At 42.0% G+C, this 62,171-nt stretch overlaps 1 protein-coding gene across 1 annotated transcript; it reads left to right on the plus strand.

Moving 5' to 3' along the window:
• Positions 1–24,238: 24,238 nt before the first annotated feature.
• Positions 24,239–57,720, plus strand: ERICH6 (glutamate rich 6). Its single transcript, XM_061192765.1, has 13 exons — positions 24,239–24,276; positions 29,154–29,245; positions 33,000–33,056; positions 33,350–33,405; positions 33,506–33,622; positions 36,455–36,568; positions 37,776–37,933; positions 38,373–38,443; positions 39,288–39,433; positions 47,323–47,408; positions 49,402–49,557; positions 52,000–52,228; positions 57,457–57,720. Exons 1-13 carry the CDS (start codon positions 24,254–24,256, stop codon positions 57,718–57,720), a joined length of 1,569 nt encoding a protein of 522 aa, XP_061048748.1. The 5' UTR covers positions 24,239–24,253.
• The last annotated feature ends 4,451 nt before the right edge of the window (positions 57,721–62,171 follow it).

Genomic DNA, 62,171 nt, shown 5'->3' on the forward strand with positions numbered 1-62,171 from the left:
AGTGAAATTCTGACAAATGTCTTTGTTGCTTCACTTTAACCTTGACGATATCAACCAACATCCATGTCTTAACACACTCATTCGTCAATTTCAACCACAGGTTGGCCACAGATGGAAGAGTTCAGCAAAAAGCAATGAAAGCATTCTGAAGTAATCAAATGGCTATACAGAATTTACAATAGAGAGTTCTGTGTCTTTTTTTAATTTGTAAATCGTGTGCTATACAGGTCATTGACATCAGTAAGATTTATACTATGTGTGCATAATACATTCATTTTTGGAAAGCCGGTTATTAAACATTTACTGGCTACTAGCACACAATCCAATTTCTTTTTTTTTTTTTGGCTGCGTCGGGTCTTCGTTGCTGCGCATGGGCTTTCTCTAGTTGTGGCGAGCTGGGGCTGCTCTTTGTTGCTGTGCACGGGCTTCTCACTGCGGTGGCTTCTCTTGTTGCGGAGCATGGTCTCTAGGCACGTGGGCTTCAGTAGTTGTGGCTCACGGGCTCTAGAGCGCAGGCTCGGTAATTGTGGCTACGGGCTTAGTAGCTCTGCGGCATGTGGGATCTATTGTGGACCAGGAATCGAACCCATGTCCCCTGTGCTGGCAGGCAGACTCTTAACCACTGCACCACCAGGGAAGTCCCACACTATCCAATTTCGAATCAGCTTTTACAGATCTTAGGGACCAGACAGAGGGGAGAGAGGCTGCTCAGCCAACCCTCAGAAAGGGATGGAGTTAATTCAAAATCATTCTGCTCTAGAATTTGGAGTCAGCCAGGCTGAAAACCAGGAATTCCTTTCTATTTATATGGATGATCACCTTATTTTTATTTATTTATTTATTTATAAATTTATTTGTTTTATTTATTTATTTTTGGCTGCGTTGGGTCTTCATTGCTGCGCGCGGGCTTTCTCTGCTTGCAGCAAGCGGCGGCTACTCTTCGTTGCGGTGCGCGGGCTTCTCATCGCGGTGGCTTCTCTTGTTGCGGAGCACAGGCTCTAGGGGTGTGGGCTTCAGTAGTTGTGGCTCGTGGGCTCTAGAGCGCAGGCTCAGTAGTTGTGGCGCACGGGCTTAGTTGCTCCGCGGCATGTGGGATCTTCCCGGACCAGGGCTCGAAGCCGTGTCCCCTGCATTGGCAGGTGGATTCTTAACCACTGCGCCACCGGGGAAACCCGGTCACCTTATTTAAGGTAGGTGAGTCTAGCTCTCCGTTCACGGTAGTGATACAGCTTCCTTTTCAAACAAAATTGCTTACCGTACCAAAAAAAGTTCATTTTCAAAAAAATATTAAGTAAATGATAATACAGGTAACACAAAGAAAGGGCAAAAATTCGGCCTGAATGACTGAGAACCCAGCCTCTGGAGGTGCACACCTGGGCTCAAATACAGACATCCCTAGTGACCGATGGCTTTGTCCTCGTCTGGCCAACGGGGGCGACACCTACTCCACAGGGATGCTGTGGCAGTCAGTGAGCTCAGGGAAGCCCAGGGGCTGGCACGACCCAGCTGAGTAAAGATGGGCCCCAGGGAGGAGCCTGGTCTGGGCCTGGCCTCCTCCCTGATCCAAAGCAGGCACCGCCTTCAACTCACCCCCGCCCTCCTCCACCTCCCCCTGCTCCCGCCTCAATATGTGTCAAATGTAAACATTCACACACACGCAGCATTTTTCCTTCTGTAATCACCTCCCCACAGCAGCCAGCACCCGCTCTCCATGACTCAGCATTCTGAGCCTAAAGTTGCTTTTTTGCTCCTGTCCCTGGAGTTTCAGCTGGTTCCTGCAGCAGGCCAGCTGCCCTGAGAGAATGGAATAAAAACCCACCAGCCCAGTTCATATATGAGTTTTGCTTTTTTATCTTTTTTTAAACTTCCGGGGTGGGGGGCGGCCTCAAAGGTTTTTGAGTTGGTAAAACAAACTTTAATAGATAAATACAGTGAAGCATTGGTTGTGAGAGTCTTCATCCCTAAGTATAGCTTCGGGGTGCATCAAACAGCTCGTGATGTGAATAAAAAGGCCTGATGCTTCTCCTGGGCGCGCAGGATAGAAAGCAGGGGCAGCCTCTGTCCTCCCTGCACCAACGGTTGCCCAGCGAGTGAGGGAGACCAGCTGTCACAGCGCAGCACGCTGCGTGCTCTGTGGCTCTCCTTGCAAGGAATGAAGATTTGTCAAGTCTTCAAGTGACAGGCATTCATTGTCACAACAGTCACAGCCACCCTAGCCGGCACTGGTGCTGGACAGACGCCAAGGGCTGCCCCTCCACTCCCCACCCTTCCGCAACTGCCCTGGGCCCTGGCAGGCTGACCTCTGGGTTTTGCATCCTCCTAAATGCCTTGCCGTTTGTCCTCCAGTTGGATTGGCCTTTGCGGGGCAGGGGCAGGAGATCAGAGTGGGGGAGGAGAGGGGTTCGGGGGTATGTATCCCCTCCACTCCTGCCCTTCAGGGCGGGCTGGCCCAGCGGCACTCCCGGCCAGAGCCCACAGTTGCCGTCCTGCCACCCTCGCCTGAGACTGCCAGCTGGCTCGTGACTGCCCCTTCCCCTCGCCCCATCAGGCCCAGGAATGGAACCACCTTCCTGCAGGTACCATTCTGTCAGCGTCCCTGCCTCTGAACCACACCTTTGTCAATGGTCCCTTACACCCACCTCAGTTACCCAGCTGAGTGTCCCGCCCAGACCCGGACTGCCACCTGGTTACAGAGCGCTTCACATGTGCCAGGCTCTTCTCTGCATATTATATCCATTCACTCACCCAGTCCTCACAACAGCCCTCTGAGGCAGACACCAGTACTAGCCCTGTTTACAAAGGCGGAAACTGAGGCACAGAGAGGTCAATTACTTGCCCAACTTCACACAATAGTAAGCAACGGGGCAGCATTCAGACCCAGGCAGGGCAGCGCCTGACGCTACTCTGTGTTAGGATGTGTAAGGGACCAGGGAAGTGGGTGTGTCTATTTTTGCTCCAGGGAGCACAGGTCCAGCCCTACAAAGTTTCTGGAGTCTGGGGTGTAGTTCAGAAACAAAGAGACCCTCCAGGCCCCTCTGGGGATCCCTCACTACCTCACAGCTCCTGGTATGGCCACATCATCGGGACTCAGGCACGATCTCTCCGCTCGTCCTGCCACCAGCAGCCCTGCTTCTCTCTGCTCACCTGCTCTCGTCCTCATTGCTTCTGTCTGCTGCCTTCCCTGTGTGTCCTTTAAAGTCCCCAAGAGAGGGTCTGATTGATGGGGAAGCCACCAGTGAGCCTGCCCCACTATAAAAGTCACCAGCCTGTCCCTGAGTCGGGAGCTGCATGTTTACCACAGCGGGATGGGCTCAGGGGAAAGACCTCCACAGCCCCAGGGCAGGATTGTTTCATGGCAAAGAAAACAGAGCCACACACAAGCAGGAGATCACACAGCCTGCTCCAGGGTGTTCTTGTGGGTGAAGGACGTTCCCTCCCGGGCCTCCCAGCTATTCCAGAGCCTCTCCCCAGGGCAGGACACAGGGGCAGGATGGCCTGGGTGAGGGGACACTCAGCTTCCCGGGGCCCCCGCAGAGGCTCAGCCTCAGGGCCATGCCAAGGCCATCCCTGCAGGCGCCCACCCCTGGTCAGCAGCCACAGCCAGGGTGGGACCACCTAGAACAGAAGGACAGAACCAGGTCAGGGACATGTAAGGAGCCACTCAGGGACCTCTCTGCCCTTGTGGGGCGTGGCAGATCCCTCGGTGCACACTCCTTGGGTGCCCTCCACTCCAGTCTCCCTCAGCTTCCCGGTCCCCAAACACACCGTGTTCACCACCCTCCATCTCCGCCCAAACCACTCCCTCCGCCCAGAAAGCCTTCCTCCACTGTCTCCCAGCAAACTCATTCCCACTCATCCTTTAAAAGACATTCTGGAGAAAACCTCCCCAGATATACCCCAAACTATATCAGATGTCCTATCGCCTCAAGAGCAAGGTCTGGGTCTGATTCCTTTTGTACTTGGGGCCCTTCCCCAGACGAGGAACATTCTAGACGTTCCCTGCGTGAGTATTAAAGAAATGAAGAGACAAGAGCAAAGGACATGATCAGAAAATAGGACGGGGACTGTTGTCCGCCCCCCTCCGCAGCAAGCAGAGCATGAGAAGAGGCTTCAGTGCCATGTATTTGGGGAAGTGATCCCAGGAGACAGGGCTGAGGGGCTGGGAGAGGGGAACAAGCAAGGAGGGAAGGCCAGCACGCGGGTGGAGGGCGGGCTAGCAGCTGGTCACCACTGTGGGCGTCTGGGGCACAGCGCCACGGGCACTTCTGAGGAGCTGTGTGGAGGGACCTCGGAACCGCCCAGCTGACAGATGGGGCCGGCGGAGGGGTGGTCCTCACCCTCCAGCTCCCATCCCCCAGGCATCGGAGGCTGCCCCACAGCAGGGTCAGTCCCTCGCACGTCCAGAAGACAACCAGGAGACCAGCATGTCCACACTGCAGAGTCAGGGAGATGTCAGGCAGAAAATGAAAGAGTCTCTGTGCAGCTAAAGGGAGAGCTGTCGGGCCACAGGTGCACAAAGCTGGCTGCCACAGCAGCGGCGAGAGAAAGGAGCTGGGCCCAAAGATGTAGAGCATCCACACAGGTCTGTACAAGGAGTAGGGGATGTTAAGGCTGGAGAAAGAGGGTGAAGGTTATGTTGCAGACGGCCTTGAACCTCAGCCCAAGCATTGCAGCTTTATTTGGTAGGCTACCAAGAGCCACTGAGGATTTCTTTGCGATACGGCAATAACATGGCCGCACCAATGGGTGGCTTGAGTTCGTTTCAGCCCCCTTCCTCCATAAAATAATAGCTCTCCACCAAGACCTCACCAAATAAACATATAATCATAGTAAAAACCAGTGCAGGTCCTCTACCCTACTGCCATCAATCAAGAGCCACGCCTAATCCCCTCCATATAGAAACACTAAGCCCCAGTTGGGTGCTGCTGTCTCTCTCTACCCGTCCATGAAGAAATCCCTATAAATACATTCTGAAACGTTTAGTTCTTTTTATTTAGGTATATCTTTCAGATCTAAAGAAAGAGAAGCTTGGGAACGTTTAAGGAAGAAACAAGTTAAGAGAGCCTTCCTTGTTGCAACCCATAGGGGTCTTCAGATGATGGGGAACCAGCCAATTCCATCCAAATTTAAAACAAAACAAAAAAAGCAACTTAGAAAAATGATAGGAGAAAAAAAAAAAAAAACCTTCAAATTGGAAAAGCATCAAGAGGGTTGCACCTGGAGAGTGCATGAGGTGCCATGACATGGCTTTTTAAATAATTCCATCAGGACACATACACTGAAAGCTGGCCTCTGGGGCCCCCTAACACATGCTCTGATGTGTTCCCTGCTCCACCGTAGGAAGCATTTCTTTATCTTACCTCCTGACTCTGGTGGCACATTTATGTGAATATGCTCCAGGGTTGCTTTCTTTGTCTTTTTGTGGTAAATTAGATTTTCCTGAGTAGTCCAAGATCAAAGGCAAGATGAGGGATTAAGATTTATTTTCTTGTGTGAGTCATAGCCTGGATCACCAAACACAGAGTTCACTAAATGTTTTGAGTGGTGATGACACTACTGAGACAAGATTATAGAGTTCTGTGTGATGCTTAATTAAAACTTTTCATCTGATCAAGGGCACTGTCACTGTTGGTGACAATGTAAATTACCCATCACCCAGCAATTCTGCTTCTGGGAATTTATCCTAAGGAACTAATGAAAAATGTGGGATAAGATTTTGCTACAAGGTTATTCACTAGGCTGCTCTTTAAAAGACCAAAAATTTAGAAATAGCCTGAATTCCCAAAGGGGGGTGGGATTAGTTAAATAAAGACAATACCATCATGTAGTGGAATACTATGTTCCATGCTGCCATAAATATGAACACTATATATATGTATACACACACACATACACATATTTATACTTTATGCTTTGACACAAGGTGAAAGGAATCTGTGGTATCCCCAGGTTTGGGTGGATGGGATTATGAGTAATTTGTGTTCTTTTTGCTTGCTTTTTCCTTACGAGCATGAACTGCTTTTTGTTTTGTTTTGTTTTGTGGCCGTACCACGTGGCATGTGGGACCCTAGTTCCTCGACAAGGGATCAAACCCACACCCCCTGCATTGGAAGTTCGGAGTCTTAACCAGTGGACATCCAGGGAAGTCCGAGCATGAACTGCTTTTATAGCATAGAAAAAATAATTAAAGAAACTTCACTGGGGGGAGTCCCATTGCTCATGCACAAGGTGGTCCTAATTTCCCTCTTTTTCCAGCTTCAGCTCATGGAGCAGTTTGGTCCAGTAGACCCTTACCCAGCTTCAGTGGGACATGCCAAGCACTGCAAACTTCTGAGGACACAAAGATGAAGAGGGGATATGGTCCCTGCCCTTGCGGGACTCATTTCAAGTGGGGTCACATACACCTCAACAGAAACTCATCAGCAATCTCAGGAAAGCCTAGGATTTGAAGCACAACTGGGCCTCCCAGAGACCAGATATTATGTTAAAGTGCTTTGAAAGGCAGCACTATAGTAATGTGGGCTCTCAAACACTTCCCATAAGCAGGACCAACTCACAAGAGAAGCTAAGTGTCCTCAAGAGAACTGGTACACAGAGCGTGTAGCATGTGAGGAAATGGTTATACGCCCTCTTTATGCAGGCACACATAGGTAGAATCTGAGTAATGCTGCAGCCATCCTTCCGGAAGCAACACCCCTCTGATATAATAATAATAATCTTTTCCTGCTATAGAAGAATACCATAAGATACTATATTAAAGGAAGACATTTCACTTTCCTTTGACACTAGACAGCTTATGTCTTTTTATGGTCTGAGTTTCAAGTGTGATTTTTAACTGCAATTGCATGTCGCCCCCTAGTGTTCATTTACATTATTGCACCCTGTTGTAACGGTGAGGAAAGGGTGAGGATAGGGTGGAGGTAGGTCTGGGTCCCTCAACTTCCCAGAAGGAAAAAATAAGTGTATCGGACATGTGAGAGAACCGTCAAAAGCACTCAAATAACCGCCACTTCAATTGCAAAACATAAGCCATGGCGCTATATTTTCTGTAACCACATAAAATTTGCTAGTTTTTGGTTGGGATAATAATAACAAATAATATTTATTGTACACTTCCCATGTGCCAGGCACAATGCTAAGTGCATTGCATATATTAACCCATTTAGTCCTCATAATAATCCTAAGGGCGAGAACAATATGTCGCTCTGAGCTCGTGCAGTGTCTTGAATTCAAGGGAGGGGATGGACGTAAGATGTCCCATCAAAACAAAGCAAAGGGGCACATGATATACAGAGCAAGGACACTGGAGTGAAAAACCACATGTAGAAGGCAGGGTCAGTGCTCCATACTGTTGTTTAATTGTTAATAATGTCTGGGTGGTGTGCTTTCAGTTTACCCTCAAAAGTAAACCAGCTTTTTTTCTTTTAGCAGCTTTATTGAGATATAATTCACATCCCACTTAAAGGGTACAATTCAATGGTTTTTAGTAAGTTCACAGAGATGTGCAACACCATAATTAATTTAGATCATTTCTATCACTCCTTAAAGAAACCACATACCCACAGGCAGTCACTGCCCATTTCCCCAAACCCTACTGATCCTAGACGACAACTAATCTACTAACGATCTCTATACATTTGTCTATTTAGCCTATCCTACATTTCATAAAGATGGAATCACACAACACATGGTCCTTTGTGACTGGCTTCTTCCACTGGGCATAATGTTTTCAAGGTTCATCCATGTTGTAGCGGGTATAAGTACTGTATTTCTTTTTATTGCTGAATAATATTCCATTGTATAGATATGCCACATTTTAATTACCCATTTATCAGTTTATGAACACTTAGGTTGTTTCCACTTTTTGACTATTATGAATAGTCAAAACTATATTATGAATAATGCTGATGTGAACGTTCATGTACAAGTTTTTATGTGAACATGTTTTCATTTCTCTTGGGCATATACCTAGGAGTGGAATTTCTGGGTCATATGGTGACTCCGCATTTAACACATCAAGGAACTGCCAGACCGTTTTCCAAAGTGGCTGCACCGTTTTGCATTCCCGTAAGTGCATATGAGAGTTCAATTTCTCCATATTCTTCCCAACACATGTCTTTTTTACTATCATCAGCTTAGTGAATGTGAAGTAGTGCCTCACTGTGGTTTTGTTTTGTGAGTCTCTGATGGTTAATGATGTTGAGTGTATAAAATCACTTTTTCTGATACTAGTAATACAGTAGCCACAAAGGCCAAATTAATATAATCTGGTTTTACTTTTATTAACAGTCTAAACACCCCAGATAAAATATGAGTAAGGAATAGTCAGAGGAGACGGAATTGAAAACTCTGAAATGGCAAGTCATTCATTTATTCTTTTATTTGAGTCCCTGTTAGAGGAAAGAGACTGTTCTGGGTGCTGGGAATGGGGCGGACAGCCACACAGGGGCAGTTTCTGTCCTCCTGGAGTTTAACAGTCTATCAGGTGAGACCGACTAAGCAACTATTTACATAATGAAATCATTACAGTCATGAAAGGCTCTGTGAAAGAGAGGTAACGGAGGCAGTGAGACATATAACAGAGGGTCCTGACTTCGTCTGAGGGCTCAGGGAAGGCTTCTCAGAGGAGGGGAAGTTCAGGTGGAGATCTGCAGGGTGGGTTCACTGTCACAGGAAGCGGGGTCGTGGCGTGAGGAGGCGCTGAAGCGGTGAGGGCTTGGGGGAGGCTGAGCAGGTGTGAGGTCTGGGTGCAGACACTGAGGTGAGGAGAGGCTGGCAGAGCCAGCCAGGTCATGCAAAGCATTGCTACTAGTGTTCAGGGTTTCAACCTTTTCCCCAAGAGCAACAAGAAGTCATTTTCTTTTAAGGGTTTTAAGTTGGGGAGCAGGTGTTAGGACTGGATAGGACAGGATTGCCAATGATGGCTCTGGCTACAATGTGAAGAACGCAAAGAGGGACTGCAAGCAGACCTTTCAGGAAGCAATTTCAACTATTCCAGGCCAGAGAGGAAAGTAACTTAAGTCTAGGGCTGGAAACAGTAGAGAGACGTGAGAGATGATTAGGAGAAATGTTAAAGAAACTTGGTGAATAATTAGATTTGGGGGCTAGGAAGTGGAAGAGGCAAGGATGACTCTGCAGTTGGATAGAAGATGGAGCCATAGACTTGATCATGGAAACCCCAGGGAGGGAGCAGGTTGGGGATGAGGAAGATCATGAGCTCATTCCTGAGAAGCTAAAGTTCGGTGCCCAGGAAACACCAGGTGGAGAGGTGGAGTAGGCAGTCTGATATGAAAGTTTAGAACTCAGAGGAAAGATCCAAGCTAGAGGTACCCATGTGGGATACTCAGGGTGTTGATGGTAAATGTGGCCTTGGGTGGAGATGAGCTTTTTTTTTTTTTATAAATTTATTTACTTATTTATTTATTGGCTGCATTGGGTCTTTGTTGCTGCACGCGGGCTTTCTCTAGTTGCGACGAGTGGGGCTACTCTTCATTGCGGTGGCTTCTCTTGTTGCGGAGCATGGGCTCTAGACTTGCGAGCTTCAGTAGTTGTGACACGCGGGCTCAGTAGTTGTGGCTTGCAGGCTTAGGTGCTCCGCGGCCTGTGGGATCTTCCCAGACCAGGGCTCGAACCCATGTCCCCTGCATTGGCAGGCAGATTCTTAACCACTATGCCACCAGGGAAGCCCAAGATGAGCTTTTTAAGGGTAAAGGTATAGAATTAGAAGGGAAGGGAGCCCAGGAATGAGGGAGCCCATGTATCACTGCAATATTTAAAGGTCATACAGGAAGAGGATTCACCAGCAGAAGAGGGAGGCTGTGGAGAGAGTAAACCGGTAGGATGAGAAATGGGAAAGTTATTCAAGTCAAGAGATAAGACAGTTTCAAGGAGATAGTGATCAACAATATTGGAAACCACCGAGATGTACAATGTGACATGCTCTGGATTTAGCTATAGAGGTCATTGCTGACCTCAGCAAGATCTAACATGGCTGGGCAGTAGGGGCTGAAGCCAGGCTGGAGTGAGGTGAGGGGTGTGTGGAAGGTGAGGAAACAGAGATGATGCAAGTAGGCAACTCCTTCAAGAACTATGGAGGTAAAGAGCAGAAGAGGGGGAGTAGCTGGAAGGAGATGTGAGGTCAAGGGAGAGTTGAATTTAAGATGGTAAGATGAGGCATATTTAAATGTGAATGAGGAGAATCTATCCTACTGGTAGAGATGGGAAGATGAAGATACAGAAAGGCAACAAAGCTGAGTGACAACCCAAGTGGTCTGGCTTCTAGAGCTAGACCACTTGGGTTCAATTCTGGCTTCTCCATTTGCTGCCTGTGTGGCTTGGATCAGGGTATTTGGCCTCTTTATGCCTCAGTTTTCTCATCTGTAAAATGGAGAGAAAATGGAACTTCCGTTGGGAGTGTTAAATAAAAGAATATACAGGAAGAGCTGAGGTTTGGATAGAGTCGCTTTGCCAATGCAGGATTCCAAAGCCACATTGACTATTTTCACCCCTCACCTGAGCTTTGCCATTAGAGACACTCATTTGCTGCCTTTTAATTCTTCACAGCATCTACCATATAATTCCTGACTCAAAGAGGATGTTGGTGATGGTAAACTATTTCTACAATTAAAAAAAAGTGCCTGGGACTTCCCTGGTGGTCCAATGGCTAAGACTCTGCTCTCCCAATGCAGTGGGCCCAGGTTCGATCCCTGCTCAGGGAACTAGATCCCACCTGCCACAACGAAGATCCCACACATGGCAATGAAGATACTGTGTGCCGCGACTAAGACCCGATGCAGCCAAATAAATAAATAAATAAATATTTTTATAAATAAATAAATAAATAAAATGCCAAGGGAAGGGGGAAGGATAAATTGGGAGATTGGGATTGACATATACACATTACTATATATAAAATAGATAACTAATAAGAAACCTGCTGTATAGCCCAGGGAACTCTACTCAATACTCTGTAATGACCTACATGTGAATAGAATCATAAAAAGAGTGGAGGACTTCCCTGGTGGTCCAGTGGATAATACTCCACGTTGCCAATGCAGGGGGCCTGGGTTCGACCCCTGGTCGGGGAACTAGATCCCGCATGCATGCCGCAACTAAGAGTCCACATGTCACAACTAAGAAGTCTGCCACAACTAAGACCCAGCGCAGCCAGAATAAATAAATAAATAATAAAGAAATATTTTTTTAAATTTAAAAAATAAATAAGAGTGGATATATGCATATGTATAACTGATTCACTTTGCTGTACAGCAGAAACTAACACAACATTGTAAATCAACTATACTCCAATAAAAGTTAATTTTAAAAAAAGTACCAACAGAATGTGAACGTGTGCTTACCAAAAGTCATAAACTAGAAAGTTCACAGCAGCATGACTCATAATAGCCCCAAATTGGAAGCTACCTCAAAATCCATCCACAGAATAATCAGTAAACAAACTGGTATATTCAGACAATGAATACTTACAGCAATGAGAATATACAATCCACAACAACACACTGTGGTAAAAATGAAAGAAGCCAGATTCAAAAGAGTATATGTTGTATGATTCTACTTACATAAAGAACAAAACTGACAAAACTAATCAATACTGTTAGATATCAAGACAGGGATTCCCCTTGGGGGTGAGTAGTGACTGGAAGTAGGGGAGGGCTGGACAAAAGGGGCATTTCCTGGGGAGGTCACGAATATGTACTTTAATAATAATTTTTAAAAGAACATTCTATAAAGGACATATATATTTGGAAAAAATACTTCTTAATACTTCCCACAGCCATCTTTCAAGTTCAAGTTCCTTTATCAGGTTAGTGAAGTAAGTACATACATTCTGAGATGCAAAGCAGCAATAGGTTTTTGCATTGTTCCTACAAAGGCAATAACCCCAGACTCTAAGAAAGGCGTTTAAGAGGCACCGTTTTTCAGAGGAAAAGACTCTTGAGTCTTCTCAGGATTTGAGGTCCTCCATTTAGTTAAGACACTTGAATAGGTAGCTTTAAAGAAAGCACCTTCCTGATTCAGCCTGGGTATCCAAAAAACCTCAGCCCCAGGGAGAGTCACTTGGTCAGCCCAGGCAGTGTGTGAAACAGCATCTAACGGCCAAGAAACTGTTCTGACCTTCTCTACAACATGCTTGCCCAGAAAACTAGTGGACTGACAGTTACTTCTCTGCATGATATCTAAATGCCTGAATGTTTCAGAGACACTGTTGGGTGGTGGCCATAGTCCTACCTGACCTTCTCCTGCATAGGTCTCTTGACTTTTTCTCTCCATTCCGGGTCTTTGCCTGGATTTCTGACAGAATGACTGCAGTAATCTAGCTCTGAAACTAACATAAGGATCTTTACCAAATTTTCTTTGAAACTGTACCTCCAGCTTGTTTCCACCATATTAGATTTGAGAAAGTGAGAACTGCCCTGGGTGAGCCGCGTGCTGCTTGGGAGTTGACCTGAATGGTGGCCTCCTCCCTGGCCTTGCTTCCCACACTTCTTATTCTCTTCATACTTGGGCTCCTTCCCATTTTCCCAGTTGTGTCCCCTAATGTCCCGCTCAGGGTCAACTGCCATACTGCAGGGTTAAAGATCACCCCTCTCTCTTTTCCCCACCTGCCTGCTAAATGCCATTTGGAATTTGAAATAAAACCACCCAAAGCTCAGCCAAGTGGTGGAAATCAATAATCAAAAATGAAGCCTGTAAATAGATTCCATCCACTCCATCCAGTCTTTGGTAATTTCCTCAGGAAACAATTATTTTCAAATTGATCTGTCCTTGTTTTCAATTCCATTTTTTTTTTTTTTTTTTTGGGTCGTGCTGCCAGGGATTGGGCCTGGGCCCTGGCAGTGAAAGCGCTGAGTCCTAACCACTGGACTGCCAGGGAATTCCCTCAATTCCATTCTATAAATAGTATACAGAAATTCAGGTCCCTCACTTAGTAAATACAATCTTTCCTAATTTTTTTTAAAGAGGAGGAAGCAACTAAATAAATCACTCTGTGATGACCTAGGTGGGTGGGATGGAGGGGGGGATGGGAGGGAGGTCCAAGAGGGAGGGGATATAGGTATACATACAGCTGGTTCACTTCATTGTACAGCAGAAGCTAACACAACATTGTAAAGCAATTTTATTCCAATAAAAAATAAATAAATCATGTTTCATTTTGTCCTGAAGAACCAAGACCCATATTCATAAAATTCTCATTAAAATATAAATAGAAAGCTGTAAAAATAATATGCTGCACATATCTTAGTGAAGTAAACACACAGTGAAATCTGCTTATCAGAGATGCTTCAAGTGAAGAGCTTTAAGCGGCTTTCCAGGATATTCTATTGGAATTAGCAGGGAGAGAGAAACTGGGTATTAGGAAATCAAAAGTAAAATGGTTATGCTCATCTATGTTAAGGGGTTTACCTAGTCTAGACTGAATAATCCCCTCCATAATACCATGGTGAAGGATTCCAGAACTTTACATCTGAAAATGTAGTGCTCAATTATATTATTACTGTTATACACACCCCTTTTTGTCAACTCTCAGAAACAAAGTTGATCTAAGCTAGTCCTGCCCAAGATGCAGTGTTCTCAAAGTTTGATCCCTGGACCAGTACCATCAACATCAGATAATTGCTAGAAATGAAAATTCCCAGATCTACCCCAGACTCACAGAATCCAAACTCTGGGGAGGCACTACCAAGCAACCTATATTTTAATAAGCCTTTTAGACAATTCTGACGCATGCTCAAATCTGACAACTGCCACTCGAATTCATCCTCCCTAACACACAGAGACATCAGGTGCCCTTATTTTTGTGTGAAGTCACACTGGTGTCTCTCCTCCTTGTCCCACCGGCCCATCCTGGGTATGAGATGTCATTCTTCCTCTCTTATCCAGGACCCACGACAGAGACTATTAATTGTTCAGGATCCATTCCACTCTTCTCTCTCCTACTAATACAGGCGGGAAACTACATATCTAATCCTCTCTTGCCTCTAGATACGGCTCTGCAAATAATCAGTTTGGACCAAGAGTATATGAATGAAAGTGATGCATGCGACCTCCAGATGATATCTTTAAAAAACAAACAAACCTGGTTGCCTTCTTCTTCTTTTTCCCCTCCTCCCCAACTGGAATGCTAATATAACATTTGGCTACGAGGATGAGGACCACATTGCTTTGGTGGAACAATAGGACAGACGTAACCTGGGTCCTTAGATACTCCTCGATCAGAGCTGCCTCAAGAACCTAACCTACCTTCTTCTGAAGTATTATGTGAGAGAGAAATAAACACACTGTGATGTTGTTTGAACTACTGTACTTCTCTTTGCCATAACCTAGCCTGTACCTGCTTTAGAGGGCAGAGCTTCCTTCCTAGACTTATAATCCTATTTCCTTTCCTAAGGCTGAGATTTCATGCATTCGTTCCCATAAATCCACCTTTTATATATGTTCCCATCCAAAACAGTTGCCACTTTACATAAAGGACTTCTACTTCCACTACTGATGGGCTAGGTAATTTGGACCAACTTTCCCACTGAGGACCTCTACGAAAGCCAGGTGCAATTAATTTTAAAAATCTACTTAAAGGCATTGAAGAACTAGCAAGGCAGGTAAAATAACTAAACTAAGAAAACGGAGAAGGGGGAAATCCAGAGATGCATTTGGACTTGCTCTTTTCCTGGGTACTTGCCAATTCTAGAAGAGGCAACTGAGAGGCCAAGCAAGATTTTTGACAGCCTTAAATGGGCTAAGGGAATAAAAAAAAAAAATAAGAGTCTAAGCCCACCAAGTCTGGGAGAGATGTGCCGGTAACCCCACACTTGAGACTGGGACACTGAAGGCTGCATTCTAAGCACAGGTTGAAGTGGAAATAGAATAAACCTTGTAGGGATGCCATCTAGCATTAAATCATGGCAATCACTGAAATTGGATTAAGGTGATCCTGGATTACGAGCTCTTCTAGGTTCCTTCCTACAGCAAATGTAATTCCTCTCCAGAGACAGATTACATAATCCTAAACCTCAAATTACTTCTACAATTTTTTCCAATAACCATGTCTGGCATGCAATAAAAAATAACCAAGTGACAAGATTACATAAACAATAACAACAACAACAAATGAGCAGAAAAAGAAACAATAGAAACAGACCTAGAGGATTCTGGATATTGGAGCTCTCAGACATAGGCTTAAACATAACAATGCCTACAATGTTAAAGGAGACAAAAGACAAGTCTGAAAATTTCAATTCAAAAATATTAAAATATGAAGGACAGAGAAGATGTTTTTATGTAGATTCTATATTCCATATAATTTCCCAGTCGAAATTCTAGAATTAGGAAACCATGTGCCAACCCCCGATTATGGCGAGTGGTTTTGGGAGATCCCCCTCGTGGAAATCCCATGAAATGGGTTCTCCACAAGGAAGGAGCAGAGAGAAGAAATCTCAGCCATCGCTGTCCACCAGAAGGCTTTATAACCACTAGTACCAGATGGAGAGCAGAAAGATCGTGAAATTAAACCAAGGGAAACGTGAACTTTCATGTTTCCATATCAAACTCATCCCTAGTATAAAACTTCAGCTATCAGATTTTCCTCTCTGCTCAAGCCATGTTCTGTTCCTATACAAACCCCTGCTTTTTCTTTTGTCTCGGGGAGCCCAGACCCTGACTGTTTGCAACTTTTCTGTTCTGCATTCGAAACCTAAGCTCCCACAACTTTTCTACTACGCCATCCAGTGAGGTTTGGAAGGAGCTTCTGGGTCAGCAAATGCGATGACGGGACAGACCATAACAAGGCCCTGGGCACTGCCCTCAAAGACCTGAGGTTATTTCTTTGCGTCTGGAAACGGCAGAACACATTTCTACTTCTTCCTCCTCCATCCCCTTCTCCCCAGCTTCTCTCTGCTGCCCACACCCACCGCTCACCCGGCTCCCACCAGCGCCCACAGCAGGTGAAAGGGGAGCAGAGAGCTTCCCAGCTGCTGCGAGGCCTCCCATACTGAGCCATGTTTGGGCATGTTTCCTCTCACCTCCTGAGGGAAAGGCAACCCCACAGGGCTATGGCTGAGAGGCAAGGGGACTTAGTCCTCCAGGCCACAAGTTGGGGACATCATCATGAAAGCGCCTCAGCATGATATGGGTATTTACTTACTTTTCAAAATAACTCGGGTAATATTGTAAATACACATTTGTTGCAAAATATCTATATACAGGTATACATAGAGCTAAAGTTAAAGGACTTCTTCTTCACTCTCCCACCCCACCCCCATTCATTCCTGCTTCCTAGAGGAATTTGTTTTTAACATTTAAAAAAAAAGCAAGCGCTCTCCTGCATGTATGTGTATACGTGTGTGTTTATCTCCATCTATATCTAGGGTGCTGCCTGCCGTACCTGAGGGGCATCACATGTGTGTTTGTTCCTTTCTTTAGAGAAGTTTCAGCTACTGAACTCTCTAGGCTAGAACAGAAAATCACTTTTAACTCCGTCATCTATTGCCATATAACAAACCACCCCCAAACGCAATGACTTTAAAAACAAACCAGGACACTCACCATTTTACTTCGTTTACAATTCTGGAGTTCAGCTGTGCGGTTCTGACCTAGGCCAGCTGGTTCTTCCCTGTGGTCAGCTGGCGGGTGGGCTGGAATGCTCATTCACAGGCAGCTGGCTGGCTGGCTGACTGGTGGATGCAGGGTCCACAGCTGCAATAGCTGGGCCGGGCCCCAGCAGCTTAGCCCAGGCTTCAGCACCTGGAGACTTCAGGGTTCCCAGCAACAGAAACAGGCAAGCCTCCGAAGGCAGGAGTGCTTTTGTACTTCTGCTTACGTCATGTTTGCTAATGCTCCATTGGCCACAGCAAATCACGTGACCAGAACCAACTTCAAGAATGGACTCCACCTCTTGAGGGGAGAAACCGCAAAGTTACAGGTACATTACAGAGGAGGGGAGGGAAGGAATTTGTAGCCACCTATGCAAGGGACCAGACTCCCTAAGGGCATGTGTAGGGCACCTGGGAATTCCTAGGGATGTCTCTCTGAGATGCTATTTCACCTGGTCAGAAGGGCAAGAAGTTCAGTGTCTAGGGGAAAGGCACACCTTTTCAGATTCTTCATGCTCTGAGTGTTTGAGGGAAAACTCCTCCCTCAAGGACAGAGCCTGGGAGGGAAGGCAGACAGTGGTTCTGGGTCTGAGAGGGGTGGGTACTGGGCCCTGGTCTGGGGCAGCTATGATGGGAACCGAATGGGATAAGAGCTGTAAGTTTATGAACCCAAGCGAGGGGCACTTAGCAACCAGGATGTGGCTTATCCTCTCTGGAAAACTCAGGGCAGCAGCCTGCATGGTTGAGATTGTGCCAGCCAGGCAGGTAAGGGCTTAAAAGATTAACTTGGAAAAGACAGTGAGTGTGACCACTTTCACACCAAGTTTATGGAGAGGCTTATATTAATTATACATATTTTAGTTAATGTTTAGTCACTAAAACTTGTCCTAATGTGTTTACTTCATGAAATTTGCCAAGCTGTACACTTATAATTTATACACTTTTCTGCATGTGTATTTTATTTCATTTTTTCTTTCAATAATTTTATTTTTTTTTTAATTTTTATTGGAGTATAGTTGCTTTACAAGGTTGTGTTAGTTTCTACAGTACAGCAAAGTGAAACAGCTATACGTATACATATATTCCCCTTTTTTTGGATTTCCTTCCCATTTAGGTCAACCCAGAACATTGAGTAGAGATCCCTGTGCTATACAGTAGGTTCTCATTAGTTATCTATTTTATACATAGTATCAATAGTGTTTATATGTCAATCCCAATATCCCAATTCGTCCCACCTCCCCCCTTTCCCTCTTGGTATCCATACGTTTGCTCCCTACGACTGTAGACTGCATGTGTATTTTAACTAAAAGTTTGCATTTTAAAAAATTGCCCCAGGTTGATCATAAAAGTGCCAAGGACATGAAGTTTTTCTGGTTTTGTGAAAATAGCATTGTCCTGGGACCCAGGTGACTTGAGTTTTAGTTCCCATGCACCCACTAACTAGTTTTGGGCTAAGATAAACCATCAAGTATCTTTGAGTCAGAGGTGTTCACCTGTGAGGTTAGGGGTTATTTTAAATTATACCTAAAACCCATTTACTTTTATGTGATCCATCTACTTTTATTAAGTACCTACTAGGCCCTCTGAACACAGTGGAGGACAAAATAGATACATTTCCTGCCCTGGTGGGATTTAGAACCTAGTAAATGCAAATAGACAAATACACAAGCAGAAATGCCTGTGATCTGTGCAATCTCTGAAGGGAGTAGCATCAAGGGCCATGGGGGAGGGGGCTGGGGGCACCTCCTGGAAACCCTGAAAGACGAGTAGGTGTTAGCCAGGTGAGGCAAGGGGAAGAGCACACAGGAGTAGGAACACATGCTGCAAGCCCTGAGGGGAGAGGCACACGGTGGATTCAAGGACTGCAAAGACATCAGTAGGACCTGAACACAGGAGTGGGTAAGAGTCTAATGAGACATCACTGGAGAAATAGGGCCACAGCTTATTAAATCAGCCTCCACCCAAACCCTGGCTGCCCTGTTCACTGATACAAGTCATTGATGGGACAAGGTGAACATAGAAACACGACCCAGACTCCTGAGACACCCTCAGAGGGCCTCTCCTGCACCAATAGGCTGTACACCTTACCCTCCTCATTAAAGCTGCACTAGGAAATAAAGCAAGATTTTTAACCCCATGGCCAGCTACCCTCGGATGTCCAAGGCCTGGTGGATTATCAGCACTTACTGGAATGTAAGGATGAAAATAAAAACTATAATCCGGAAAATAGAGTAAAGAGCAAACCTGTGCATATCTCCCTGCTCACAGATGTTGCACCTCTACACTCTTCCCACATGTAACGTTCCTATAGGGTCAGCTATCATTTATTCAGTTGCTCATTTGCTAAAAAATTCCAGACAGTAGGGAGCTACCAAGTGGAGGAGAATCCGATTTGGCAAGGAGTTTCCAATCAATCTGCCGCTTCCTTCTCAGCCTATAAATACACTTGGGTATTTATCATCTATGCCTATTAAATCTCTCTCTTCTTAACCTTCTCACTTATTTTTCGGATCGATGACAAGCTTTGAAAGGGGCATCCACATGGCTGCCTCCGGCCACAAACTTTAATTTCATTCTCAGTGCCAGACAATGAACACTCTGAAATGTGAATAGATAATGTAATATTTACAGTGTGCCAGGAGCTGTTCTAACTTATTATGTATATTAACTCATTGAACCCTCGTGACCAGCCTATAAACCAGTTTCAGAGAATATCAGTGCCCACTTCATGCGCTTGTCAGGAAGATGAAAATATTATTTTCATTTTGCAGATGTGGAGACTGAGGCATTGAGAAGTCAGGTATCTCGGGCAGGTAGTGCAGCTGGTCAGTTTGGAGGCCAGGATTTAAACCCATGTCGTCTTGCTCCTCCAATCCATGCCCTTAATCATGTCACTGTTGTCCTTCTCAATAACACCACCTGCTAGGTGCTTGGATGGAGTGACTAAGAGTCCTCTGGGAAGACCACAGTTAAGTTCCAGGAGAGGAATCAGAGACTGCAAGAGGGAAGGTGGCTTTGAGCAGGTTGTGGCCGCCATGAAAATAAACACTTTTACCCTTGCTTTCTCCCAGCCCCCATCTCAGCCCACATCCTGATTCCCATTCGGCTCTCTGAGGACTCTGGAAACAAACAAACTTGCCTCTCCTCAAACAAGTCACTACCCTTAAGTAGAAGTGGCCAGCTGAATTTCATGACTTTTAGGATCTCTTCCAGCATCAAAATGCTTTTATTGCCCAGAAAAGGGTTGGGTAATTTTTCAATCCATTTATCTTAATTGTATCTTGACATCTCCACCCATACTTCCCTGCGCTGGCCCCCTTTCCTACCCTGGGCGAGCTGGAATGCTTTTGAATGGTTTTCACTCTCCTCTCCAAACACCCACATTTTCCCCTTCCTTCCAAAGCAGCTCAAATGTCCTCTCATCTGTGTTGACTGCTCCAATAGCCTGCAAGAGCTCTTCTTCCAACAATATTCTGTGTGTTTTCTCTCTGATTCCCTGAAGTGCACGGCAATTTTGTGCCTCTCACCTGCCATGTTCTGTCCCAGTGCCTGAGAGCTTGCCGGACCCTTGCCCCATGCTCAGGTACTGCTGGCAGGTAGTGAGGGCAGGACACACTTCTCCTACTCACTGCCATGGCCCAGCACCCAGCAGAGAGCTGGCTCATAATCCTCAATAAATATTAGTTTGATCTGATAATCATAAAATATTGCTTAGTGATTCTCGACACTTAACTTTTCACTTTTTGCTTCCTTGAAAGCCTTGTTATTGTCTCCACATACATCTTAGGGGTAAGTATTATTATTCCCAATTTACTCCCAGGGAAACTGAGGCTGGAAAATGTAGGGTTATTTAACAGAGATCATACAAGGAGACTTCTAGGCCTAACCCTGGTCACTTAATATAAGGATCAATCCAGACCCTTTTCACAACATCCAGATGTCCTCAGCCACGTAGAATCTCAGTTGGCATCCTTTACTTAGAGCTGAAGTCAAATAGCAGGAACACAATCCCTCCCACCAGGAACCCTTCTCGGTCTTAACAGGCTTTTAAAAAGAAGCTGAACTGTACGGTGAAGTTATAGCTTCCAGTCTGAGTAGCAGGTAAACAGATGTCCATTATATTATTCTGTATACTTTTTTGTGTGTATACAAATATCTTACACAAATTTTAGCAAGTATGAAACCAAGCAGGATCCTGCGGGACCCTCCCAGGTACAAAAGTTCTTCCGTGTCCCCTGTTTCTTGTTTGTAGAAGAAGGCTTTAGTCTCCTAGGAGCCTCCCCTGAGTCACAAAAGCCTGGTTCAAGAATTAATGATTGAAAGGATGTAGACATATAGTGACAAAAATAGCAATTAGGCCTAGAGAACTGGTAACAATTTAAACAGGAAATCGGGACTTCCCTGGTGGTGCAGTGGTTAAGAATCTGCCTGCCAATGCAGGGGACATAGATTTGATCCCTGGTCTCGGAAGATCCCACAAGCCACGGAGCAACTAAGCCCGTGTGCCACAACTACTGAGCCTGCGCTCTAGGGCCTTAGTGCCACAGCTACTGAGCCCACATGCTGCAACTACTGAAGCCCGCATGCCTAGAGCCTGTGCTCCGCAACAAAAGAAGCCACCACAATGAGAAGCCCGCGCACCGCTAGGAAGAGTAGCCCCCGCTCGCCACAACTAGAGAAAGCCCGCGCGCAGCAACGAAGACCCAACGCAGCCAAAAATAAATAAATAAATAAATAAACAGGAAATCAGACAAATAGCAGTCACAGGATCTTTAGTTCTCCCTGAAGGACATAGATAACAATATCTGAGACACATTCCTGAGTTGTTTTGCAGATACTATAACCACCACAAGAGGGAAAAAGCTAACTGCATGATGACGAGACTGTAGTCATAATATAAGCTGCTCCATCCTGAGCAGTACTGAACCTATGGCTAGCACAATTCCAGGGACTGGCCTCAAGAAAATGGCAACAAACCGACCTTGGAGTTGAAGATTTACTGTGCTTAAAACAATCAAGATGATGCTGACCAGACCACCACATGACCAGTTTCAAGATGATGGTCAGAGCTGACTGTGCTGCTCTGCACATAGCCCCCGCCTGCACATCCTTGAAGCTTTCCTTTAAAGGCTCTTGCACTCTGATCTGGCCATTGGGGGATGGTTTGGGGGACACTAGTTCGCCACCTCCCCAGGTTGCTAGCTTCCTGAACAAAGCACCTTTCTTTTTCCACCTACCCTTGCTTCTTGAACATTGACTTTTGAGCAATGAGCAGCCAAACCTGAGTTGGTTTCGGGCTCCGGGGGTAACAAGTACAATGAGCTGAAAACAAAGCCCCAGAAAGACGCAGGAGATGCCTTGGTGGCCAGATGCCTCAAGTTTTTTCCACCTCCTGGATGGATGGATGAAACAAGCATCAATCAGGCCCTGGACTAGAGCAAGGCACTCACCTCGGTCGCAAAATGTAAGTGGCATCAAAAATCTCACTAATCGGGCTTCCCTGGAGGCGCAGTGGTTGACAATCTGTCTGCCAATGCAGGGGACACGGGTTTGAGCCCTGGTCTGGGAAGATCCCACATGCCGCGGAGCAACTAGGCCCGTGAGCCACAACTACTGAGCCTGCGCGTCTGGAGCTTGTGCTCCGCAACAAGAGGCCGCGATAGTGAGAGGCCCGCGCCCCGTGATGAAGAGTGGCCCCCGCTTGCCACAACTAGAGAAAGCCCTTGCACAGAACCGAAGACCCAACACAGCCAAAAATAAATAAATAAATAAATAAAAATAAAAAAATAAAGGAATTCCAAAAAAAAAAAAAAATCTCACTAATCAAGATAAACAATATTTAAGGCAGTGTTTTAAAAAACCAAACCAGCAAACTACGACCAAGGACCAGTGCCAGCTTTTGTAAATAAAGTTTTATCGTAAGCTCCAGCAAGCATCCAAACGCCGGCATCAGCACTACCAAGAGGCATTATGGGTGCCCATAGCTAGTAGCCACTCCCCCTCCCCCAGTTCAAAAAAAAAAAAAAAGACTGGCTCCCCAATATTTTATAATAAAATTAAATACAGTATGGTCTACAAAAATATTGAATCATTATGTTGTACGCTAGAAACTAATATAATACTGTAAGTCAACGATACCTCCATTTTTTAAATTTAAAAAAATTTTGAAAGACTGGCTCCAAAGGAGCTGAGAGAGATTGGAAAGGAAGATCAGTTCACGGCAGGCCGCTAGGGTTCTCCGAGGCTCCGGAGAGCAGGTGCAAAAGGAGCTTTCAGCGGTCCTAGCTCCCCATGGTCGCTCCCTGCCCCTCCGCCCCTCCTCCCGCAGCGCCAGTCCTCCGGGCTGAAGGGTCCTGCGACTTTAATCTCCAGACTCGGAGGCCTGCGCGGCCGGCCGTTGCCCAGGGAGACGGACGCACAGGAGGCCTCGCGCGCCCCAGGCCTGGACCCGCCGGTGTCCCCTGCGCTAGCCGCGATCCCGCTTCCCGCCCGCCGCGGCCAACATGCACTCGCACTCGCATCACAGCTTCAGAAAGCCCGAGGAGGAGCGGGGCCAGCAGGAGGAGGGGGACGAGATGGGCATGGAGGAAGAGGAGGAGGAGGAGGTGGTGGCGGAGGAGGAGGAAGAGGAGGACGAGGCGGCGGCGGACCGGGAGAAGGAGCTGGCGCTCCACGGGAGGTTCAGCGAGGAGTACTTATGGAAGCTTTTGGCCTTCGGAGATGGCAATGAGGAAGAATGGAAAGCCCTTCGCCCCCGCTTAGCCAGCGTCGTCAGCCCCAGCCTGAGCCCGACGCCGACGCTCAGCCGAACGCCGAGCCTGAAGTGGAGCCGGACGCCGGCGGCCAGCGAGAGTGCACCCTCCAGCACCTCCTCCCAAAAAAGTACCGCTCCCCGGCCCGCCCAGCCCGTTCCTCGAAGGCTTCCCTGTCCCTAGGGGAGAGCAGGTCCAACTCCTCTAGAGCCTTCGTCTACCCGGCAGTCTGTTTCCAAATACACACAAGACTTCACACACACCCTTATCTCAGTCCCTCTGGTGTCAAAGACACTGTAATCTTGACTGAGCGGTTGTGATGGTTCACAACTTAGGATAAAGGGGAAACGCCTTACATTCTCTCCCCCCGCCGCCCCCCTCAAACATGCGCGCACGCACACACACACACACACACACACACGCACACGCGCGCGCGCGCCACTCCTGAAGGAGTAGTGCTTTAAGGGTGCTCTGCTACTGAAACAGTCCAGCCAAAAACAATTCACTTTTGTGCTTAACTTCCTATACTGAAACCACTCCAGCCACTTCCTTAAAAAGAGAGGCACAGCAGTTACCTAGAGTAGATTTGTCCATCTCCCAGCATTGACATTTTGGTCCGGATCATTCTTTGTTGGGGCCGCGTGTGTTGAGGGCAGGAGGATGGACTGTCGTACGCATTACAGGATGTTTAGCAGCATCCCTGGCCTCTGCTTCGCCCATGCCAGTTAGCCCCTACCGGGCTTTGTGACAATCAAAAATGGTCTTAAACGTTGCTAAATGTTTCCTGGGGGGGCAAAATTGTCCTTTTGAGAGCCACTGAGTTAAAGGGAATGGCTAAATTGTTTAATGTTTCATTCAACAGGTTTTCCTAAAATATTTCAGACATTTAAGAAAGACATGTCTGAAACGAATTTAGATAGGTAAGAAATTGTTTTCAGTGTTCTATTATTTTTTGAAGCTGATGATGTTTACTTTTGGAATAAACATGTCAGGAAGTAGAGTAAAATCATCCAGGGCATTTACAACTAATTTATTCAAAAAGGTTTTTTTTAATCTATACTGTTAGAAACTTTGGAGGAGATAGACAGGGTCCCTGCCCATCACTGGCTTATTATCTACCTGTAGAGATGACATGTCTACTTACTAATATAGCATGAAATCATAAATGCCATGTGCACAACAGTACGTGCTATGAGGCTTTAGGACATAAGTCTCTATTGGCTAAATTCAGGAGTGATCAGGCACACCTGTGGTGGAGAGTCGACAGTACAGTCTTTTCTTTTTCTTGTTGTTGCTATTGCTATTAGCCTCCAAGCACTTCTAACTATAATAGGAAGACACCAGAGAAACACATTTGGAACATCTTTATCAGTCTTCCCTGAAACCTCACACCAAACATGGGTCCACAATCTCACATTATTGTTCACCTAAGTTTTGCTTTTATAAGCAACTTTCCATTTTTAAGCAGAAAGAGAATTGTTCTGCCCCACTTACATGTTTTTATTTATCCAAGTCAACATTTTAATAAAAGATAATATATGTACATGGTTAAAACATTAAAGTAGACAAAGCTATAAAATTTAAAATTTCTGTACCCTTCTCTGCTCCCACTTCCACTCACCAGAGTTAACATATTGTTAACAGTTTGTTTTGTTTCCAGTATAATTTAAATAGCATATTTTCATTCCTTGATTTATTAATTTTTGACATAGCTACTGACTTCCCACCATGAAAGCTGAGGAATGTAACACACTACTTCCCTCCTCTCCATTTTCAGTAGTTAGATTATTTTTACATTTTCTAACCTTTAGGACTTTAAAGTATTTAAACCTCTACTTCTTGATTTATCAATTTTAGTAACTATTAACTCTATTTTGAAAAATTAACACCTTAATGCACTTCTACTTCCTTCTCTCTCTCCTCTCACCCTTTCCTCTCCCAATTAACAAGAAATTATGTAACAGACTTTATTAAAATATATAATATATAGTCCTGTAAAGTCATATTACTTTACCAAGTTTTATAGTGTTTGCATATTTTGTAATTATAATTAGCTCTTAGTGCTTTGGGTACAAGTTGATTCTAAAAATTGAAGACCAATAACCGATACTCATAATTTCCTGCTAAGAACCCAATGATGTGACTGCATTCATGCACAAGAAAATGAAATCCTATGTCTGTAAAACTTGGCTCCTAAAAGAAGAACTTCTCAACTCTCAGCTGTTTTTAGTTGTCTTCAATTTTTCTGAGTTGGGCTCAACGGCCATACTTTCTTGTTTTCCATATTGCTTTCTTTCTTTTATTCCTTTTCTTTTTGCTGGAGAAACTCCTCAGGTAATTATTTCATATTGATCTCATGGGTAGTCAAATTTCTGAGTTCTTGCCTGTCTTGAAATTTCTTCCTTTTGCCCTCATACTTTATTAATAATATAACCTGGCATAAAAGAATAGGTTTAAAACCATTTCCCCTCAGAGCTCCGAAGACATTGCTTCATTGCCTTCTAGTATCCAGTATTGCTGATCAGTCTGATTTTCAAACCCTTCTGATATTTATTTCCTTCCCTTCATTTTCTCTATTCTTTCCTTCGGAACTCCTACTAGCTGGCTGTTGGACTTCTTGGATATCTTCAAGATTTTTGGTGTTTACATGCTACGATGTAGCCTTTGTACAGAATTTTTTATTTGGGGATTCATATAATTTCCAAGAACCGATTCTTACTCTCTGAATAGGTGTGTGTGTGTGTGTGTGTGTGTTTAAATCTCTTTGAGGGTACTGTTATAAAATACTAAAGTTCTCCTTTGTTCTTTGTATTTCTTCTTTTTTCTTTCAAGATCATTTGTTCTGTTTGTTTTTCTTGGTCCTTCTATTCCATGCTATGGATTGTCCTTAAGTGACTGGTAATCCTTGGTTATCCAATTGTATTTATCAATGAATGACTGATAGGTAAGCTAAAACTAGGATAGGAGTCCTGCAGCCGAGTAGTTCTGTTTCCTGACTGGGCTGGCAGGGGAAGGCTGACTGTGAGTCCTGCGTGGGTGGGTAGGGCAGTCACAGCCAGCTTCCTGTGGGGTGTCGGCAGGGAGCAGGCAAGGTGGGTAAGCCCACTATTACTAGTCATGATAAGGACACTTTACTGTGTGGTTGGAGTTCCTCATGCATTTCTTTCCTGGGACTCTCCCTTCCTCCTTTTTCACCCAAGCCTGTTGGGTAGGTCCTGAGTAACTCATCCTGCACTCTGCTTCTCTTTCAGACCTAAAACTTCCCCAGGTGGGCTTTTTAGAAACCAGTTCTTTGGGCTTCATCTGGAAATAGACACAACTGCTGCCAACTGCCCTGTGTAAGAGGAGAAGAAGGGGTCTGACTGGCCAGCTGTTGCATGTTCACTCCTTGAACTACCCTGATGACCGTCTCCAGCCCCCTCCCCTCTGCATTTGGTCGAGTCCGGGCTAGGAGCTTCTCAGGAGTTCCCTTTGGAAGAACTTTACTTATGTCTCTTATCTTGAGCTGTGGTGGTCTCTGCTCTAGTTTTCCATCAACCTGAGGCCATTTATTTTCTTTCTTTTAAGGACTTCTTCAATATTACTTGGCTACTGATGACACCGCTCTTGTTTTCCAGGGCTATTGCTTGTTTTCCAGGGCTATTGCTTGTTTTCCAGGACTATTGCTTGTTTGTGGGTTTGAAGTGTTTGTTAGTTCAATAAGATCTTGGAAGGAAGGGGAGAATTGTGTGTTCAGGTGCCATCTTGACCTGGACTTTCTATCATATGGGAACCTCTTTAAATCAAATTCTTAATTTCTCCTCATAAATCTTCCTAAGAAGATGCTTCTTCTGTACTTCAAAGCATTCTCTGGTGAATTTGGTGAGACTGTGTTTTTAAGGAAATCTGTCCTTAAAAGGCATAGAAATGCAGCCAATATTGGCTCAATTTCTACTTTTAATTGCCCTATTACTATTCTGGGGCAAACTTTAGGAGGCAGATGAATCCAGAGAAACACAGGTTTTGGAGCCAAACAGGTCTGGGCCCCATCTGCCTCTGCCATGTGTGATTTTGAGAGGGCCCCCCAGAGCCTTGATTTCCTTGCCTATAGAAAAGGAATACTACCTGCTGTACAGCACAGGGGACTCTACTCAGTACTCTGTAATGGCCTATATGGGGAAAGAATCTAAAAAAAAAAAAAAAGAAAAAGTGGAAATATGTATATATATAACTGATTGACTTTGTTGTACACCTGAAACGAACACTAACACATTATAAATCAACTATACTCCAATAAAAAATTTTAAAAACAAAGGAAAGGGTATACTAATTCCTACCTTGATTGGTTTTTGTAAAGATAAATGAAGTAATGTAAGTAAAGCAACTACTATGTGTCTACTAGAACACAGTAAGTTCTCAGGAAATGTTAATTTTGTTCTTATCCTCCGAGGTCTGCCATCTTTACACAGAATTTCAGAAACAATCTTTCATGTTGGTTCAAGGGAGGCAAAGAGACCTAGATGAGTTATGTTATTGATTTTGTTAACTACTGTATTGGGAAAACACTGAAATGTAAAATGTTGTCTAGGGATTGCTCATCAATGTTCCTTTACTCTTGGTCCCATAACTTTTTTTCCATGGGAACTTAGACAAACAGGACTCCCCCAGACACTTGTTCAGGTGGCTTCTGCAGAGGAGTTCTCTACCCATTATAGGACACAGTCATTTCAGAATTAAAACAAAACACACAATGTTTCAAGGAACAAAGCACCAAAAAAGGAAGGTGGAGACATAAGCGAACGGAGAAAGGTGAAAAAGTGACAATCCTAAAGTTGACTAAATTATTTGGGAAATTTTTGTTTGATAATTTTAGAAGAGCCAGCAAATTATGGCAAAAAAAATTGAAATTCAAAGAGGCAAAGGAACTTGAAAAGCAATAGTTATTGTTTACTTGTTACCAGTAACATTCATTTTAGCTAGTAAAAGTCAATAAATTCCTGCTTCCTATCATGTCGATGATAACTAACTGATTAAACTGCTTGTGGAAAGAATACAGATTGCTTAATTACAACGCATTTAACTTCAACCCTTTAAAAAGAGCTTGGGGGCTTCCCTGGTGGCGCAGTGGTTGAGAATCTGCCTGCCAATGCAGGGGACACGGGTTCGAGCCCTGGTCTGGGAAGATCCCACATGCCACGGAGCAACTGGGCCCGTGAGCCACAATTACTGAGCCTGCGCGTCTGCAGCCTGTGCTCCGCAACAAGAGAGGCCGCGATAGTGAGAGGCCCGCGCAACATGATGAAGAGTGGTCCCCGCTTGCCACAACTAGAGAAAGCCCTTGCACAGAAACGAAGACCCAACACAGCAATCAATCAATCAATCAATCAATAAGAACGTGAATTTCTTTAAAAAATAAAAATAAAAAAGAGCTTGGATTATTTTAAAGCTATTTTAAAATGAACAACACATTCTAATTTAAATTCAAGTAAATGTTTAAACACACATACTATCATCGCTGCCACCACCACCAACACACAGCACAGATAGAGGGGTAGTAATTTACTCCGTGAGAGAAATAATACAGTATTGGGAGCCTCCAGGATTGAGAGAGGAGTGCTTTGCAAAGAACAGATATGATGCAAACACATTGTGCCTGACTTTACTGAAGACAGAAGAATGGAAGAAAATATTTCAAAGGAAAAAGAAATCAGGATCTTCTAAGAACATCTGTTATTTGATTGTTAAATGTACTAGATTGAGAAGAACTGCTAACAACTCTACAGGTATACTGAAAACTAACATTTTGTCTAAATTTCAGGGCTGTCTATCACAATCTGTATCCAAGAATTCCAACATCAGTACAAACAGAAGAAAGTTGGCTTCAAGAATTGTCAGGCATGGAGCAGCCGAGTGAGTAGTTTGGTTTTTTAGCTTTTGCTGGGAGATGGGATTGTACACTGGAAAGGGCACTCGTGTAGATGGCCAGGAGAGCTAGGATTGAATCCCAGCCCCAAAACAAACTAACACCATGACAACTGGGCAAGTCACTTAACCTCATTGACTCTGTTTCTTTCTCTGTTGGCCATAATAATCCTTCTGTAACAGGACTGTTATGAAGATCAAAATGAAATTCAACATTTAAACTCCTTGGCACTGAGCCTTTAATAAATGGTAGCACCTGTGTTCACATCAAGAAATAATCTGCCATCATATTTTGAAACACATCTTTATTTTTTATTATAGAGGTAACATGCGTGCTGTTTTTTAAACATCAAACCATTAAGAAAAATATAATGTAAACATTAAGTTTTTAACTTATCCCAGTATATTCCTCAGAAGTAATCGTTATGAATAGCCTTTCCTTTCAATTCTACTATTTGTTTTATGTTATATCACTTATTCATGAGATGTTTATTGAGCACACACCAAGCACCTGTCATAGGTCAGTTTCCTGTTCTAAGGAAACAGCAATGAATAAAGCAGACAAACCCCCTGTCTCAATGGTCTTCTATTAAAGTGTGGGAGGTGGAAGTAATAGTGAGATAAATAATACACAAAGTAAGTCAATACACAATATCTTACATAATGTTAAGTGCTAAGGAGGAAAATAAAGCAGGGAGAGGGATGGGAAATGTTGGGCAGTTGGGTACAAGCTTACCCAGGATGCTGAGGGAAATCTTCAATGAGAAGCTGAAATATTTGAGTAAAGACCTCAAGGAGGAGAGTGATAATGATCTCCGGGGGAAGAGTGTTCCAGGCACAGGGAAAAACAAGTGCTTCCCTCTAGAACAAGGAGGCAGCCAGCTTGGCTGCAGTGGGGTAGGTAAGGAGGTGAGTCCTACGGGATAAAGTCAGAGAGACAATGAGGACCAAATCTTACTCAATGAGAATGAAGTGGGAAGTCACTGGAGGGTCTGCACAGAGGAGTGACACAATCTAACATAAAAATTTAAAATTAGACATATAATTAATATTAAATATTAATATAATATTAAACCTAATATTAAAAACATGTTAATTATTCCCAAATTAATCTATATATTCAACGTAATTGTGATGAAGTTTTTCAATGGAGTTTGACAAGTTGATTCTTTGGTCCTGCTCTGCAGTGTTCAAAGATAAGTTGAGGCATTTTCACATTTTTAAGAGTTTATTTGAGCAGATGTGGATTGGAAACAGGCAGCGCCAAACCAGAAGTGGTTAGGAGCACTCCACAGACAAGAGCTAAGGAGAGGTTTTTATAGAGAAGTCGTGGGAGCAAAGCAAGGAAATCATTTGATTGGCTATTGCTCAAGGCTGCATTATAGTAGGTCCCCTACATACGAACGAGTTCCATTCTTACAGTGTGTTCGCAAGTCCAATTTGTTAGAAGTCCAACAAAGTTAGCCTAGGTACCCAGCTAACACAATCAGCTATATAGTACTGCACTGTAATAGGTTTATAATACTTTTCACACAAATAATACATAAAAAACAAAAAAATAAAGAGAACATTTTTTAATCTTACAGTACAGTTCCTTTGAAAAGTACAGTAGTACGGTACAACAGCTGCCATACAGGGGCTCCAACTAGTGAACAGGCAAGAAGAGTTACTGACTGGAGGAGGGAGAGGAGGTGGGAGATGGTAGAGCTGAAGGATCGTCAGCAATAGGAGACGGAGGGCAATTTCACTCACGCCTGACGCTGATGGCACAGGTTCTGGTTCCTTGCCAGATTCGGTTCTATCTACCCTCTTGAAAAAAGGATCCAGCGATGTCTGGGTAGTAGCTCTTTTTTTCTTGTCATAAATGATAATGGTAGCACTGGATTGCATCCTGAACGGCTGCTGCAACCTTCGTGTACCATCCTGTGCCTCAAAAACTAACAGTGCCTCCTCAAATAAAGAAAATCCCCTTGCCGTTCCCTGCGTCGTGAATCTCTTCAGTTCTTCAGTTACTTCTTCTTCCTCTTGTCTCTCTTCGTCCTTTCTCTGGGCCTCCAATTCCATCAGGTCTTCATTAGTGAGCACCTCGTGTTGCACAGCCAACAGTACCATACAGTAAAGCACACAAAAGCACAACCACTTGTAGAGGATGCATGCACGTAACAATGTACGCCAGACAAGTGAACTAATTTATGTGATTGGACATGGGAACGCACGTTCATATCTTTGAAAGTTCTCAGTTTGAAGGTTCGTATGTAGGGGACTTAACTGTATTTGGGAAAGCACGGTTGGCTGCTTGCTATGAGCTGTTCTTAACCTTGAGGCATTAACCTTGAGGAATTGACTCTGGCTTAGGTTTCACTTTGCTTACGATTGGCTACCAAGGCATTAGAGCCCCCTCATCTAATGGCTTCCTTGTTCGATTACTTTAACAGCAGGAACCTAATGTACCTTTTCAATTTTTTCATATCGTTTTTTGTAGGTTTTTTTAATAGAGAACTGATATGCAGCTCTTATTAGTTTATTCCTAGGTGTTTTACAGTTGTCTTTTATTGATGTAGTAATTGGAATCTTTTTTTTCCTATTATATTTTCTAATTGGTTATTGTCAATGTATAGGAAAACTATTGATTTCAATGTATCAATCTTGTATCTGACTCCCTTGCTGAACTTTCTTATTCTAATATTTTATCAGTTAAAAGTCTACTAGACAATTACATTTCCTGTGAATAACAGCAGTTTTATCTCTTCTTTAATTTTTTTTACTTAGCAGTGTATCAGGGACATCTTTCCATGTCAGGAAATATTGATCTAATTCCTTGAAATGACTATGTAGTATTCCCTTATATACCTACAGTAACTGTGACTTATGTAATACATCTGACTGTTAGATGTTGCAGGGTTGTTTGGTTTGGTTTGGTTTTGTGTTTTGACCTCTTCCCTATGACAAATAATGCCTTAATGAAAGTCTTGTTCATTCGTTTTTGTTTTTTTTTTTTAATACCTGTGCTGGCATTTCTGTTGGGCAAAATGCCCAAAACATATTTTTAAATTGTTCAGGTACTCAACATAGGAAGTATGTCATCTTCTGAAGCCCATCTCTTTCTCCAGCACCAGCCCTGGCTATACAGGGAAAATGGGTCTGCCCTCTCCCTTCACCTCTGTCTCATTGTAGGTTGTTCTGATTGGTTTTTCATCATCCCAGTCCTGTCTGCTTACCTTTCTAGACATTTACTCCAAGTGGCTCGTGTGTTGATAGATGGCTGTCTTCCCCATTTCCAGTATTGCCATGGAATCTGCAGAGGGAATTATTCTGGGGGTTTAGTTCACTGTCTTGAACTGGGAACTGCCCTCTCACCCCACTCCAGCACTCTTCTCCCTGAAAAATCTTTTGCAGAATAATAGTCATAAATTAGACAGAATAGTAATTTTAGAAGGCAGAACACAAAAGGGTCTGCAAACCATGATTATAATCAAATAAAATATGCATTCGTATAGCATTCTAAGACTAAAAAGAAGCAAGGAAGCATTTTTTAATGTGACTCATTAGTGGTGAGTCTTCTCTGTTTGTTACTTACTGTTGATAAAATGTTATTTAGGAAAAGGCAAAACATTTAAAAAATTAAAAATAAAACACAAAAAGGGCACTTATTTTTCCAAGAGGCATATCTTCTTTTCTATTGGACTTCTTTCATCCTTTGTCAGGATTGATGACAAATGTACACTCTTTTTTACAGAGAAAGAAGTGCCCTCTGTAAAGAAGGAAGATGAACCTGAAAATCTAGCTTCTAAATTAAGAGGTAACTGGATGTTTGGCGTCATCCCCTCTGCTGGCAAAGGCAAACTGCCCTTAGGGAACCAGCCTTAACTTGGACGGTGTCCAACCCCTTTAGAAAAGAGCTCCCCTAAGAGTATATGCAAGAAGGTGGTGAAGGTAGGGTTCCAGGGCATTTAGACAGCATGTGTGTGTGTGTGTGTATGTGTGTGTCTGAGTGTGTGTGTGTCATGGGCTAGGATCTTCATACTACAGAAAATGGAATACACTGCACAAAGTTTTTAAACATTCCTTCTAAATCTGTCTTTTTTTCTTCAGCAAAATGGATAATTAACCCAGAAGAGCCAAAACTAAATATTTTATGTGAGCTGGAGGTAAGAAATGTTTATCAGTCCAACTAGTACACTGAACTCATGGTAAAAATCACTTATTCAATCTTCAATTTTTTTCTTTCTCCCTCTTTTTATAATTTAGTTTAAGGAAGACTTCATAACACTTTTTGAGCCCTCTCTGAGAACACTACCCAGCATCGGGCCACCATCTATTCTCTCATTCAAACAAGAGAGTTCCAATTTAGGCATTAAGTTCAAGGTAATTTTCATTTATATTTCTTTTTGCTTTTACTGTAATAAATGGTATAAAAAGCCACGTGATGATCCGCACAAAAGACAGTGAACATACTTTTAAAAAAACAGGTAAAGAGCTCATTTACTTGGAATAGCACTTAGGTGGCTGTATTCGTTTCCTAGGGCTGCTGTAACAAAATACCAGAAACTAGGTGGCTTACAGCGACAGAAAAGTATTGTTTCACAGTTCTGAAGGCTGGAATTCCAAAATCAAGGTGCCAGCAAGTCTAACCTGGAGGGGAGAGTCCCTCCTTGCCTCTTCTAAGCTTCTGGTGGTGGCCATCAATCCTTGGCGTTCCTTGGCTTGCGGCTGCATCACTCCAATCTCTGCCTTGGTTGTCCCAGCACGCTCTGTGCGTCTCTGTCCAAATGTCCCTCTTCTCCAAGGACACCAGTCATATTGGATTAGCGCCCACCCTAATGACCTCATCTTAACTTGATTACATCTGCTCCAATCTCTGCCTTGGTTGTCCCAGCACGCTCTGTGCGTCTCTGTCCAAATGTCCCTCTTCTCCAAGGACACCAGTCATATTGGATTAGCGCCCACCCTAATGACCTCATCTTAACTTGATTACATCTGCAGAGACCCCATTTCTAAGTCAGGCCACATTCACAGGTACCAGGGGTTAGAAATTCAACAGAGCCTTTGGGGGAGCGCAACTCAACCTATAACAGTGGTCATAAAGCCTGGCAGCATAGGTGAACGTTAGCTGTATTTGATCACATTAAGTGACCAATTAACGTCTGCATTCAATGGGCAAAGGAGAGGTCACCTTAGTAATTCCAACAGGATACAAACCACCCTGCTTTGCCACAGAGGTAAGGGACTGACCGGTGGTATGATTATTTCCAAACTTGCACGGCATGGCCATGTGGAGAGAGCTGCACACTCCCCAGACCGGAACCTCCTTGATGACTTCTTTTGGGGTACAGTAAAGGTACAGGCTTATTCACTGAAATAAGAGATACCAATCATGTGAGGCAGGACGGCACAGATGTGTGTGCAGGAGTTGACGGGAATGCCGTGTGGATGCACCAATGCGGTCGGTGTTCACTGTCATTTTGTGCAGCACGTTGAACTATGCGATTCTAATGCCTGGTAACACATTAAATACATCACGTAACGTAATATGGGTCAACATTTACTGTTTATATTTGCCCAGGTTTCTAAATTTTATGGTCACCTTATAGACTCTTCAGGCTGAAATTCTTTCTTCAAACACAGCACCTTCCTTTTTCTGAAGCACAAAGGCTTGTATCCAGAAAGCTTCTTGAGCTCTCTTCCTGACACCCAGAGATGTGCCTGAACGTGAGGAAGGCCTTGGGGACTTCCTTCCACAGAGCTGTCCCTACACCGGCCCCTGGCCAGGGCTGGCTCCACCTGCATCCCTGGGCCGACCTTTCAGGTCTTCTGAGATGGGCCTGGACACTGGTCTAGTTCGTGGGCAGCAGCAGCTGGTTGGCCAGTTCTCCTCTTCAGCCACACCCTCTTGAGGTGGAAATTCCAACCCCACTCATGTCATTTGAAGCATCTTTACTTACTTCGCCCCCAGGTGAAAGGGGTGAAGGGGTGAAGGGGCCATGGGCGGAGGAGTTCCCTACCGAGATGCTGCCAGCACAGTCTGTAGCTGGCCTGGCGTTGCCAAGCTCTTCCTGCCCATTCCGTCATTTGGTAGCTGGCCTGGATTCGTCACCACCATCTCTCTATTACAAGGCTTCCCCCCCTGAGTGCTGCTTTCTGCGACGTGCAGTACTTATTATCGGGTAGTTTCAATGGCCTAATTATACTGGACTGTACTCTAGGGTCCCTGGCTGCACCGGCCATCTCAGTCACCATTTGGCCCCATGGTGGTCATTTTGCCAGGCTCGGAGAATGGTTTCCATGGCAACTACAGGTGCCCTGGTGGTTTCATGACATGCAAGTCACGATCTGGGTCTTTTCCTGGAGGCCTGTGCCGAGGCTTGGCTGCTCACCTGCCAGGAGCCTCTGCAGTCACAGCCGTGACCTCGGATCACTAACAGGGCCATAGTGCATCCACCCCTCACTGAGTCACCTGCGCCCCTAACTCCCAGCCTCCTCTTGCTTCCCCTAGCCTCCCCTCCCCCTCCTGGATTACCTTCACAGCACAGACAGGAGAATTTGGTGCCCCAACTGGGGCTTCCCTTGAGAAAGGACTCTAATTTATTTTAGAAAGTTGAGCATTGTAAACAGTGGCCTACGTAGTAATGTCAAGACTTTTTCTTAGCTGACACTTCTTGAGTTTATGGTATTTAAACACCTTAGACCATTTCCACAAAATCGAATATGTGTTATCCTTTGTGTCACACACTGTACATCCCCCTGCTCGACAAGGGACACTGATGTCGACAGTAAAATCATTTCTGCAACTTTCTTCTTACACTGAGGAGGCATCCCAAGGACCCACAGAGCTCCTGATGGGCTCAGCCGCACGCCAGTGAACCGCGCCAGACAGAGGCCTCCAAAACACCACCTCAGCCTCCTCAGCCCTTAACAGACCTTGAATAGAAATGATGTCTCGTTACTGGAATATACAGATCCTGCTGGCTTGGTGCCTTCCGATATAGGATCTCAGACCCCTGGAAGTTCCCTACTAACCATCTCTGGGAGCCCTCATGGTGTCTGACAGGAGTTCTCAAGCAGGTTTGCACATCCCTCATCACCCCTGCTGTCTGACTGGACATTCGCTGGCCCTGTCCAGGGCTCTGGCTCTTCCTGCTCTGAGAGGCTCTGGGCCTCCTTGTGGGCACGTCTTCATTTTTTTTCTCCTCTCTGAAGAAAGAAGAGGAGGAGGTATCGCCCACGTGTGAATTCTGTGGGAGCGATCTGAGAACATTTCTCTCCAATGTGGATCTTTCCTGTGACTACAGTAGCTCTGAACTAGTAGAACACGTAAGTTCTAAAGCAGGTTCACTGAGGAAATAGTGTTACTTTTAGACACTAATTTAAATATAAGTAGTATTTTCTTCTGCATCTTTCCACTGCATTGCCTTTCTTTTTTTTTTTTTTGGCTGCACTGCGTGGCTTGTGGGATCCTAGTTCCCTCACCAGGGATCGAACCTGGGACCCTGACAGTGAAAGCCCAGAATCCTAACCACTGTACTGCCAGAGAATTCCCTGCATTGCCATTCTTAAGAGAGTTATGTGTTAGCTGTCAGGGCCATGCAAATCATAACCACAATGGGATACAATTTCACACCCACTAGGATGGCTATAACCCAAAAGACAGATAATAACAAGTGTTAGCAAGGATGTAGAGACACTGGAACCCTCATACACTGCTGAAGGGGAATATAAAACGATGCAGCCGCTTTGGAAAACAGTCGGGCAATTCCTCAAAAAGTTAAACATACAGATACCACATAACCCAACAAACAATTCCATTCCTAGGTATATACCCAAGAAAATTAACAACACATGTCCACCCAGAAACGTGTATACAAATGTTCACAGCACTATGATTCATAACAGCCAAAAAGCGAAAACAACCCAGACATTTATCAACTGATGAAAGGGTAAATAAATGTGGGGTATCCATACAATGGAATATTATGCGGCCATAAAAAGAAATGAAGTACTTATACATGCTACGACATAAATGAAAATATTATGCTAAGAGAAAGAAGCAAGTCACAAAGTACCACATGTTGTATGCTTCCATTTATATGAACCGTACAGAACAGGCAAATCTATAAAGACAGCAAGTAGGTTAGTGGCTGCCAGGGGCTGAGAGGAGAGGAGAATAAGGAGGAACTGTTAATGGGTACAGGTTTCAGTTTCTAAAATTGATTGTTGTGATGGTTGCAAAATTCTGTGACTATATTGGGTTGGCCAAAAAGTTCATTCGGGTTTTTCCTACAATGTTATGGAAAAACCTGAGCGAACTTTTCGGCCAACCCAACACTAAAAACCATTGACTTGTACACTTTAAATGGGTGAATTGTATGATATGTGAATTATATCTCAATAAAACTGTTACCAAAAAAATGTTATGATAGATTGTTATCCAAAACCCCATTACCATTTTTTGGGATTTTTCCCTCCTGTAATTATCTTCATCTAGGACTGATGAGATGAAAATGACCTCTTTGTTTTTCAGACCTCCTGTTGTAGTTATTTCCAAAACCTGATTGACTACATCTATGAGGAAAAACAAAAACTCCAAAGCTCTAAAGCTGAATTAATCTGTATTGACCCTCATGCCGCCCACGGCAGTGAAGTCGACAGACTCAAAGCAAAGGAAAAAGCTTTGTGGAGGTAACAGTGAGCCTTTTATATTGAAACTCAGATAGGCCCACTTAGAGAGTTTTTTGTAAAATGAACCTCATTTTCTCAAAATAGATAATTTTGATGATGCATTCCCAGTGAAGAAACAAAAATTGGCCAAAGCAAACCTATTGCAATTCCTGGTGGACATTGTAAGAGTCAGAAGATTTCAGAAACTCAGTGAACTCACTGACTTAGAGTAGAAATTTGCCAACCCCAAATTCTCAGGGCAATTCGGAATTCCTATATTGGAGAAATCTGTCCACTAAATATAGTAGAAACACACGCACACTGATTAAATGACTTGATTCACAAGTAATAACAGATAAAAATAACAAGGAATAGCGTTTAAACAGTCAAAATTTATAGTATACTGTTTGAAACTTCCAACGTATTTCAGACTTATGCATCATATTTTTTGATTTTGTAGAAAACAGGAGCGACAAATGGCCAAACACTATGCAGTATTAACAAAAGAACAGACTACTTTCTCTGAAGAAGGTAAGTTCCTTAACGCTGATGTTATAGATCAGAAAGCTCATATGTTTGACCAAGAGCAAAAATTGACGTATTCTAAAAATAACATTTAAATTTTTCATTTTGGTCAATACATCAGTCAAAATGGCTCAGAAAATCCCGCTTTTCCGTCATCTGGCTTTTGAAGTTTTTAGTCTTCAGCTCACTGTTGTTATTGATTGAAATAAATTAGCAACATCTACAGAGCACTTTACAGATAGCTAGAAAGAGCTTTTGAGTTCATTGTCTCTCGTTTTATCAAACATACATTCCATTTTGTTTCAAGCTAGGATATGGAAAATCTGTCAAAAACAAATCAGATTCCTTTCTTACAGGCAGGCCCCATCGGTCAGCTGGCCAGTATAGCTGTAGTACTGGTACAACTGAAGGGGCACCGATTTTAGAATCCGAAGTTCTGGATTTATGTCCTTGCTTTTCTCCTCATAGGCTGCCCAACTGGGGATAAATTATTTAATCTTTCTGAGCATCAGGCTCCTCTATGACTCAGAGCCATTGAAAAGATACTTAGAGAAGATTTTTTTTTTCAACTAAACCCCTAGTACAAAATTCCTTGGTATTCAACTGTTTTCTACTAAACCTAAGGCCAGAAAATTCCACGTAATGAAAATCATCATTATTTTTCTTTCAACCAAATGAGAATTTCTCATTTTTTTTAAACAAAAGAGGAAGGTCCTCATTTTTCTTCCATTAAAAAAATGTCCAATGAATCAATGCATCCGTAACAGAGTTTGAAATTTCATTTTAGAAGAGAGGTTTTGGAAAGTTTTAAACATCATATATGTATTTCATGTGATTCTTTTCCCATTAGATGCAAAGCAATTTAAAACAATTTCTTATCAACTTTCCATGAATATTCCAGAAGTAGAGTCACCTAAGGAAGAACTAACTGATTATCAACTAGACAAAAGAAATATATCCATTGTTTGTTGCGATTCTAGGATAGCATGTGGAAAGGTAATTAGCTTGTAATTTTTTTTATTTGCTACTCTTTAAAAATCAGTTTTACCTAAAATTATAAAAGCTGTCATGAGGAATATGGCAGCTTGGCTATATGACACATTTAACTATTTGTCAAAAAGAATTGATATGGACTTGGCCTTTTAACTTATATTAGACTTTAAAACAATGCTTTACATATGTTTTATGAGGGGGTATTTTGGTTAAAGCCTTTTTACTTTAAAATGTGATCAGTGTATAGTAAGGAACATTTGGAACCCTTTAGAAAACGAAAAAGAATGGGAGAAAATCATCAGAAGTCTCACCCACATCCCAATAATCATTATTAATATTTCAATATTATCTAGATCTGCACTGCCCAATATGGTAACAAATACTCCACATGGCTATCCAAATTTAAAATAATTAAATAACTTATTTAAAATAATTAAAATTAAATAAGTAAATAAAATGTAATTCTTAAGTCATGCCAGCCACATTTCAAGTGTTAAATAGCTGTGTGTGACTAAAGGCAACCATATTGCAGGGCAGATATAGAAAATTTTTATGGTCACTACAAGTTCTATTAGACAGCACTGTTCTAGAGTTTTTAAGCATAGGTTTCTGTTAACACACTTGTAATTATATTACACATGTAATTTTTATCTCTTTAACTTAATTATCAACAATTTTTCCATGATATTACATAGCTTACATTAACATTTTAATATCTATGTGCCTTTTCATATAGTTCAACCATTGCTTTCAATATCTTTGTGTATAAATTTACACCATACTAAATATAGTTCCCCAGAATAGATCCCTAGAAATTAAACTCCTGAGACCAGTTTTGTTTCTCCTGGGTGATATAGAATTTAAGGCATGGCAGTGAACTGAGGTTCTGACAGAATCAAATCCAAATCCTGTCTGAAGGAAGATCATTTATCTAGCCCTCAAATCACTCCTACAAATTATCTTTCAAGTTCAATTACCAGCACACAGTGAAAAATAATTAAGAACACAAGGAAACTCAACACCACAATTGAAAACTCAGAGGATTACTATCAATAAGAAAAGATCTACAAAGACTTCGAAAACTGAAGTAATCTAACTATGTTTATGAAAACAAAAGATCAGCTTGAAGATATATGGAGGGAACAGAAAACTATAAAGGGACATACAGTTGAAAAGAAAAAAATGAACTTATAGAAATGAAAAATACAAAAACTGAAATTAAAAACTTAAAAGATGAGAGTTAAATGCACGTTAGACCCAACTAAAGAAAGAACTAATGACCTGAAAGAAAGGTTAAAAGAAAACTATCAAAATTTACCCAAAATTTACATGGGGGCAAAAAAAGGTAAGGAATACAGAAAAGTGTGTATAATATGAAAATAGAATGAGGGGTCTAAAATGTATTTGTTCAGAATCCCAGAATGAGAGGAAAACGATAATCAGGCAGAGGCAGTATTTGAAGAGATAATGGATGATAATTTTCCAAAACTGATAAAATAGACCTATTCACAGATTTAAGAATCCCAATGAATCCCAAGCAGGATGAATTAAAAAAATAAAATAAAGTAAAATAAAAATAAATCCTAGACACAGTATAGTGAAACTGCAAAACACCAAAGACAAAAAGAAAATCTAAAGATTAGCAGAGAAAAAGAAGTCTGTTTACATTTAAAAGAGAACAGTTAGAAATCAGATAACCTCGCAACAGCAACAATGGAAGGCAGTATAATGTCTTCAGTGTGCTGAAAGAAAATAACAGGCAGTCTAGAAGCCTATACCCAGTTAAAATATCTTTCATTAAAATATGCCCGCAAAAGACATGGTCTGGCAAAACAGAGTTTGTCACTAGTAGCCTCTGACTAAAAGGAATTCTAAAGAATGTTCTTTGTGTAGTTGGATAGTATGAGATTCAAGAAAGATGAAGAGCAAAGAAAAGCGTTCATGGGATATATGGATAAAACTAAAAGTTGACTGATAAAACAATAATAATAATAATGGCTCAAGGACTTTCAAGAAACAGTATAGAGCAAAAATGCTTGAAAAAATAGTACATGATTTGGCAAGAAAGCTAAATGCAATTACAGTGTTCTAAAAGTCCTTGGTTTGGGAGAAGGGCAAACACATAGTTTAAACTCAGACTTTGATAAATTAAGTTTGCTTGCTGAAATTTCTGGGGTAGCCAGAAAAATAACAAGTAGACAGTATAACTTCCAAGCTATCAGAGGTAGAGCAAAAAAATTAGAATAATTCACTTTAAATGCCCCCCAAAAGATAAGAAAGGATAAGGGAAAAGAAAAACACATAACAGAGGACAAATAGAACACATCAAGGAATGTCAGTAGTTATATGTAAATAGAGTAAATACTTCAGTTAATAAACAAAGAGTGTCAGACAATTTTTTAAGGAAAAATTCCAACCATATACTGATTACAAGAGACTATATCTAGGGCTTCCCTGGTGGCGCAGTGGCTAAGAATCCGCCTGCCAATGCAGGAGACACAGGTTCGAGCCCTGGTCCGGGAAGATCCCACATGCCGTGGAGCAATGGGGCCCGTGCGCCACAACTACTGAGCCTGTGCTCTACAGCCCGTGCTCTGCAACAAGAGAAGCCACCGTAATGAGAGGCCTGTGCACTGCAATGAAGAGTGGCCCCCCGCTCGCCACAACCAGAGAAAGCCCGCACGCAGCAACGAAGACCCAACGCAACCAAAAATAAATAAACAAATAAATAAACTTATTAAAAAAAAAAAGAGACTATATCTAAAATATAAGGATAGGGGCTTCCCTGGTGGCGCAATGGTTGAGAATCCATCTGCCAGCGCAGGGGACACGGGTTTGATCCCTGGTCTGGGAAGATCCCACATGCCGTGGAGCAACTAAGCCCATGCACCACAACTGAGCCTGCGCTCTAGAGCCCACGAGGCACGACTACTGAGCCCGTGTGCTGCAACTACTGAAGCCTATGCGCCTAAAGCCCGTGCTCCACAACAAGAGAAGCCACCGCAATGAGAAGCCCACACACCGCAACGAAGAGCAGCCCCCGCTCGCTGCAACTAGAGAAAGCCTGTGAGCAGCAACAAAGACCCAACACAGCCAAAAATAAAATAAAATAAATTAAAAATAAAATAAAATATAAGGATACAAAAAGATTAAATATAAATAAACAAAAATGATGTATCATGAAAATATTAAAGAACATCACTGAGATAGAGGACCACTTCACAGTGACAGAAGTTTTAATCCACCAGGAAGGTATAATGTTACAAAATATGTTTCCCCTATTAACACAGCCTCAAAAAATATAAAGCAAAATTTCACGGAAGTAAAAGGAAAAAAATTTTAATCCATAATCATAATGGGATACTTTAGCCTGCTTCTCTCAATAATTGAGAGGACTATTAGACCAAAAAAAAAAAAAAAAAGCAGCAGTAATACAATAGAATATTTGAACAACCCATTTAACAAATTTGACCTAATATTCATGGGTTGGAAGAGTAAATATTTTAAATATGACATTCTTCCCAAATTGATCTATAGATCCAATGCAACTGTAATTCAGATTCTAACAAGGTTGTATATGTGCATGTGCAGGGGGAAGGAAGGTCTTGACAAGTTGATGCTAAGATTTACATGGAAATATAAAGAACCTAGAAGAGCCAAGACTTTCTTGAAGAAGAAGCCTGGGAGGGAGGGGAACACGCTCTATCAGATACTGAGATCTATTACAAAATATAGTAATTAAGACAGTGTAGTGTTGGGGCAGGATAAACAGAGAAATCCATGATACAGAATAGTTCAGAATCGGATTTATGCACACACAGACTTCTGATCTATGCCAGCAGTGGCACTGCACAGCAATGGAGAAAGGAAAATCTTTCCAATACATACTGCTGGGACAATCGGATATCCATATTTTTTAATGAAATTGGAATCATACCTCACATCATATAAAAATCAGTTCCAGTGGATTAAAGACCTAAATGTGAAATGCAAAACTACAATGATTTTTTTTTTTAAATAGGAGAATAGCTTTATTACTTCAGGTTAGGGAAAGATTTACTAACCACTTTTAAAAAGCAGTATCCATAAAGTAGTTGATAAATTAAACTTAAAATTTGGGGGACTTCCCTGGTGGCGCAGTGGTTAAGACTCCGCGCTCCCAATGCAGGGGGCCCGGGTTCGATCCCAGGTCAGGGAACTAGATCCCACATGGATACCGCAACTAAGAGTTCGCATGCCATCACTAAGGAGCCAGTGAGCTGCAACTAAGGAGCAGGTGAGCCACAACAAAGGAGCCCACCTGCTGCAACTAAGACCTGGTGCAACCAAATAAATAAATAAAATATTTTAAAAGATTAAAATTTGAAAGACAAGCCAAGAAGGGAGATATTTTGCAGCACATATGATATACAAAGGGCTTTTATCCTAAATGTATAAAGAACTTTTATAAGTCCACATGAAAAAAAGTCTACCTAATAGAAAAATGAACTTAAAAAAACTTGACCACTTCTCCAAGGAGAAAATTCAAATGATCAATAAACATATGAAAAGGTGTTCAACCTCATTAGTAACCTGGGAGAGGAAAATTGAAACCACAATTAGAGATCAGTCCATACCTATAATATTGGCCAAAAAAAAAAAAATTGTAAAGTCTGATACTACTGAGTGTTGGAAAGGACATAGAATAACAGTCCCTATTATTTGCCTCTAGTGGGAATGCAAATTGGTACAACTTGAAAATCATTTTGGCAGTACCTTGTAAAGTGGGAGACAGGCATATGCTGGGGTTCAGCAATTCTACCTCTGGGTATAAGATCTGAGAGTAACTGGGTACCAGCATACATGCAAAAGACGGTTCAGAATATCATTGTTTATAAGCCAAAAACTGGGAACAACCCAGATATCCATTAACAATAGAATGGATAAGTAAATAATGATGAAGTCATACAATACAATCTTATACACAAATGGAAGTAATTGGACTACAATTACACACTGGGACGTGTATGAATCTTACAAACATAATGTTGACTAAAAGAAACAAAGTATTAAAAATTCATAATGTTCGATTCCATTTATGTAAAATTCAAAATGGGAAAAATTAAACTATGTTGTTTAGAGACTACAGAATACTGACTTTGGGGTAGCACAGAGGGAACTTCTAGAGTATCAGCATTGTTCTATTTCTTGACCCAGATGGTGACAACATGGGTGTTCACATTATAATTACTCATTAACAAAATAGCATATTTTAGTGCTTATCTGAATGTATTTTATATTTCATAAAAGTGAAAAATGTATTATCTTTCAAAATAAATGGCAACATTTACATGAAAATTTAGATTGTTTCATTGTTTAGCCCTAGGAAGTCTTGTATCCATTTTTATTACAATTCAAGATTAGGAAGAAATAGAATTAAACTGAATCTTTAGTTCATTTTAAAACATTGTTGGGGGCTTCCCTGTTGGCACACTGGTTAAGAATCCACCTGCCAATGCAGGGGACACGGGTTCAAGCCCTGGTCCGGGAAGATCCCACATGCCACGGAGCAACTAAGCCTGTGCACCACAACTACTAAGCCTGCGCTCTAGAGTCCGCGAGCCACAACTACTGAAGCCCACGTGCCTAGAGCCCGTGCTCCGCAACAAGAGAAGCCACTGCAATGAGAAGCCCGCGCACTGCAACGAAGAGTAGCCCCCGCTCGCCACAACTGGAGAAAGCCCGCCCGCAGCAACGAAGACCCAATGCAGCCAAAATAAGTTAATTTAAAATAAAAGACATGTCGGGCTTCCCTGGTGCCGCAGTGGTTGGGAATCCGCCTGCCAATGCAGGGGACACGGGTTCGAGCCCTGGTCCGCAAAGATCCCATATGCCGCGGAGCAACTAAGCCCGTGTGCCACAGCTACTGGGCCCGCGCTCTAGAGCCCGCGAGCCACAACTACTGAGCACACGTGCCACAACTACTGAAGCCCACGCGCCTAGAGCCCGTGCTCTGCAACAAGAGAAGCCACCGCACCACAACGAAGAGTAGCCCCCGCTCGCTGCAACTAGAGAAAGCCTGTGAGCAGCAACGAAGACCCAACGCAGCCAAAAATAAATAAATAAAATAAATTTATAAAAAAAAAAGAGACATGTCTATAAAAAATAAAAAAAATAAAAATAAAAAAAAATAAAACATTGTTGGCTACAAATTCATTCCCCCATTGAGTATTACATAGAAAGTAAAATAGTTAAGCTTAGAGGTACAACAAGGAATATCTCTTTGTATTTCTTTCTTCATCTTCCCATATTCCACTAGTGTTTTTCTCAAATGAACTTCAAGAGCAACCTTGAAAAGACACCAGATGCTGCAGCTTATACTGGAGTGTAAAGTCAGTTTATTGAAGTATAATTTATAGTAAAACTCACCTTCTTATATGTACAGCTCCATTAATTTTGACAGTTATGTAATCACCACTACAACCAGGACACAGAATATCTCCACTGTGCTAGGGCTGGGTTTTTTTTTTTTTTAATCTTCTTTTTTTTTATAACAATATGCATATAAAGTAAAAGTAGATAAATAAAAAATAAACCTGATTGAAAAATTGGCATAAGACCTGAATAGGCATTTTTTTAAAGAAGACAAACAGATGGCCAACATCATTAATCATCAGGGAAATGCAAATTAAAACCACAATGAGATATCACCTCACACCTGTCAGAATGGCTGTCATCAAAAAGAACACAAATAACAAATGTTGACAAGGATGTGGAGAAAAGGGAACCCTTGTGCACTGTTAGTGGGAATGTACATTGGTGCAGCCACTGTATAAAACAGTATGGAGGTTCCTAAAAAACTAAAAATAGAACTACTGTATGACCCAGCAATTCCACTCTTGGGTGTATATCTGAAAAAAATGAAAACACTAATTCGAAAAGATACATGCACCCCAATGTTCATAGTAGCATTTTTTACAATAGCCAAGATATGGAAGCAACCTAAGTATCCATCAACAGATAGATAAAGAAGATGTGGTGTGTGTGTGTGTATATATATATATATATAAAACACACATACACACATATATATATGGGAATACTACTCAGCCATAAAAAAGAATGAAATTTTGCCATTTGCAACAACATGGATGGAGAGTATTTGGCTAAGTGAAATAAGTTGGAGAAAGACAAATACTGCATTATATCATTTATATGTAGAATCTAAAAGAAAACAAACTAGTGAATATAACAAAAAAGAAAACAGACTCACAGACATGGAGAACAAACTAGTATTTTCTAGTGGGGAGAGGGAAGTGGGGAGGGGCAAGATAGGGGTAGGGGGTTAAGAGGTACAAACTGCTATGTATAAAATAGATAAGCTACAAGTATATATTGTACAGCACAGAGAATATAGCCAATATTTTATAATAACTATAAATGAAGTATAACCTTTAAAAATTGTGAATCACTATGTTGTTCGCCTGAAACATATAATATTGCACATCAACTATACTTCAATTAAAAAAAATACCTACCATATGATAAGTTCTTTTTAAGTGTTTGCTGTTATGATGATGATTACTTAAAATATAATTCTGACTGAAGCCTGAACACTCTCTTCTATCTTGTTCTATTGAATAAAAATTGTTTTTAATTTTTAAATAAAGACAAAAAAAAAAAACCAAAAAACACTCTTCAAACAGATAAGTAATGTCAGATTCCTGCCAGAAAGGTTTAATCAGGTTATCTGCAGGCGTTAGGGACAATCTTTAATGATTCCTAAGGATTGTTCCCTGTTGCTGATGCAGGATCAAAAATTTAAGTTAAGAAATGGTTTGTGTGAGTGTCTAGCAAGCAAAGGATGTCTGTTGCCATCATGTAACTGTCCTTTTGTTTTCTACGGTGTATAGATCATGACAAATGAGCTCTTTGAAAAGCACTACAAACATGGGAGCAAGTTTCTGACTTCATTTCCAGACGGGACAACACAAATATTGTATCCTTTCTTTCAACAACTTATTTTCGTTAGCTTTCTTCACAAAAAGAAAGATAAAGAAAAAATAGATTGAAAAATATGAAGGAAAAAAAATAGTTATTACCAAATCCTACCACCCAGAGCAAAGCTGTCAACATCTTTTTATACATCTCGCCTTACTTTTTTCCTATGAGCAATTATATAATTCTTTAAAAATTAATTCTTCAACTAGTTATTCACATTTTGTAACTTGCTCCCTTTACATAATATTATACAATAAATATTATACAATAAATACTCATAAATGTTATGAGTATATAATATGCAATAAATATAGAGATACAACACCATCTTTATAAGCACATGGCATTCCATCATAGTGATGTACTGTAATTCCTTTCATCTATCCCCTATTACTAATCAAAGGTGGTTTCACAATTTTTGGCTGTTTTATACAACAGCTATACGAACAGCTTTGTGCATACTTCGCTGCACACTTATCACTTACTTCCTTGAATTAAATACCTAGGGATAGAAATTCTGGGTAAGAAATTATGGACATTTTTAAGCTTTAATAGATTTTGCCCCCCCCAGAAAATGTGTACCAGTTTACACATCCATGAGCAGCATGTTATTTTTTAATACAAAAATTCAATATCCATTTTATGGAACACTCAGTTATTGATCACTTGAACTTCTGCCTGATGATCAGACCATTTGCTATTTTGACACAAAGGCCATTTAATATCTCCAGGAAAGTAAAACAAAACTATGAAATGAGAAGGACTTTTTAGCGAACTAAGGGCCTCATTTTGTAGGAGAAAGTCATTTTTAGTCATAGTTGCCTAAATGTTTAGTCAAACCCTAGTAAGAAACCAGAAAAAATGGCTTTCATGGCATAGGAAGTGTAATTAAGTTTTAGTTCCCTAGGCCCTTTGAGAAAGAGTGTAGGTTTTTTGTTTTAATTATATCAAAAAATTTTAAATAACTTCCCCAGCTTGTATCATTAGTTATCATTTCCTGCCCTGGCTTTAATTCGTTTTCACTCCTTTGAAGGCTATGGCTGATTTTCAAAATGATTCAGAATCAATTTTGTGTTTACTTCACCTCTGGACTTCCGATCAGCTGAGATAGGACTGAATATTAACAGTTAGTGAATTATCCTCAGTATATTTTATACTTTTTGACACTACTGTAAGTGGAATTATTTTAATTTCATTTTCAAAATGTTCACTGCTAGTGTATAGAAATACAACTTATTTTTATATATTGACCTTTTAGCCTACAACCCTACTGAACTCTTTTGTTAGTTTTAACATTATTTTGTGGATTCCTTAGGATTTTCTATATACAAGAGCATGTTATCTGCAAATAGAGATAGTTTTACTTCTTCCATTTCCAATCTGAATGTCTTTTTCTTTCACAAAATTTTCCTGACTGGAACCTCCAGCGTGAGGTTGAACAGCAGTGGAAAGAGTGAACATTTTTGTTTAGTTCCTGATCTTAGGGGGAAAACACCTAGTCTTTCATCATTAAGTATGATGTTAGCTCTGGGGTTTTGTTAGACATTCTTTATCAGGTTGAGGAGGCTCCCTTCTATTCCTAGTTCATTGAGTCATTTATCATGAAAAGGTATTGGATTTTGTCGGATGCTTTTTCTGCATCTATTGAGATGATCATCTGTTTTTTGCTCTTTATTCTATCAATATAGTATGTTTCATTAATTTATTTTTAGATGGTAAACCAACCTTGCATTCCTGGGATAAACTCCACTTTGTCGTGGTACATAATCCTTTTTATATGCTGCTAGATTCCATTTGCTGGCATTTTTGTTGAGGATTTTTGTGTCTCATAAATATATTTTGATCCACATAAAAAGCATGAAATTATTTTGTAATAACCCTCCCATTTTCAGAATGCTTTCTAGTTTCAAAGGGCTCTCTTATAAATTGAATTTATTCCCAGTATAGTTAAAGACCATTAGAAGAACTCAAATGACCTTATCTGATTTCAGCTACCCATCTGGAAACCTAGCCATCATCCGAGTGCCCAATAAGATAAATGGCTTCACTTGCGTAGTCCAAGAAGACGTGCCCACTAACCCTGCAATCCTGGCAGTGCTAGATTCTTCGGGTAGAAGTTCCTGCTATCATCCCAATGGAAATGTCTGGTAGGCTTCTAGGTTCCTCCTGCTGTCATTTTGTTTCTTGGGTTTTGTGAAATTTTATTTTTCCTTGTAGTTTTTCAACTTTATTGAGATATAATTGACATATACTGCGTAAGTTAAAAGTGTACAGCGTGTCGATTTGATACACTTATATGGTGCAAAATGATTACCTCTATAGCATTAGCTAACACCGGCAACATGTCACATAATCACCATTTCTTTTTTGTGCTGAGAACATTTAAGATATACTCTCTTAGCAACTTTCAAGTTTATAATACAGTGTTAACTATAATCACTATGCTATACATTAGATCCCCAGATCTTATTCATCTTATAACTAGAAAGACAAAAATAGCTTTAAGAAGATTTATTTACATTAGTGGTCTTTAGATAGTAATGTTCAACTCAGATAAATTTTTGATTTATGTCATTCCATATGCTGCTTAGTGGAAAAATCCCAGGCAACTACGTAAAACAAAGCTCATCATATTTTTTTCTATAAACAGAAAGAAAATATAAACTATACAATTTTAATATTAGAAAAAAATCTCTAAATAAATTATATGGCCATCCTAGGGATCTGAGATATGAACCCAGGCAGTCTCTCTAGAGGCTATGCCCTGTTAATGTTATCCTGGCTTCATCTATGGAAATAATTCACAATGGACAGCTGCCATACTGTGTTGTTACTGTTTGAGATATATCCCTAACAAGTAGGCTTCCCATAGCCACAACCAACAACAATAATATACAAACAAAATCTCTAGAGAAATGAAGGTCCTAATGCCTTCGATCTACTAACTTATACACTCTGTGACTTCATATTATTTCATTTAGTCTGAGAAAGTGAAATTTGGGTTCTAACTTCAAATACAATTTAATCTTTTGAAGCTTTTCAGAAAGAGATAGTCTCTCCCTTTCACTTATTTACAGGTATAACAATCTTATCTTGAGACACTCTGCCAATAATTGACAAAAGTTTGAACACTCTGCCAGTACTTGAGAAAGTTAGGACACAGGGAGATATTTGTACTTTTAGTTCAAAGCAGTAGTCAATCCATTACCTCCAAGTCTATTGGAGACTTTCTGCTTATCCTTCAGGGTTCAGTAGCAGCTCTGCATCACATCTGGTGGGGCACTATATCAACTGTCACCAGATATTCACTGGCTTCTAAGACTTCTCCCTTTACCAGCAAAGACCTCCCAGCCACCGACTGAACTCCTGGGCCCTCTGACATGACTCCTTGACACTCTCATAGCCCCTCTCGCTGCTTCTTGTGTAGCAAGCCCACCTCCCCTGCAGGACTGAAGTCCCTTGAAGGCACACCCTGCATCTTTGCCACTACATAACATGTATCTGTACATGGCATAGGCTCAAAGAAAATTTATTAAATAAACAATTTATCTAGATAATTTTAGCCAAATGTTATTTTCACCCACGTACCAAGATAAAACTAAATCTCCCTCCTCCCAGATACAAAGATAATCACCTCAATTTCTCAGTTGTACTTTTGTTATCAGATTACTGCCACTCATCAAAGCTGGGAAAATAGGATGTGAGTTATCTTACTCTAGGGAGCCCTCATGGCCAATTCATCTGGTTTAAAAAAAAATAATTTATTATCAAATTAAGCCAGCTAAGTACCCAGAACTCTACCTATCCTCTCTCCTCGAGAAAGAGATGGTGACCCCAGATGGAAGAAAGTGAGAGGGTATGCAAAGGAGCTCATGGAGTAGGATGGCAGTCACTAGTGCCACAGGATCTCAGATTGTGCAGGGCTACATCTGTAGGTAATGTGGTAAAATGTGGCATTAACAACGCTAAGAGATTGGGGAGGCCCTGCTGGCCTCAGTTCCCCCTTCTGCTCCATTACCAAACTCTTCTAAACCACAGTGATCTCAGAGATGATCCCTGAGCCTCTCCTGCCCACACTGGCCCTGATGAGAGGCCTCCTAGAAGGACTCCTGGCCCCCAGTTGCTGGGTACTGTTAGAAAACAGGTCTCTGTACTGAGGCCAATTTGGCCTTTCCCAGAACTTACACTCACTGATCTTCATTCTGACACAGGGAAAATCTAAGTACTAGTCTTCTCCCCTCTTCCAGGTAGAGCCTGCTCTCCTGTATTTCTTCTTATCCAAACTAAACCTTCTGTGCTCCCTCTTCATCCTCCCCAGCACATCATTTTCCAGATCCCTTTACCATCCTGGTTCCAGCCTTTGGACCCATTTTGGCTTATTACTACGTCTTAAACCATACCCAGTACTTCAAATTAGTATAGAATTCGGTCACAGTATTATTGCTCCTAAGACTACCTGAGGTTTTCCACTATTCATATGCTATTGGCTAGTATAAACTGCTACTCCCTTTGGTTAGCAAGTGACCGGGCTAATTCAAGGTTGAATTATAATGTTACTGTTTATGATTTTTCATTTCCTTTCTGCCCAGGGTATACATCAATATCTTGGGCGGTCAATATTCAGATCAAGCTGGCAACAGAGTAAGGGCTTGGAATTGGTCAAGTTCCGTCACTTCCTCACCCTTTGTTTCATTTAAACCTGTCTTTCTGGCTTTGAACCATTATGTTGGAATCCGCATCTTAGAACAAGACAAGATTTCAATCACTTTTCTGGCAATGGGCCAACAGGCAAGAATCAGTGTCGGAACCAAAGTGAAGGTAGGTACATTTTTATAAACAGTTGAAAGCATTTAGAATAATAAGAGTAAAACAATGTTTGTTAGTGTTATTATTGATAGATTATACTTGTGTGTAATCTACTGTGCACTACTGTGAATTTTGGAGTTCAATGAAAAAACATATAGTGAAAGTCTCATATGAAATTGAGGCAACCTTACTGTTTCTTCTTCCTCAGAAATTCCTTTTAGTTCAGACTTGATTCCAAATAACATTTACTGAGTGTTTACTCTCTGACTGAGGTAGTGCAGCTTTGGGGGTTTGGTTTTGGGATTTTGTATTGGGTTCGGTTTTCTCTGTGCTCTAGCAGAAAGCCCCTGGCTGAGTCAGGAGACCTGGGTTCTGACCATGTTCAAGACCCAGCACAAGCCCCATCTCCTTGGAAACACTTCCCAGAGCTCCTAGCCCTTTGTCCAATCAGGGTCGAAAATGTCCTTCTCTGGGTTGTCCGTGTACGCACCTCTGTCCCTGCACTTGCTGAACCATGAGCCTTACTTGCCTTCATGGCTGTCTTTCCTACTGGATGGTGAGCTCCTGCAGGACAGAATCTGTCTTACTGATTCCTTTATCCTGCCCGGGGCATGGCCCAGAGTACACTCTCAGTGACCAGCAATGCTGCACAATGGTTAAGAACACAGACTTCGGGTTACAGAGACGTAGTTTCAAACCTCAGCTCTGCCACTTAGCTAAGTGGCTGAACTTGAACTTCAGTTCCCTCCTCTACAAAATGGGGATAATGATTCCTCTCTTACAGATTGCTGTGAAGATTCAATGAGAATGCAAAGTACTTAGCATGGTGCTTGGAACTGACTAAGTATTTAGCAAATGATAGCTCAATAGAGATGTAAAGTTTGTCAGTTATACCTCAGTAAAGCTGAAATATATATAGGCATGTAGAGAAAGATATAAATAGAGATCTATGTCACATATAGAGCATATATAGTATATGACTTTGAATAAGTCCCCTAAACTCTGAGGACCTTGTTTCATCAATTACTCAAGGAAGAGATTGTTCCAAACTTCAAAGATGTCTCCAGCTTCTAAAAAGTCTATACGTTTAAGTAAGTGGAAATATGACTTCAGGATCCCACACAGGCAGGGATATTTCATAAACACCAAACAAAAAGGAGACTTCAGATTCAGCCAACATGGAGCAAGGGTCTACAATGTGCTAAGCACTATTTGAGCTACTTCCAGTCAGTCTAGCTACTGCAGTCAGCTGTCAGGCTCCAAACAAGCTTCTTCCTTGGTTAGAAATTTACAATATAGCCTTTTTTTGGTTCATTACATTCATGGTAAATGCATTTTTACCAGAAATGTCAAAAATGCTCTTTCTCTTTCTCACTTCCCTCCTTCGAAATGAATTTTAATCAGAAAAAAGAGTTGGTGCAAAGGAAAGAATTTGATGTTAAAAATGATTGCTTTTCTCATCATCCTCATGATCACCCTTTCATTTTTTTAAAATTCCAAAAGTGATACGTGAATACATTCTCATATTTGAAGATTCAAATAATATAGAAATATAGAGAGTAAAAAAATGAGATACACCCCTTCATCCTTTCTTCTATTCTAATTCTCTTCCCAAAGGTAATCACCACTGAAAATTTGGTGTGTACTTCTCTTTTCTATGTACTTAAAAATTATTCACATACATCTTTTTAAGATAAAAATTGGATCAGACTACACTGATTGTATTATTAGGCTTGTTCTATTTCTGTTTTCCATTTAACATTTGTTAAAGATTCTTTCATGTCTACATATCCAAGCATATTTGTCTATTCTGTTGCTATGTAATATTTCATATGTACTATAGTTAATTTATGTTGAATCTAATGCCTTCTCAGTGGCATTGGGCACAGTTGCTCACTTCCTCCTCCTAGAAGAATTTCCTCCCTTGCTTCCAGGACCTACTCTCCCTTGATTTTACTTCTACCTCAAGGGCTACTCCTTCTCATTTTTCTTTGCCTATTTTCTTCACCCCCGCCTTTTTCTAAATATTGAGGGGCTCCAGGGCTTGTCGTTGGGCTCATCTTTTCTCTAGCTATACTCACTCCCTAGGTGATCTCTTTAGTTTTCTGTCCTGAAATACCATCTGCTTGCTGATAACCCCTCCATTTATCTCCAGGTGGATCTCCCAGGAACTCTAAACTTGCAGATCTGATTCCAGCCCTCCATCTCCATCTGGTGTCTAAAGGGCATTAGAAACTTCACAGAGCAAAATGACATTTGAAAGCGTGCTCTACCTTGGGTCTTCTCCATCTTAGGAAATGGCAACTGCTTTCTTTCAGTTGCTCAGACCCAAAACTTTGGGGTTGCTACCCTCCTCTCTGTTTCACAACCCCACGTCTTTCATCTGCAAGTCCTATAAACTCTACCGCCAACGTACCTCCAGACTCTAACACTCCTGGCATCCTTCAATACTACCACCCTTATCTGCCTCATGTACCTAATCCATCTCTTGTTTAAATGATTACAGTAGCCTCCTCCTAAGTCTCCCTGCTTCCGGTCTTCCCAAAGTCAATTCTGCCACGATAGTGAGGGTGATATTTTGAAAACAAAAGTCTGGTCAAAACTAGCGACTTCTAACCTTACTCAGAGTAAAAGCCAAGATCCTATAAAATAACTACAATACTGTATGTGATCTGGACTTCCTTCTATTAACATTCCCTCTGTAGTCCTCTTTTCCTACCCACTCTCTTTCAGCCACCCTGGCCTTTTTGCTGTTGCTAAACAATAACAGGCATGTCGCTGCCACAGGGCTTTTGCACTGCTATTCACTCAATTTAAAATATTCCTCCCCCATTTAGCACATAGCTGCTGCACTTCCCTCAGGTTTCTGCTCACAGAGTCCTTTCCTGACCACCCCGTGTAAACTCGCACCACCCCCACCCCTACCCTGGCACTCTCAGTGCCCCTTTGGCCATATATATATGCCACAGGTTCCAATATGTAGCGCTCCCATTTCCTTTCACCTCTAAAGGGTTTATGATTTGTATTCTGATTTCTTCAACTCAGTAGTTATTGAATTTTCAAATAGATTTCTTAAATTTGCTATCCTTTTCTTGTTAATTTCTAAATGGTCAAGGAATATCGCTTGCATTTTTTTCCCTGCTGTTAAAATGTACTGATATTTTCTTGGTGGTTGATGACACAATTTATGACTGTTCCATGTATATTTGACCCCCCCCAAAAGGTTTACTGATTAGCACAAAACTGTATATGTCTAAATGTTCTATTTACACTTCTCTCTATATCCTTTTCTTTTTGTATGGTTGATTTATTTCTGAGAGATGTATGAAAGTCTCCCAATATGACTGAATTAGTACATTTTTTCCTACAATTTCTATCAGGTTTTGCTTTATCTGTCCTGAAGCTCTATTGTTAGGAAATTAAAGGTGTCGACTGTCTTCATAGTGAGTTATACTTTTCACCCCTGGGCCACCTCACTTATTTGCCCTTCAGCTGTGCCCATTACATGACTCAGCATATCACTGAGGGTTTCTGTTTCTATTTTGACAAAAAATTTTAATGTCATCAATATGTATTATTCCCAGTTTCCCTCTTAATGGTCTTTGCCTTAAATGCTACTTCATATGATGTTAAATTGCTACACCTGCTTTCTTTTAGTTTGCATTGGCTTCATACATTTTTTTTCATCCTTTGATTTGCAACCTTTTTATGTAGTTTTGAGTTAGATGTGTCCCTGCAAACACATCTTTTGTTGCTTTCCTCAACCTAACAGACTTGATCTTTTAATACGTTATATTTTAATGGTTATTCTAAAATTAACGTTATCTTTTTTTCTATATGCGTAGAACTAAGTTCCAAGTCCTCTAGTTATTTTCCTTGACAATAATTCTCCCAGATCCCTCAGAAAATATTTACTACATATATACACATATATTTATTCTAAGGTCTGTTTCCCTGAATATTAGCATCTCTGATAGGTAAATCTGGTGCCTCTCATTGAGAATCCCTGTTTTCCTGCATGTTCTCCTTACCGAAGTGTCCTTCTGCTAACTGTGGAGGAGAGTGGCATGTGCTGCTGAGGGGTGGAAGGCGATCTCCAGCGCCAGGCTTCCAGCCTCAGCCTGTGGGCACCGCTGCTCAACACAAAGGGGAGGCCTTACCTCAAGGCCTCTCCTCCTCCCACTGCTGTTGACTTTGCGCTCAGAATGTGTGTGTTTGGGATTAGTGGTTCCATCTGGTCATTTCTCTCTCTACGGATGTGGTCCCAGCTGCTTCTTGATTTTCAGCAATTCCTTAAGATTATTCCTGCTGATAAAAAAATCTTTCCTATTTCCTATTGATTTACTCTCTGAAAATGTTTTCTGCCATTTTATGGAATTTGGGATCCAAGGTAAACTGAAAATGGAGATCCATCCTCATTACTCAGCCATCTCATCCTCCTTCCCCCTCCCTCCCTCCTTCCTCCCTTCCAACGCGGGGAGGGATGAAAATGCAGGAAGATGCTGCGAGTTCTCACGTCTCTGGCAGGTAAGAGGTCACTCAGCTTTGCAGGAGGTAGTAGGTGGGCTTGCATTTCGCCCCGCCCCGCCCCGCCGAGGCTACGCAGCCCTCCTGGGCTGCCTCAGAAGCCGCAGCTTGGAAACACCTCAGGCAAGGCTGCCCTAACAGACCCCTGACCTTCCCGCAGCTGCGAGGAGACAGCGTCAGCCTGAATCACTCAAGGCCGTAAGGAAGTGGGGAGCGTGGAGGGCAAGGAGGGTCGTGGGGAGGTTCGTGTGGAAGGGCCTCCTGGAGGTTGGGGCGCACTTTAGGAGAAGGAAAGGAGCCTTAGTCATCCCGGCTCCTTCTGGAAAGCCCAGCTCAGGGAATTCCCAGCCTCTAGGCCCGCACCCACCATGCTCTCCGCACTGGGCGTGTCCCAGGGACGGGGTGCCTGCAGCATCTCTGTGCTTCCCCCAGCAGATGCTGGTAAATGACTTGAATACACTGTTAAGCATTTGAAAGAAAGTATCCGATTTCTGTGTGGTCTGGCCTGCTCTAGTCTCTCAAATCTCCAGAGCATCTCAACTCATTCCTGTTCGGATTAGAATTAACACCACTGCCCCTATTTATAGATAATTAGACTCAAGAGGGAATCCAGCCCCAAACTAGTGTCGCCTCTCGCCTCCTCCCACCTCCTGCTTCTGCAGTCACCATTTCCACCCTGGACCCTGAGTTTCCCTTCTCTCTTTCCTGAAAAGCTACCAAACCCTAAAGAGATTCCAGCACTCCGATACCTGAACGGGGATGACCTTCTTCTGCTGGCCAGTTTAATAAAGATCCGGCGCCTGTTTCATAAACTGGAAGGATGTGTGAATTTCCCCTCCAGCCAGGTTTGGGAAAAATTAAAGCAACCTTCCTACCTTTCTTCACTTTCTCTAAAACTAATTGCCCTTTGTCACAATTCTGGTATGAAGCAAGATACAATAACAACAATAGCAGCTTTGATAAATGAAAACATTTAACGAACAGTGATGGTGCTTTCCTTTGTTTTCTTGAGTTTTTCCGGGAGGGGGTGTGGGAGATTTCAAGAAAAGTGTATAAAATGACTAGGAAATACCAAGAAATGTGCTTTATTACAAACTTAGAGCACATCCAGAGTCATCACTGGTTTGCATTCTTGGTGGGAAAACTAAACAACTTACTCTGAGGACAGCAGAGAATAAGCAAGTCAGCCAAAGTGCCCCTATCAGCCAAAGTTCTATCAGGAAAACCGAAAGCAGGGAGGGAGCAGGTGCTTCCACAACCTTCCCCTTCCGAAAGGCTGGGAAAGTGAAGGTCAAGGAACTGCCCTGAGGTCTTTGGGGAAATGAGGGAATCTCAGGAAGCCAAGAAGCCAACAGCACCAAGGAAGAGAGTGGCACGAGCTCCTCGGAAGAGCTGCAGCCTCATATCCCAGCCAGTGCAGGAAAAACAAACAGCTGCCACCCCCCGAATGTCCACCGTCCTGCCAGAGGTGAAGGATGGCTGCTGCTCCTCTCCCGCCTCCCACACCTCAGGCAGCTGCCTCCCCCTGGGGAAACGTAATGGTTCCCGCTGGCAAAGGGTTATGGAACAATATGTACCTCCCAGTCTGAGGGGAGGGAGGAGGGATGTTGCTGGATCTGCAATGATGGCCCAGCACAGCATCCTCTGCTCAGTGATAAAGATGCTTTAGAGCAGAAAGCAGAGTTGAGAGTCGGATGTGGAGAACTCTAAAGGCTGGACCGCCCAACCCTGCCCTCTCCTGAACTTCTCTGACTTCTCAGTTCCCTGTTCTTTGGGAGAGGGAGGAATGTAGTTGGAGGGGCCATTCCTTACAGTGAATAACAAATTTGGTGCTAACGTGCAGCAAGAGAGATTAAGCCTATCCACCGGTGATTGATCCGTTAGCGTGAGGTACTACATCATATTGCTTTCCTACTAAGAGCCCGCGGAGGAAGCATGGGGAGGAGGAAGGGACAGGAAGAGTGGAATGATGCTGTGTCCCAGGGGGGGCTGAGTGCTGGGCAGCAGGAAGTAGCTGAGCTACTGGGAGACTAGGGGCTGGTCTTGGTATTAACCCATTCACCACCTTTTTGTTTAAAGCTGCCTTTAACAAATTTACGGTTACCAAAGGGAGAAGCGGGTGGGGGAGGGATGAATTAGGAGTTTGAGATTAGCAGATACAAACTACTATGTACAAAATAGATAAACAACAAGGCCCCACTGTATAGCACAGGGAACTATATTCAATATCCTGTAATAAACCATAATGGAAAATAATATGAAAAAGAAAATATATATGTATAACCGAATCACTTTGCTATACACCAGAAACTAACACAACATTGTGAATCAACTATACTTCAATTAAAAAAAAATTTTTTTTTAAAGCTGCCTTTAAGGGACTTGCCTGGTGGCACAGTGGTTAAGAATCTGCCTTCCAATGCAGGGGACACGGGTTCGATCCCTGGTCAGGAACTAGATTCCACATGCATGCCACAACTAATAGTTCTCATGCCACAACTAAGGGACCCACAGGCCGCAACTAAGAAGCACATGTGCTGCAACTAAAGGAGCCAGATAGCCACAACTAAGGAGCCTGCCTGCTGCAACTAAGACCAGGCGCAACCAAAATTTAAAATTAAAATAGAAAAAAAAAATTTTTTTAAGCTGCCTTTGGGCTTCCCTGGTGGTGCAGTGGTTGGGAGTCCGCCTGCCAATGCAGGGGACACGGGATGGAGCCCTGGTCTGGGAAGATCCCACATGCCGCGGAGCAACTAAGCCCGTGAGCCACAACTACTGAGCCCGCATGCCACAACTGTTGAAGCCTGTGCACCTGGAGCCCGTGCTCCGCAACAGGAGAGTCCACTGCAATGAGAGGCCCGTGCACCACGGCGAAGAGTGGCCCCCGCTCGCCGCAACTAGAGAAAGCCCACGCGCTGCAATGAAGACCCAGTGCAGCCAAAAATAAATAAATAAAATAAATATTTTTTAAAAAGCTGCTTTTAATTATCTTACTTTTTAGGAACTGTGTCAACACTGAGAATTCAATTTTCTTGTTTTTTCATTTCCATTCTTGCTAATCTCCACTGCTTTCTGAAAAAGAGGTTCCGAGGCTTACGTCTTGATCAATGCTAAATGTCTCTTTCTCTTTTTTTATTTTTGCCTTTTGCCTCTTCCTTTTCACTGATAAGTGAAATTTTATTTTCTATAAAGTGAGACAGAAATATTGAGCTAATATGTTTCAATATAGCTCTGAAAAATAGCATATAACAGTATAACATGTAACAATCACAACAAAACCTTAACTGGATCTGTTTTTGTACATCATTAAAAACTATTTTTGGGTGTGCTGAGCCCTAGTGCATACTGAATAAGGCCTTGATTAACTGGAGATTGGCAGGATAATGAGACAATATCTTTCAACAATGTTGCTTCATGTTTAATAATAAAATGTTATTTTAAATTATTTAAAATGATAATTTATGTGTAATAAAGGAATTTATGCTGCTTCTTTAAAATGTATTAAAAATGAAAATGTTTGTATCTACTTCTAGCTATCTTTTAGGGTCATATTTCAAGGCAACTGTATTTATTGAAGGGATTGAGTTGTTAAAAATAACAGTAATGATAAATTTTGATTATCTATGTATACCAAAAGTGCACTGGGATATGCCACAGATTTTATTTATCAATGTCCATTTTTCCACTTCTCTGTTTCAGGTAATCTTGGTTTTGAATAATCTATTCTGTTAATTCATGGGGTGTTTTTTTTTTTTCTCATTTTCACAATAAAAACCTCTTCAAAAAAATTAATCTCTTCTAGGAAACCATAAACAAAACAAAAAGACAACCTACTGACTGGGAGAAAATATTTGCAAATGATGTGACTAACAAGTGCTTAATTTCCAAAATATACAAACAGCTCATGCAGTTCAATATCAAAAAAACAAACAACCCAATCAAAAAATGGGCAGAAGACCTAAAGAGACATTTCTCCAAAGAAGATATACAGATGGCCAACAGACATATGAGAAGATTCTCAACATCACTAATTATTAGAGAAACGCAAATCAAAACTACAATGAGGTATCACCTCACACGGGTCACAAATAATAAGTCCACAAAAAATAAATGCTGCTGAAGAGGGTGTGGAGAAAAGGGAACCCTCTTACACTGTTGGTGGGAATGTAAATTGGTGCAGCCACTATGGACAACAGTATGGAGGTTCTTTAAAAAAACTAAAAGTAGGGGCTTCCCTGGTGGCGCAGTGGTTGGGAGTCTGCCTGCCAGTGCAGGGGACACAGGTTCGAGCCCTGGTCTGGGAAGATCCCACATGCCACGAAGCAACTAGGCCCGTGAGCCACAACTACTGAGCCTGCGCGTCTGGAGCCTGTGCTCCGCAACAAGAGAGGCCACGATAATGAGAGGCCTGCGCACCGCGATGAAGAGTGGCCCCCACTTGCCGCAACTAGAGAAAGCCCTCGCACAGAAACGAAGACCCAACACAGCCAAAAGTAAATGAATAAAAATAAATAAATTAATTAAAAAAAAAAAAAAAAAAACTAAAAGTAGAGTTACCATATGATCCAGCAATCCCACTCCTGGGCATATACCTGCAAAAGACGAAAACTCTAATTTGAAAAGATACATGCACCTCAGTGTTCACAGCAGCACTATTTACAATAGCCAAGACATGGAAGCAACCTAAATGTCCATCAACAGGTGAATGGATAAAGAGGATGTGGTATATATACACAATAGAATATTACTCATCCATAAAAAAGAATGAAATAATGCCATTTGCAGCAACGTGTATGGACCTAGAGATTATATTAAGTGAAGTCAGACAGAGAAAGACAAATATCATATGGTATCACTTATATGTGGAATCTAAAAAATAGTACAAATGAACTTATTTACAAAACAGAAACAAACTCACATAGAAAATAAACTTATGATTACCAAAGGGAAAGGGGATGGAGGGATTAACAGATACACACTACCATATATAAAATAAACAACAAGGATTTACTGTATAGCACAAGGAACTATATTCAATACCTTATAATAACCTATAATGGAAAAGAATTTTAAAAAATATATACACTTAAATATATAGATATGTATAACCAAATCACCTTGTACCTGAAACTTAACACAATATTGTAAATCAACTATACTTCAAAAGAAAAATTAAACTCTTCTAGCCATACACCTGAAAACACACACAATATTGTAAATCAACTATATTTCAATAAAAGAAAAAAAATTAAACTCTTCTAGCCATAAAGTTGTCATATAGTAATATTGCATAAATTGAGGGAGAAGAAAACACTCTAAATGTGTAAGTTTTTCCAGATGTAAATTTCAAAGGAATTATTGATATACTTAAAGCTTAAAGTAGGACTACAAATCCTTGTCTCCATTTATTCCTGATCTCAGGATTATC

Source organism: Eubalaena glacialis, chromosome 6 (genome assembly GCF_028564815.1).
Source record: "Eubalaena glacialis isolate mEubGla1 chromosome 6, mEubGla1.1.hap2.+ XY, whole genome shotgun sequence".
NCBI lineage: Eukaryota > Metazoa > Chordata > Mammalia > Artiodactyla > Balaenidae > Eubalaena > Eubalaena glacialis.

Excerpts from the sequence above, each read along its gene's own strand:
- ERICH6 (XM_061192765.1), top strand. The coding sequence starts at position 24,254 with ATGTCTGAAACGAATTTAGATAG. Across the intron at positions 39,434-47,322 it reads CTAGGATAGCATGTGGAAAG|ATCATGACAAATGAGCTCTT; the intron begins GTAATTAGCTTG and ends TACGGTGTATAG. Across the intron at positions 49,558-51,999 it reads CATCCCAATGGAAATGTCTG|GGTATACATCAATATCTTGG; the intron begins GTAGGCTTCTAG and ends CTTTCTGCCCAG.